Raw genomic sequence first — 72,089 nt, 5'->3', positions numbered from 1 at the left:
GGTATGCAGATTACTCTGAATGAGCTGAGACATTATTACTAATCGTTACAACACGATAATTTGGGCAATTTAATAGTGGCCTTAAACACACTTAATATGACCCTAGAGAATGGAGACGCTTATAGAGAGACATAGAAACAGAGGGATAGAGTGAGATCAGTGTTGCCTGAAGCCTCATGTCACCAGCAAATAAATAGGCACCATGGTATCTGACTAATGCTACCGATCTGGCCCAGCTGAGTGGCCCGTTTGGGTCTGCCCTAATTCCGCTGGTGGGTGAGAGGGTACACAACCCAATATATATCTAGGTTGCACACTTTATGAAACCGGGTCCAGGGAACACTTTTGGGTTTGCATTGTTCAAAATTGGCTGCCTCAGACAGTTCTGCAAAGTGATGTTTTTCGAGACATAGGTCAAAGTTGTTCTCTCATCCAGCTCTATTTTTTTTACCTCATCCATCAGAAAAAAAAATATCTTCTCAGATAAAGAGGACTAACAAGGTCTAACAAAATTCTCAGACTGCTGGTCACCCAGTCTGTTCAGGCTGGTCTGGTTTGCTGGTTTTAAAGGCGTTATGAGCACTTTTCAGCTTAAGTGGGTTTGCTAGTCTTACCTGGTCTCCCAGCCTGGTCAGGGCTGGTCTGGTTTTATGGTTTTCGAAGGTCTTTGAGTACTAGTCAGACTAATATGTTTTTCTGGCCTAAGCTTGTCTCCCAGTTTGGCCAGGGCTGGTGTGCTGGTTTCAGAAGGTTTTTGGGTACTAGTCAGCCAAAGATGTTTTGCTGGTCTAAGATGGTCTCCCAGTCTGGTCAGGCTGGTCTTGTTTGCTGGTGTAAGAAGGGTTTTGGGTAATTGTCAACCGAAGGTGGTTTGCTGGTCCAAGATGATCTCCAAGCTTTACAAGGTGTATCTGGTTTACTGGTTTTAAATGGGTCTTGGGGCCCTGTCAGCCTAAACTGGTTAGCTGGTCTTAGCAGTTCTACCAGGCTGGTATGTTTTAGAAGGGTTTCAGCATTTGTCAGCCTAAACTAGTTTTCTGCTCTTGGCAGGTCTCCCAGCCTGGTCAAACTGGTCTGATTTGTTGGTTTTAGAGTGGTTTTGGGCTCTTGTAAGCTGGTCGGACATGAATACCAGCTATCCAACCAGATAAACCAGCTGATCACCAGCTCGTCCAGACTGGGAGATCAGCTAGACCAGTTTAAGCCAGCTTAGACCAGTAAGATGTTCAGTTGCCAAACAAATCATATAAATAGAGAAGAGTTTCTGGTTAAGGTGTAGTTTAGCTGGATAGATGAAGGTAATTACGCAGTTGCGGTGTATAACATTATACAAGGAGAAAATGACAAAAAAAAAAATGCATTCCTGAACTCACACAGAAAGGAAGGGAAGACATAAATGGTTCTATGCTGAGGGCACTATAAAGGAGGACAGAAACAGAAAGCTCATTCTTTTACTCATAGAAGAGGAATACATAGACAGAGATGGAGGGAATGGGAAAGGGTGAACGAAGAGAGGTGTGGAAAGAGAAGAGATGAGAGAAGTGTTGGGTTTCTGAGTGGCCTGGCGGGCATTTTTATCAGCAAGCCTGATCTTAATCTGAGCAAAAAAGAACAGCCCTCACACACACACACACACACACACACACACACACACACACACACACACACACACACACACACACACACACATGCACATGCATTTATCTTCATTACATTTCCTGTCACCTTGTGCTGCTCCAGTGCATGCTGAGGTATGATTGAGACCAAAAAATCCAGTTAGAAGGCTGCAAAAGATGCAAACACACCCACACATCAATACACTTGCCCTAAGACAAAAAGATATCAGAACCAGGTACCCCCCACTGTCAGTAACACCAACTAACCATTTGTCCATCCAAGTGCCAGCATGTCAACAGATTTTACCACCAAGTTGCTCAATGCTCAAGTCCCCTCTTCCTCACGTTTGTTTCCCCTCTCCATTTATTATTCTTTACCTTGCCTATCACTCTGTTCCCTCTCCATTTTTTTTTTCTCAAAATAAGGTGGGGCAAGGGTTTCTATGTGGTCTGTTTTTGTGTGTGTATTGGCCTGTCATTTCAAGATCCATGCCGCTTTAGAATTTTCAGTAAGTAAGCAAGCCAATTGTAATAGATATGATAGATAAATAATTAAAGGTGGATACATCATATCATGCCTAAAACTTTAATGTGCTAATTAAAGTTTCAGTGTGCAATTTTTTTCATGGCAGGTATGCAAACAATATTCCTACTCTCTGAAAGATATCACTGAAATAAGTGTCCTGAGATATCTAACTGTTCACTTTGACAGCATTAGACTGTGTAAACATCAAATAAAAATTTGAAAATTTCTGCCTGTAAAACATTTAGCATGTTCTAATAGTGTTGTGGTTAAAGTGAATTATTGAGGTTTAATGCCATATTCTGATTCATAATTTGTCAGTTGAGGGTGCTGTTTCACTGCTGTTGTATTTGACAACCATGGGAACATGCTTTGTGTCAGTCTCAGTGGTAGTGTTTTGGAGTGTTTTGGAAAGATGAGGGTGTGGCTAAATCAACATCTCAGTCTTGTGGAAGTTAGAATGGCTACAATCTCTTACATCACCTTTTATTTAGATTGTTGTTAATTTTACTTTTCCCTCTTACTGGCTTTATGTGTGCATAAGGGTGACTGGTATAATTTGTGGGCTGCTACGCATCAAACAAGTAATATTCTGAGTAGAAGGACACCATAGGATGAGAAAAATGTGAAAATCAGCAATGTACAGTTCTGTAAACAAAATACACCCAGATCTTTTCCATAGGGTGGGTGGCCAGGAGGTTATGTTATATTTCAACCACTCTAGTGATGTACTTAAAATGACAATATCTGACAATAGGATGGTTTTTGGAAATGTATGTGTAGTCCATCTCCATATAGAGGAGGACATTGACTTTTTGGTGTTCACTTGAACAATAATAACTTCACAATACTTTAATTTTAAATTAAAGGGATACTTCACCCAAAATTGAAAATTGAAACATTCACTTATCCTGATGTCATTACAGAATAATAATTTCTTTCTTCCATGATACACGAAAGGAAGCAGGATATTAGCCTCAGTCACCAATGACTTTCACTTTCTTTTTTCCATAAAATTAAAGTGACAATCTGACTAGAGCAAGGAATAAAAGGGACATTTTTATGCCAGAAGAATCATCACCAGAGGGGGTAATCAGCTTCTTATATATCATTTGGATATGATTGGTAGGCCTAGAAGATGAGCAAGCTCCTTCCAAACCTATGTTTGCTTCTTCAATAAAACATACACAAATCATTCAGCCTAACCACATGAAATTTATGTGACAACGGCTACATTTTTGCAAGCCAAAAAATATGTGCTTCATTACACGTTTGACTGCAGTTTCCTAGTAAAATGTCCAGCAGGGGGTGCTGAAATCGAGTTAAATGATTTTATAATTAGATTTTTAAGGTGAATATTAAATGGATGTATCAATGAGTAAACCATACCTAAACCTAACCAATAGTATGTGAGGTGAGCTACCTTGGTAGCTAATCACATAGGTATAAGTGTGTAAATATAGGTGGGTCTGTAATACAAACGTTGAAATGTATTGTTTTTCAAATTATGCATTAGACTGTAAGTAATAGAGCAAAAAATATAATAATAAAATAAGTGTTTATACAGTCATAATTAGCCATAGTACCCGTGATTTGTGTGAAAGGGAATAAAACACAGTTGTTGTTGTAGTGTCTCTGGTGTTAATTTCACATGAGAACTGCAGCAAAATTTAGAAAGCGGCACGTAAAACTAAGTTTGCAAAAATGTTGTTATAGTAATCAGACTTTAGTTATGAGACTAGATTGCAGTACAATACACTTATATTTTCATCCAGTAAATCCTCATACATGTTGACTTATAGCAAATATAATACCTTTCTTTGCATATTATTTCAAATAGACAGATAATCTAGAGCAGCTGTATGTGGGGTAAGAACACAATGTGTGATAGTGGTGAGATAACAATAGATGAATAGCTAATTTCTTTATGTAACCTCTTAGTAATTTTCACCCTGTCTTTCTGTTTCAGAGCCAATGCATTTGTTACCTCTGATGTAGTAGAGTCAGTATAGATGTTTCTGTGGTTTCAGCACTGATGCATATACTGCAGGTTCCTCTGTACATGTGGGGGGGGGGGGGGAGAGAGAGAGAGAGATAGAGAGAGAGAGAGAGAGAGAGAGAGAGAGAGAGAGAGAGAGAGAGAGAGAGAGAGAGAGAGAGAGAGAGAGAGCAAGTTAGAGAATGCGAGACAGAGCATTTCCAGTGCTGCAAGCTCTAGGAGAAGCAGCTTAGCATTATGGATTTACCTATGTTTATAGGATTGTGGAGGGGAGACAGAGGGAGTGACCACAAACAGAACAGAAAGATTATTGCATAATACCATATAAAAAAAACTCTGAGTCAACACCCAAGAATGCCTCCATCCTATTTGCCCTGTTACTCTCCTCTTTATCATCTACCTCTAACTACTGGGTCTTTACATCTCTCCACCAAAGATTTTACACTCCATGACTATAGAAATATAATTGGAGGCCAGTAGCATTACTATGCACTGATAATCAGATATTTTCCTCATTGTTGAGGAACAATTTTCACAGAAAACCTGTTGTTCTCCAGGTAGTCATAATATGAGGTCATAAAAGCTGCATGCACAATTATTATAACAGAATTAGCAAAATGCTGTTTAAAACTCTTTTGTTAGAATATCACATGTATCACAGAGTATCACATACTGCAGAATATGTCAACTTCCAATAAGTATTTCATGTCAACTACCCAGTTGTTATCTAATGTTAACAAATGGAACCTTATTGCAATGTGTCAGTTTTATATATTAATTTGATTATGCTTATGATATATTGATTATGTAATTATATATATGTGTGTGTGTGACTGTGCTTTTCGAATTGAGGGTCCCAAGTTCAAATGCATGGCATTACAGCCCTTTGAAAGGTATGAGTGGACAAGAGTGAGACAGAGAGCAGACAGATAGATGTTTTGGAGTGGGGATAATTCAGGTGCCTTTGAAGTTGCTTAGTGAATGTGATTTTAAATGTACTGATGCTGTCTGAACATAGTACTGCACAAAATTTTAGTCCTGGGATTATGGGGTCAGGGTCAAAATACAGACACATGTGCTCATGCAAACATGCACTGGGGACTTTCCAATGACTTCTGTTGTATTCATAATGTGCTAATGATAATTCCGATCCCCTACCCCTTAACAAACAAACCTTTTTGCATTTTAAAATGCCTCCTTGTTATTCATGAGGCATGCAAACTTTGGTACAAGCACCTCGCTCAGATCATGAATCAGAAAACAGTTCATCTAAAGCAAAACACAAGCTAACGCACATGCCGAACATGTACACATCCAGTATGCACACACACAAACAAATAAACACACACTCACACAAATTGTAACAGCTGCTCTGTGGTTTGTTTGACCCGCAATGCGGGTTGTTCACTGGCAAGTACACCCTAATTAAAATAAACAGGCATGCCAGGGACACCTTAACGGCAGTCACTCAGGCCCCCTTCTCACAGTACTTCACTTTGGCTCTCGAATCACATTTCTCAAAAGTGTTTAAACTGTAGAGGTTTACTCAGCCATAAACAGACTCCTAATGTGTTTACACAGTCATATACTCTATCCATCTACAGCTGTTAAGAGATGGCATGTGAGGGTGATAAAGAGAAAGAGAGAGAGTGAGGCACTTGACTGACAGAGATGTGAAGGCTAAGAAATCAAAGCACCTGTATACACCTGACACCAGAGAGAAAGCGCAGTTTAATGTATGTGGAGCCAGTGAAGAGTGTTCTCTAAATATTGAGATGGAAAGTGAGGGAGAGATTTTCTCAGAAGAAAATGTAAGTAAACATTTCAATAAACACACTCCTACTCAACAAGAGCAATCACAACACAGCTTATCATTCATGTAATGCAACATCAAGACAGCACACTGTGAATCTCACGAAAACATATCCCATTTAACCCCAAAATCAAAAGGAAAAAAATACAAAAATACAAAATAAGAAAATAAAGCCCATTTTAAGTAACATTGAGGGTTTTTTTCATTTTGACAAATAATGTATTTTTTTAATGCAGCATAAATTAAACCACAATGTATTGATACTTTACCATTTTAATAATAAATCTTTATTTAATTTTACAGTATTGACAATTAGAATAGTTTTGTAATGGAAATAATGTAATAATTAATAAATAATACAATACAGGTTTTATTTTCTCTCAACAAATAATGACTTTACTTAATGATAATAATATATTTTTTTTTAATTTGGGGTGCATTTCAAACATATGTAATTTCAGCACCATTAGCACCAGCAAACATTTAATTTTCAAAACAGCTTTCTGAATACGATCCCCGTCTGCCGTTGGTCAAACAAAGAGATAGTCCCATCTCACACCATTGGTTGAGTAATGTTATTGGGGCAGGTCTAAGCGGTTCGCTCATAGCGCAACACATAGTATACAATTTTCGAGAAAATTATGAATGGGCTATGAATGGGCTTAAGGCCCAGATATACTTCATACGAAATCGGAGGAACAAACAAGTGTGACGTTATTTCGATCAATATCTGGCCAAAAAAATTTGTATTTTTGCAATCGTTTCTGTGGTTCGGAACAGCTCATCTAGGCGAACTGTTAGGAAAACTTCTAACTGGCTGCTAAACACCTTCTTGCTGCTATTGGTCCATGTCATTGGTAGGTGTGACATAAAGCTCCTATTCTGTTTATCTAGTTCAGTAAGTCAAAATCAGTCAACAAGAACACACCAGTGTTATTAGCGAGCTGGGGCAAATTTTTGATTGTTCACATAGCAACATTTTCCAAGACCATGTCATGTGAGTTTTGTTTTATTTGTTTAATTTGTCTACAAAAGGAATCAAATCTACTCAAATGCCTATTTACTCATGTGCCATCTGCAGCGAAAGCCATTCACACATCTGCCCAGGGCCATATCCACAATATACTTTGAGGGGGACAAGTCCCCTTCAACAATCAGATATGGCCAGTTTGTCCCCCCAATAGTTGATAACCTTATTGATGTTCTGCTGCAGTCCATTATGCATCGCAGTCTAGTTGTCATTAATAATGGTTTAAAAAATTTACGAGTACTTTGTAGTCTAACACCTCTCGACAAGGTCATATGAGATAGCCAGTCAAATTACTGAAGGCAGGACTCAAGTTTAAGAAGCTGAGCAGGAACCTCATCAGCAAGCAGTTCAGGCTAAGAGTATGGGTGTCATGTGAGATGTAAGTATCTAGCTACAATATTTTACCACTGTTTAATGATTGAAATGTTATACTGACCGACATTAATTTCCAAAGGTACAAACTTTTCACCATTTGGCAAAATTCACTGTTTTGAATTGAAAAACGTAATGTTCAGTAAGTTATTTGTATGCCATTCATAATTGTGAATGTGAAAACATTAATGGAGCAATTTTCAGACAGGGACAGTTGAGATCAGTAAATAATTTTGTGTATTTTCTTTTTGCTAGCCAGCGGATATCATGCAATTTTACAGATACATCAGTGATGTAAATAAATTCAAAATATAATTAATCTTTTCTTTGATACTGCACAAACAGAAACAAAATATGACTGAAACAGGCATATTGCCATCAATGCAGACACAGTGTTTGTCTTGTACTGTGTGAACTTATACATAAAAATACATATTTTTTAAAACCAAAACTATTACATTTTGTTATCATTTAAAAGAACTTACACATTTAAAGCCATTATTCAGATTATAATTGTATCACCTTTACTATTTTAAAGGACTGAGGACCATTACATATGTGACCTCAACACCTATGACCCCCAAAATGGGTTGGTCCCCCACAATGTTCTAGACATGGTTATGGCCTTGCATCTGCCCAAAGTAAGCCTATCATCATTGTTTTGTCTTTATTCTGCACATTAATACTTCTATATACTCAATTTGCAGTAGTATTAGTGTCATCATAAATTACAATAACAGATTGTAGTTGGTGCATATAATTCATGACGCATTAGCGTCATGAATTAACAGTGTAAACAAGACAAATTTAACCGCTGCATATTTATTACTTTAAATAATCATTGAGTGGTAAATTATTTTACAGTCCTCATGCGAATTCTGCACATCGAATGAGGAATAAAGTCATTGATAACACATTTTATTGTCACAACAGTTAAGGTTTTACATGTAGTGTCTTCATATTTAAATGTACTTCTAAATGCCTCCCACAGCGGTGTTGCCAGTGATTGAATGTTTGCAATCAGTATACCATTGTTCGGCTGTTTAAGAACTTCTCCAGAAGTATATTGGGGCGTTTACTTATAGTTGTCTTAGTTTAATTTGGACTTACAGTGACACCTAACGGCGTGGATGCAGCATAATTCAAAATCAATCGTTTTCAGTTACAGGTGCCATTGTAGAAGTAGTGTTCAGCTTGTCATGTGATCATAACCCCCATGTGTGGACCCTCTCCATATAGAATAACAGCTTTTATAAGGTTACTGACATCACTACAGTTCTCATCTCGTGTGAGTATTCATGATTTTATACAAATGTTTCAAAATTACAAAAAAATAAATTTTTGAGTAAAATTTTTTAATGACAAAATTATTAATGAGTGCACCTTTACTGCCATTTTGTTAAAGATTGCACCATTCAGTTTGATGGAAATTTGTAATGAAATCATAAACTTAGATCAAATCTATTGTCATACCCTATATGATTCATTGATCTATTTCTCCCAGTTTCCCAACTATCAATCCTTGTACTGTTGAGAAAGGGTTTCCTCCTCAGAAGTTTTTCTTTTCCTACTGTTTTTTTCTTTGTCGTTGTTGCTCTTATTCAGCATTCAGCACTTCAGTGAGAAAAGGGAATAGACAGACATCACATTTCTTGTAGACCACCAGGTGCATCTGTGTTATATTTACCAGATTAAAAGCAAACACACATGCATAGTCTATTCCTCATATTGATATGCATACAACACTGATGTTTTTGTTATTCAATTATTCTGAGTTATTGATATCCTCATAGCTCATCGGGACCACTTTGGTATCTGATATGTAAAAGGAATCTCAGTGTGCAGCATTTGCGGGACTTATGAAAGATGTAGACCCATATAGCCCATACAGAGGGCTTTACAAACATACACCTTATCTAAGCAACAGGGCACCACTACTGCTTCCAACACACTGAAAGACAGACAGAGAAAAACATAGAGGAAAGAAAGGGAAATTTCCAGCCTACAATAATGGTAACTCAGTAGGGGTCAATGAATGGTAGCATTAGTCAAATAGCTGACAGGTATACTGTTCTTAGGCCTCACAATCAGACGTGTTAAACTAAAGCCTGTTTAAGTTATGATTAAGTTTATGATTTGGGGAAAGGCTAATTCAAGCAGGTTTTTATGAATGCATAAGTATTCAAAAAATCTGATATTAGCTAAATATTTGGCTTTGAATTCCCTCATAGACAGTCAAATCAAGACTTCTCAAGAGGCTTCTCACAAGCTGGATTCCTAAGGAATGCAACCTAATAAAATGTTTAGCTTCAATGCTCTTTAATTTGCTCTGGATAAAAGTATCTGCCAAACTGATACAGTCTTTAGTTTCCTACTTGCCTAAGTCGTGTTAGAATAGGGATTTCACTGATAGGCGATAAATAATCTAACCCTACCAAGAGTTTTCCCTAGAGTTTACTCAAAATACCATCACCTTACCACACACATACAAACACACACCTGAACATGCTGATAGTGTTCACCAGAAGCAAAAACAAACGCTGCAGGGTGTTGCAATGCTTTACCATCAAACAAACTTGACCTTCTGTTCCCCTCTTCTTTCTCTGTCTCTCTCTGTTGTTGTCTGTGTTTAGACGCCCCTGCATTAGGGATTTTTCACTGTCCTCAGATGCAGTGTGTTTGTGTTTGTGTGTGGTGTACCCCTAGTGTCCCTGTAATTCATACAGCTTAAAAAACATACTAAGCAATGTGTTTTGTTTTTTTTATGTATAAATGCAGAAAGTTTTTTGTGAGGTTTAGGTTTAGGGATTGGGTTAGTGAATAGAATCTGTAGTTCGTAAAGTATATGACAAATGTAATGACAAAAATCATTATGTCTATGGAGAGTCCACGTAATGATAGCTGCACCAACGTGTGTGTGTGTGTGTGTGTGTATGTGTGAGCGTGTATTTATCACTTTGTGGGGACTAAATGTCCCCATAAGGATAGTAAAACCCGACATTTTTGACCTTGTGGGGACATTTTGTCGGTCCCCATGAGGAAAACAGCTTATAAATCATACGAAATTATGTTTTTTGAAAATGTAAAAATGCAGAAAGTTTTCTGTGAGGTTTAGGTTTAGGGGTAGGGTTAGGTTTAGTGGATAGAATATAAAGTTTGTACAGTATAAAAACCATTATGTCTATGGAAAGTCCCCATAAAACATGGAAACCAAACATGTGTGTGTGTGTGTGTGTGTGTGTGTGTGTGTGTGTGTGTGTGTGTGTGTGTGTGTGTGTTAGAGTTAGGTGTGTGTGTGTGTGTGTGTGTGTGTGTGTGTGTGTGTGTGTGTGTGTGTAATATGGAGGTCATATGAAATGCCTTTTATGTAATATCGATTTTACTGTTTTAATCCCAAACTTTCAACATTAAACTATTAAATTCTATATAAAAATACTAATGTTTAATACTATGATAATCTAAACAAAGAGTGAATTAAACAGAAGACATTTCAATATACTGTGTAAAAATTATTTGTATATATTTAACTGTTATTTGTTGTGGGATAATTTACACCACAAACACACACATATGTGCATAAAGCCTGTACTTTATGATCTTTTTACATTATTTGATGTGATTTTAGAGAGAGAGAGAGAGAGAGGCAGAGAAATCCTGACTGACATTGTTTCATATCTGTTGTGAAGTAACTGAACCTTCTCATATATAGCACTTTAAACAGTGTGTGGTTTGGAAGGGGTCTGTGTGTGTCCAGTTGGATCACAGGAGGGATAATACCGCCACATATCCCTCCACATCAAAGCAAGAGGCCTTAACAACTGTCACATCACATCAATGTCCTCCGAAGCATGTGAGTGTGTGTGAGGCAGAATCTATCTGTGTAAAGCAGGATCAAAGGGAGGTAAGGTTACCAAGTGCACAGGTTGTGTGTTGTGATGATAAGGTCTGATAGAGTTCACACACACATTTGTTCCAGTTAAAATACAACTTCAATTTTGTCAGATAAACAAAATTTTACAAGTTGATTTAATTATCTAATGTGGAAAAAGTTGAGATTACTAAAAAAAAATCTACTTTTATGCCATTTAAGTCAGTGCAACTTAATTTTTTTTAAACAGTGAGCACATATAATGTCAAGTTTGGTGGTGAAGGTAGAACTTACAGGCTTTTGAGCATGCTCAGATTTATCACTGATGTTCAGTCCTAAGGGAAAATATCAGGGAATTTAATAACTAAATATCAGGGAATTTAAAACTGTGATTTTTTACTCATATCTTTAAGGATGTTTGTTATACAGCAGTCATAAACATCTGTTAAAGTCATGAAAAGGTCTTGAAAATTCATGGGTCACAATCTGTGGGAACCTTGTCAGGCTAAGGTATATAAACTTCATATTGTTGCATCTTCTACTGTGCATGCCGACTGGAGCAGTTTTGTGGCTGAAGGCAATACACACAATCTTTTGTGCTTGAATTTATTTAAGTGTATTTGGCCAAAGCGTGCTGATTTACATTATGAGAACATGTAAATTATTTGCAAATAATCCGTTTTTTTTAATTAGATGTTTTAGCTCTATGTGTGTTTTTAATTATGTTTTTCTGTAAAAAGTTGCGCTTTGTTTAAAGTCACCATTACAGTGATTAGTGTCTGCTTTGATGAAGTTTCTTTAGTTAAGTTGTATTAACTTCTAAAAGTTTGAATACTTGTTACTTACACCACCTTTTATGTTGGACCAACTATTTGGTATCTTGGTGGGGCTGACACATGATCTTATGTAGAAATGTAGATTTAATTTGTAACAAATATATTTAATATTATTTTCAAGAATATTGAAAATTATGGACAGTTTTCCTTAAAAATAAAATTTATTGAATGTAATAATCACAGATATTTTTGAGTTTTCTGAACATACTGTATTTAGTTCATGGAATTTATAATCTATCTAGAATTGTTAAATTCTAAATTAAAAAGTTTAGTAAACTCAAAAATGCTTTGCAGCTGGTTGCCTTACATTTTTAAGTTTACTCAACTTTTTATTTTTTGCAGTTTGCATTGTGGTGTCCAGTTGTAATCTCTATGGGAATACTATGATCACACCGTACAGGCAAATATGGTGGCGTAGTGGCGTATTAACACAACTATTAATCAGAAGGTTGCTGGTTTGATCCCCACAGCCACCACCATTGTGTCTGTCACGATCCCCTGTTGTCTGCCCCGTGTTTCACTTGTCTATTGTCATGCACTACATTTCCCATAGTTCCCTGCCTTCATCACTGCCCATGCACTTCATTGTTCTCACCTGTATATCGTTTAGTCATTAGTGTGTCTGTGTAGTTTAAACCCTGTTTGTTCCTCTATCTCTTGTCGTTCGTTGATGCTTGTTGGTAGATGTTTGTATGTTTACGCTCCTATTTTTTGCCTACCTTGCCTGTCTTCCCATGTTCGTTCCAGCCGTGTGTTTCCCTAGTTCTGTGTTCTTCCGTTGTGCTCGTGTTTTTGTTTCAGTTTTGTCCCCCCGAGGACGTTTTCTTTTGTTCCTGTTTATTTTGTATTCACTTTCATTTATAAAATAATACCGCATGTAGATCCAGCCCCTTGTCTGTCTCCTCCTGCATACATCATAACAGTGTCCTTGAGCAAAGCACTTAACTCCAGGTTGCTCTGGGGGGACTGTCCCTGTAATAAGTGCACTCTAAGTTGCTTTGGATAAAAGTGTCTGCCAAATGCATAAATGTTAGAGAACTGGGGTCAAAAAACCCAGATGGGCTTCTTCCTTGCAGTAGTACTTGTTAGCACAATCCTTACTATTCTTGTACTTTCACATCCACACTAATTTGTTTTCATTTTAAGTGTCCTATTGTCATTTTCTAAACTATGCAGTTATGGACAGTGATTTCAAAACGCTCTATTTCTGGTAGAGTAAAATGGAGCTTAAGTGTTGATGAGAGGAGTAAACGTGGCAAAATATATGTGTGTGGACTTTGCCTTAAGAGTTTGGGATTTTGTAACAACCTATAATACACTAGCAACTGCATAGCAATGTGGTAAAAAAACTCAGGACACCTTAACAACCACATAGTAATTAGAGGTCGACCAATAGTGGACTTTGCAGATACCGATAACTAAGGTGGAAAGGCCAATAACCAATAAATCAGCTGATAGTTATAGAGGCAACAAGAGTTTAAAATAAATCAAATCACAGATGCAGTTTATTGTTTAACCAAAATCTCAATATAACAAGAAGAAATACAGATTTGGTGCTTAATGCTGGACTGTAAAATATAAACAAGCCACAAATACATCGGGGACTCTTACTTTGAAATGACGGAGACTTGGCTCTGTGACAATGCTCTATATTTGAGTATTTTTCTTAGATATAGAGATATTAAATATTCCATATATTTTAATATTTATATACATTATATTTGATCAAATGAGGTTTCATAAGGAATAATCAATCAGCAACTATAGGCATAGATTTTTGCCAATAACCTATAGTTCCAAAATGCAACTATCAACACCGATATATCGGTAAAACCGATATCGGTCTACCTCTACTAGCAATGCCTTGGCAACCAAGTAAAACATCCTAAAATTGAGGATATACAGTTTTGCAGGGGTAAGCACCACTCACATTTTCTTTAGAAAATGTAAACATCTAGACTGTGGTATAAAATATTGTATATCTAAGATGTTGAGTCATTTTTTTTTTTTTTTTTTATTATGTGCAAACATTTTAGAGTGCCTTTAGACAGGATGAGTCATTGAAAAGCATTTTAAAAGTAAAAGCCTCCTGCTAAGGGAGTTTTCTACTCCTCAATCTCGCTTTAGATTCTTAGTAACTTCACATACTGATGTTCCCTGGGCCTCCACACACAGCATGGTGGGTTTAGCTATCTCTGAGATAAACCTTTTACATCCAGACTCTCACTATTTCTCACACGCATGCAGACATGAATAGTTGCACTGTTGGCATTGTGTCTTCCAACCAGTGTTAAGTAAATCATTTAAGGAAGACTCCAGAATCTGCTTTTTCAAAAGTATAGTTACACATGATAGAGGAGATGGGAAAAGAGGAGCAGAGACAGGGAGAGAAAGAGAGAGGGGAGCGTAAACTTCTCTCCAGACACATTAGTTCCAGGATGTTAAAATGAAGTCTGATGGATCATCTTTCACAATATCCTGGTTTCATTTATACATACATTGCATGTATGTCCTTGGCATAAACTCTCAAAAAGCTTACAAAAATGTATTGTTTTTGAGGTGATTACTTCACCAGGTGGCAAAGTGAATCTTGAGTCTTAAAGTCCTTTCTTTCCATCACATCTCTTTCACTGTTTTCTTTGCTCCTCTTGCATAAACAAATTGTGAGGTCATGTATCAGATACCATCTTGAGGATAAATCAGGGACTATATATGCATGTTTTTGGCCTGCAGTGATTTTACCTCTATAGTTTTAGAAGCAAAGATGCTTCTCAGATTTAACAGCAGAGGAAAACAGACATCTGCTGGTCAACAGTGGTATTTTTACATCAGCTGCTTCAAAACATTAGGTACGCGTCGCCCTCTGTAGGACTGTAGAAGAATCACAGAAAGAATGGCAACCCTAAATATTTTTTTAATAAACTGAAGTTGAAGTGAATGAAGTTTTAAAAATAATAATAATAAAAAGGTCGTCGTAACGGTCCTATAGATGTATTCAGCAGACGTAATCCACTTATAGAGAATGTCATCACACATTTTATTGATATTTTATACTTTTATGACAGTCTTTACCAATGTTGCATGTTTTAGCATTTGTGTGTAGGGCGTGGCTAATTTTGGGAAAACAAATTTACATTTGATTTTTGATTAGTATAAAGCATTTACGTAAACAAGATGTTGTGAATAAACTTGAACTATTCTCATAAGTGTTAAAGGAATATTCTGGGTTAAACACATGTTAAGTTCAATCGACAGCATCTGTGGGGGAAGGTTATTAACACCTAGGGCCTTGCACAGACATTTTGAGGGGCAGTGGCCCAAACCATGAAAAAGGGCACCCCCTTGTCATGGTTGGTAGGCTATTTATGTATTATCTTTAATATCCAATCAATCAGAGGAGACAATTGGAGAACAACTGAGATTTTCACTTTACCCTGCATATTTTTCCTGTCCATGTTGTCATTATTGCCATAAGTGACACACACAAACTTCAAAGCTTGAAATGTCCTGTGTTGCTCAGTGACAGTGTGTCACTCACAGATCCAGTATAATATCATGGTGAAATAACAAATGGACGTGAATGTTTTTAGTATATCTAACCTTTATGTTTTACCCAAAACATCCCATGGGCCTGGTTGGAATTTATAAGGTCGGGCCATGTGATTGACGTCACCCCTGACATAAATGTTTGATCGCTTGTTAAAGGAAATAAAGGTATAATAGCCAAAATGAAAATGTGTTTTGTCATTATTTGAACATGTTAAATGGCATATGTGAAAATAGAGGAATGCTTGTATGATATGAATGATACTGAAAGCCTGGAGACCCATATCTACTCGACCTGTATAATGTAAAAAAAAAAAAAAAAAGTAGGCTACTACGAAATAAACAGCAAAATTTTACATAGGCTAAAACACCACAAAACAATAAAATATAATATATTTCTGATGCTGCGATGGACTGGCGACCTGTCCAGGGTGTCCCCCACCTTTCGCCCAATGTTAGCTGGGATAGGCTCCAGCCCCCCGCGACCCTGTACACAGGATAAGCGGTTGACGATGGATGGATGGATGGATATTTCTGATGTGTGAGTTGCGTTTAATGCTTCTGATAAATGAGTAAGTGAAAATCAGCCCTTGTGGGCAAAGGAGAAAAGGCTTGGGATATTACTTAAAGGAATGCAATCTTGTTAGAATGCCAGTAATGACACAATATAAAACACCACTATCAGGCCAAATTTAAATTGTTTAATTAAACTTGCCAGAAAACACGACTACATTACACAACTTCTTATTTGAAATTATTCGTATGTGGATGGACTTGAAAGTACGACAGAGCTCATCTGTAGGTTTACTACTCTTTGGTTTACAAAAATTTACTCAGATGAGACGAAACACTGTGTGTCGTGAACCGTGTAGAGCTCTATATTATATAAAGTGCTATTCTCGGTGCTATATAAAGTGCTTTTTAAGTCAGTACCAAGCTCACTCATGATCATGTCTTATAGCTTTTATACATATATAATGGTACGCGTGCATGTCATGACGAGTAGTGCTCCCTATTTATCCCCTCAGCGTGTTGATTGACAGGCCGGAGGAAGGCGGGAGGGGTGCGCGAGGCGGTGGCTCACACTCCGTTTTGCCCTATTATGGTCACGAGCGTGACAGCACGCGCTACCCAGCATGCGCCGCGGCGTGAGGCTCTGCCACAGCCAAGATGACCGACTTTGAGGAGCCGCTTTCAGACGATGAGAAGGTAAAAACAAGGCATTAAATTAGCTCGCACAAACTGTTCAAGTCCACACGCTCGCCTTTCTATACATTAAAGTCTTCCGCGTGCAGAGGAATTCGTAACGGCTTCCCGGAAGCAGCGCTCGGCAGTGAAACCGGTTAGCTGCGTGCTAATCTGAGGAAGTGAAATCGCAGCATTGCACTCGCACAAAACAGACAGAATAACTGCGATATGCCGAACAACACGCAGTATATTAACGTCTTTAGTGCTGACAGCTATTGCTGGAATGATCAGGTTCGGTGGGTTGCAGTGTTTGTTTTAAATTGAAATGTTTTTGATCGTCAGCTGTTAGCATGTGTGCTGTCAGAGTGTGTTCAGAAATAGATCTCCTCAGATCCACCTGCTCTGAACCGAACCGACGGGCTTTATCGGGATGTGCTCCGGTAGAGTTACACATATGTGGGCCAGCAGATGCCAGCTCCGCATGACACGAAAGCTATCTGAGCCGAAGGACTCGGCCGGATGATGTTACGATTGCAGGAGCGGGTGTGTTTTGGGGTGGAAACACACCCGTCTAAAATCTCTCCGGGTTAAAGTGTTGCTTCATAATAATCAGAGAACACATGTTTGTCCTAAATAAACCTGCGAATCACATCGGTGTCTTATAGTTCGAAACATGTCTGGTAGATTTACAGTGGACACAAGATTTATGTGGATCAGTCTCGTAGATAGATAGTTTTAAATGGAGCAGATGTGGGAAGATCTTTGTTTCTTTTCCTGTCAGCCATCTGTCCATCCTCTAAAAGCTGCATAAAACCACTGCATGTTTTCTTCACCTTTTAATTAGTTATTATTGATAATTTCCGCATACTGTCAAAGCACTGAGTTATAACATGCCAGTCTTCCCCAACACAAGATACATATTTGATGTATAGATGGTCCCAGTTCTGTTTACTAATTTCTTCTCTTTTTGTCATTGTGCGATTTATGTTTTAAGTGTAAAAGGATACTCAGTATTATACAAATGAGAACTTTACTGTTTCATTATCTTTCAAAATTCACATCAGAGCATTCTCTTGGCCTGTCATACTTTACACTAAGATGAAGAGAATATTTCAGGGTTTATGGAGTAATTTAGTAGTGTGAGTTAGGTGTTTGCAGTGTCTATGTAGTAATTAGCTTTTTTTGGTGAGTGTTGCTGTGATCTCAGCATTGTGTGTTATTGAAGTGTTTTAGGGGTTTGTATGAGGTAACTTGAGCACTGGAGTCACCAGCTGAAATTCTCTGGCTGTGATTCAGCATAAGAAGTGCCTTACTGGAGCAACAGCCCAAATCATTTACCTTTTCCCACTTGTAATTAATAACAAATTTTGCTGCACTGTGAACTGGTTAATTATTCTTTATACTGTATATATATTTGTTTTTGAGTCAGTCTCTACAGGGTCACATATAGGGCTGGATATTGACACAGGTTTTTCTATTTTGATTCAATAGCAATTCATATGGGTATTATTTTATTTATAATGTCCCTTTTGCTTGCATGTGAAATATATTCTCTCCCAGCTAACGCTGTTTTTTTGTACAGGGAACCTTCTAACTAGGTACATTAATACATTATTTTTTAGTTTTTCATCATTTAGGTCACATTTATCAATAAATATAGATTATATTGCATATATTATATTTTGTTATATTTGTATTGTTTAATTGCATAATGGTACAGCTTACAAGTATTTACATTGATTTGTTGAACACGTGCTAAAAACTGGTACTGTCTGTAAACAAAGTTTTAAATTAGTGCATGTTAACGAGAGATAAAGCCATTCGAGTCTCTCATCTGTGCCATGCCTGATTAGAATTAAATGTTTCTTTTTGTTGTTTTTGATCAACAACTGACTGCAGAGAACAGAAACGTATTAAAACAGACATTATTCATTGATAAATCAGTTTCGTGGATCTCGTCTTTGGAAACACATGGAACAACTTTAACTCTCAACACACAGTGAAAGGATCTCGCTGCTGAGTACTCCACTACTATACTACACAATTCATTCACTGGTGAGCGAAAACTAAACATTTACCAGCCAGGTGCAAAATAAATACCCTTTTAGTCGCATGGCACAAATTTTGGTTACAAATGTGAGTGTGAAACTGCATTCAGGAAATGAGGAGGGGGGAACCAGATCAGCACTCAACAAGATTTTTGTTATAACATCAAACTGAACGGGAAAATAATTACAGACATCAACTCCATGTTTGTCTCTCTCTGGCTCCTCTTATCTCACTCCCGCTGATTGGGCTACTCAGCACCAGGTGTGCACCCTCATGGCTCAGCCACGCCCTCCTCCTCGTCTCATACCCCACTGCCCAATTCAGGCCGGGGAAAGCTCAGGACTGACTTAATCTCTTCCTAAAGGGGAGGAGTTGCTCAGGAAAGGAGGCGGGAACCGGATCAACACTCAACATGACTTTAATTATAACATGAAACTGAACTGGAACATAATAACAGACATTGACGACACACATACAAGGCGTGTGTGTTTCTATCTCTCTCTCTCTCTCTGGCATCCCCGGCGGCTCCTCTTATCTCTCTCCTGCTGATTGGGCTACTCTGCATCAGGCGTGCACCCTTACAGCCCGGCCAGTTGTTTCCTCTTATTGTAGTGAAGGATTGCACACAGAGTAAAATATACATTTATTCATAAATGTTATGTATAAATAGTATTCAAAACAGTTTAAAGTGCACCAAATTATTTTACAACAAGGCAATGTTCCTTAGCCGACTGCAAGCTTCTGGTGGGCGTGTAGCTTTGCCGAAAAGATACATTTTAGGATTTAAGAATTGATATCAAGTTTATTCAAATGAAGATAACGATGCATCGAATAATTCTATTTTTTTACCCACCCCTAGCCACATTCCAATACGTTTTTGAAAAAAAAAAAACGATTGAACATTTTCACTGTTTTTTGCCCAGGAAAAAAAGAGAGTTCACGGAACACACATTTATCTTTTGTGACAACTTGCCTCAATAGCGGGGCAAAACACGCATTTTAGCAGTTGGATTTTGACTCCAAAATCTGGTCTTTACTGAGATATAAACCCTGGGAAAGCTATCTAATGTGTCAACTAGCCCTGGTCTCGCCTATATAGTATTTGATGTTTTTTTTTTCATCTCAGCCTCAGAATATTCTTCAAACTGCTCTTTTGGGATGCTCTGTAGTGCTCAGAAGCAAAACCTCACTCAATCTTAAAAATGAGTGCCAAAGAACTGGGGTTATTTCAATGTTGAATGACATGAAGAATATAATGTGTAAACTTGGTTTGTTAGGGTTTTCATTAAAGGGAGAGAACTGGAAAGAGGATGATGTCAGTGGATATTGATTGTGAGATCTTGTCATTATCTGTGTTATTTCTACAGATCCGCATTGCTGCTAACTTTGTGACCCACGCTCCCCCTGGAGAATTCAATGAAGTTTTCAATGGTGAGTGTCATTTTTAGCTGTTCTATTTGGACCTCATTCAGTCAGTATTGGTCGAAGGGGCCGATCAGACATAGCACAATGAATGGAACAGAATGCAATGTATCAATAATTTTTTTTTTAAAGAAGTTGAAGTTCTTTCAACCTGAAATTGCATCTTAAAAACACAGCATTCATGTTCACGATGCTAAAAAAAGTGTGTGTAGTGCACATTTACATAGAAAACTATTTTAAAATGCGCAGTTGGATGCAAAATGTGTTTGTGTAAACGGCCCCTAAAGTGATATTTGTTTAATACCGCATTTGTTAAATTGGCCTGGTACACCAGAACCTTTACACTAAGATTAAGCAAATATTGGAGAGCTATAAAGAGTAGAGGATGGATCCAGTGCTTACTGACTGTATTATTATTATTGTGGTTTTTTTTTTGTAGATGTGCGTCTTCTCCTTAACAATGACAACCTACTTCGGGAGGGGGCAGCACAGTAAGTTGTGTGCATGTTTGTTTAAGCTGTTATTTTGCAGACCTTGTGTCAGACATTATACATGGTAATTGAGTATTTCACATGCTATGTCCAGACACCTGTTTATAGAGTAAATGTTATGTTTACAAGTTGGATTCATGCTGTTCTCTCTCTCTCTCTCTCTCTCTCTCTCTCTCTCTCTCTCTCTCCTCTGTTTCACAGTGCCTTTGCTCAGTATAACATGGATCAGTTCACTCCTGTCAAACTGGATGGGAGTGATGAGGCGGTAGGTTAATGATTTTATGACTCACAGATGCAGTAGTTTCAGTCAATTTTAGCTATAATTAAACATTTGTTTGCAGGTTTAGTTCCTGTGCTGCCCTTATACTCTGACAAGATGGTAGACTCTGGGTGTAGGGTTTGCACTTGGTTCCAAGTGTAAAGGCTCTAAATGTTTTTTATACTTTAAATGTTACCTGTGGCACAGTTGCCAGATGACAAGTCCATTAGTGAAGTGACTCAAATCGATGGTAGTTAAAGAATAGATCACCTCACCCAGTCTCAAATCACATTTACTTCTGTTATATCAAATGGATGCAACAAAAGAGAGGGACACACAAATTTGGGCAAAAATAAACTCAAGGATTTATTAACAAAAGATAAAATACACACACACACACACACACACACACACACACACACACACACACACACACACACACACACAAAAACAACTAAAACAATTGTCATGTGTAATTGTCAGTATTGCAGTGATGTAATGCAATATGAATACATGGAAATGTAATGTGCTGTAGCAATATTGTGAGTATACAAATCCAAACTTGCAAATGAAAAAGTCCAAACAAAATATGCTGCTCCTTCTACTTTATTGAGAAAAAATTGCAACCGGACTGAGAATCTCAACTGCGCATGCGCATCTCCTTTCGTCCTCGACTGCCTGTCAGACTCGTCAACTTGCACCACACACACACACACACACATGCAGCGGAGAAAATGTCAGAGAGAAGCGAGGTGGGTGGGTGGGTGAGTGTGTGTGTGTGTGTGTTAAAGTAGTGTTTCTCAACTGGTGGGTCACGACCCGAAAGTGTGTTGTAGGTCTATTCAGACTGTGTCACGGACAGCAGGGAAAGAACAATGCCATGGTTCTCCCATTGAAGATATTTCGGCGGCCACCCAAGTGATAGCCTATTTAGGAATGCCGAGGCAGATTTAATGATAATCTCGCAATCAGCTAAAGGCTTCTCATCTGCACTTTCGCATGAGTGTAACGAACCAGCTCACGATCATGATCTCCTCTTCTCTCTGACACACATCTGCAACAACCAGGCTTCCCTCGATATTGCTGAGCGCAGATCTCGAAACTGATGTGACCAATTTCAATTCTAGTGAGACTATTCTAGTTTAAAGCGTTACGGAGCAAGTCTAGTCAAACCTCTCATACAGTAGGCAGCACTGAGGAGGAAAAGAACAAAACTGTGCTATTTATTTATTTTTTAATTAGTCTTCATCTTTACTAAATTGTTTTACATGAGTTAAAGTAACTGTTATATTTTGACAAAATGTTATAGTTTCATATGAAATAATCTAAAGGTAGAATCTATTAGACCTAATTTTATATCAACAGTGGCAGTTGTAGTTTAAGTTTAAGATGTGTTTCAGCTAGTATTTATTTTTTCATAAATACTATAGTTTGTTGTGGAGGTGAGTGTGAGTGTATGTCTGTCTATGTGTGGCCCTGCGATGGACTGGCGACCTGTCCAGGGTGTCCCCCGCCTTTCGCCCAATGTTAGCTGGGATAGGCTCCAGCCCCCCGCGACCCTGTACACAGGATAAGCGGTTGACGATGGATGGATGGATGGATGGATGGATGGACTATAGTTTGTTATTATTATTACTATTATTTAAGACTACTAGTTTCTATAGTTTCAATTATGTTTGAAATTAGGAAATAAGTGGCATAATAATGGGCTCATATAAGTAAATATGCTCTTCTATTTATAAAAGGGGTAGAGAAAACGTCCTGTTGCTTTTGTTGTTGACATCAACAACAAAAATAATGTCACTTGATGCATGTCCTTGCACATGAACAAAACTATGCAGCATAAAAGGAAATGTGACCCCGGATACATTAAATACAGGCTTTTACTAAGGTGGGAGTTTAACACTTGAGTTAAAGGTACATTCTGGCTGTGCTGTCACACACCTATAGTATATGTTAATTGTTATAATCATAGGACATTACTTTAAAAGCTCACACATCTGATGTTATTTTTCATTTAGTAGTTAATTTAACATGCTATAATAACATGTAAACTAACATGCTTTAGTTATATAACATGTTATTAGTTACATAAATTTTTTTTTATCATGTTTATAATTCGTTTTATGATTATAATTCTGCTAGCTTTCTTATTTATTCTATTTATTTTCAAAAGGGAGACTTTTTTTTTTTTTTACACATACTTCCATTAAAAAAAATATATATATATTTAAAGTTTCTCCTTTAAGGGTCCTTGTAACTGTTAATTATTGTGCGCGAAACCGTGATATTTTTTGAGACCGTTATCGTATAGAAAATCTCATTCCGTTGAAACCCTAGTCAGGTGTACTGGCTTACTCCTGTTCTCATTGCAAAGTGTCTTTTTTTTTTAGTTCTTTCAGTACGATTACATGCATGGTTATAATCGAGCTGCAGCTGGTTTTTGTATAGTTGGTACAGTCTTTACCTAACTGTCTAAGTATTTATGACAGTGCGTAATCGAATGTTTGGGGTTGCCACGTCACCTCTGAGGAATTCCAGCGTAACTGACATGATATTTGATGTCTGAATGTTAGCTTCTCATAGAAATCAGCCTACTCCTTGGTAGTATATCAAACCATTTGCATGCATAATCATAAGCCCCTGCTAGAGTCAAGATAGCTGAACATTTTTAGTCTAGACAAGTTTTGTTTCCAGCTTAGATCAGGAAATTAACTTGCGTTACAGATGAGACAAAATGGGCATGGAAGTATGCATGATTGATTAAATTAAGATTGGAATCATGATATGGTGTTGTTCAATTACTAAACCACTAAAAGCTGCGTTTTAAAAGATAGTCTGGATCTACAGCTTCAGTGAGAGTGACACAGTGGTGCTCTGTAGTGGGTGTTAGGAACATGCTGAGCAGTGCAGCAATATAAGATGATGAATGTTTATTATATTACTTTTCAGATTGCAAAGTTTGTCATTATTATCTCTTTCTAAATGCTGGCAATAAATGTAGTAAGCTTGAAACGCTTATGATTTGATATGCGTCCGTGACACATTATTATGAGCATTTGAAGTATTTCCTAAATAAATGAAATCAATGAAGCCACTTATTGTCCAATTAAGGTGCATACATACTGGGCAGGGCGAGTTACAATCGCATTATCTAGGTCTCTTAGTCTGACGAAGCCAAATTCGGACTGGGAAAATTTCAGTTGAATTTAAGCATTTACATGACAAATTATTGCTTTTTTCTTCATTGTAAGTTGTAAGCTATATTGTTCTTTTTACTTTGTAGAGAGAGCACGCTGACACAATTTATTCAAGCTAGGTGTAAACGCGGCTCTCTAGTGATATGAGCTCACTACTTTGTGTGTGACTAATTCTGTATAAGGGCTGGTGTGATCAGTGCACTAGAGATCTGAGTTCAGTGCTGTGTGTGTTTGTTATAAAGTAAGGACGTGCAGTCTCAGCACTCTAGAGATCTGAACTCAATATACAGTACTCTCTAAAGAACAAGGGGCTTCATGCTCTTCTGCAGGTTCTGATCACTGAGCATGGAGATCTGGGTCAGGGGCGGTTCTTCGACCCACGGAAGCGGGTGTCATTCCGTTTTGATCACCTGCGAAAGGAAGCAAGTGATTCTCAGCCCTATGAGGGAGAGACTGCGCTCCGGCCCTGGAGAGACGCCTGCGATGAAGCCCTCAGTGCTTACGTGAAGGAGCACTATCCCACTGGAGTCTGCACGGTACACTAACACTCTTCTCACAGGAATTTTGCATGATACACATTTTGTCACTCTCCTACAGGAATCTCAGCAGTACACCAAAACATCTTAGGGTTTTTTACAACAGGGATGGGTTTGCCTGTTTTTATAAACCATTTAACATGAATTAAACACACAATACTTTTTTCTCCAGTGATTTACATGTACAGATTTACATTCAGCTATACGCTATTTCTGGAGCATGTACATGCGCTTGAGTCAAGCAGGCTTCCAGATATTTGTGCTTCACAGACTTGACAGTGCAATGTGGGATCACTCTCATTACTCAATCATTTTTGACCCAGTAAAAACCCTTATGGAAAAAAAAGCTTCTCCACAGAACAGGACGACTTGCAAACAAGTCATGAAAATGAAGAGGAGCTTGTTATTTACAAAAGCCGGCACAGAGCAGGAAAACGGAAGATAATCACTCATAATAAAAGCAATCTGTTTTATTACCTCAATTATTAGCAAGAAGTGTTTAATTTTTATTTGATATGTATTTTCTGAAAGAACTTTTGTTGGATAAATTTTTTTTCCTTGTGTATTATCTGCTTTGTTGCATTGATTTGAGAAGATCTGAAGGACATTTTATAGTATTAATAATATTGGTTAACAGCACATCAGATAGAAATGTGGCATAATGTGAAATTTTAGCTTTTTTGTAAGGTTGATTTTTTTTATTTTTTTTTACTATATTTGTCCTGTTCTAAATCATATAAGATGTAGATTTCATATATAAAGAAATGAATTCATTGACTGGAGTTTCCAAGTACAGGAAATCCGATATATTTAATATATTAACCAATTTTTATTGTCCCCCCCCACCCATTGTTATCGTAATATATAATTATTCATAATTGCGATTTAAGACTTTTGGTCGTATAATGTTATTTTTTTGTAATTTTTTTTTTTACTAGTCTAGTTTCACTGCCGTCTGTCTTTAAATTGTTTGTGAAATCATGCTCTATTGGAGATTTGTTTACCAACTTTTATGCTACAGGTGTATGGGAAGACTGTTGATGGTCAAAAAACAATTATTGCTTGTATTGAGGGTCATCAGTTCCAGCCCAAGAACTTTTGGTAAGGAATGATCAGTGATATAAATGTGTAATACATTTCCGACATAGCTGTGATGGTTTCATGTCTCTAATGCCACTCAGTGTCCACTATCTTCTCACATAACTCAGAGTAATATTGTCCTGTAATGTCCATTTATTTATTAACTTGGAAAATAAACCATGTAGTGTGTCAATTAGTAATGTCAAGTAAGCAGTTCATTTTCACAAAATAAACTGTTTTAGGGTGATACAATGCTAATCACATTGTTACATTTTGCAATAATGACCGGCTCAATATAAATGATACCTTAGTAAATTAAAGGTGCACTCAGCGATTTCTGAGAAACACTGTTGATTTTCGAACTCAACTGCCAAAACAAGCACAACCCTCCCTCCAGTGCTCCATTGGAAGCTCCGCTCCCCCCCAAATTCATGCAGGCAAATTAATTCCTTTTACCTCTCGGTCTCTCCACCGATGAAAAACCTTGCCGATGTTGATGTGGCTCCTAGCACTCGACTTACCATAATCCTTTTTTTTTTGTTCATATACGTCTGACCTTTTTCTTCTTGGTCTGTTTCTCAGCCATTTGTCGACCTCGAAGTTTAGAAAGTTTGTATCAGCCAGATTTGCCATCGCTCTTCTAATGAATTTCCCTCTCGCTCTGTCCCCACCCCCCATCCTGTGCATGCACAAGAACCACCCCCTGTTGCTGTTTGGCTGGAGTAGTGTTGTGTGGATCGGTCCGATCTACTTTGTTTTTGTACCATTTACAGAGCCAGGGCTGTGTACAAATACTAGATTTCTTTTCAGCCCACCCACAGAACGGACAGCTTGCAGCCTGTGAGGAGATATTTGCAGAATTTGACAAAGTGTATTGGATTAGTATATCTGCGTGCACATTTAAGTGTAAATCTGACTTTTGTTCCTTACTTCTGGTACTCAGAAAACTTTGATTGATTGTAATTGGTTAAATTGCCTCAAATTGTATAACCTGATCATCTCATCACCTGAAGTTCTTTCTTGTCAGGAATGGTCGATGCAGGTCAGAGTGGAAATTCATCATAAGTCAGTCATCAGCTCAGGTGATGGGAGTATTGAAGATCCAGGTGAGAGATGACTGATTAACAAACTGGGAAAGAGAATGAAAGTGTATGGGTGGAGAGTGTGATGATGAATCATGTTTTACAGGTGCATTATTATGAAGATGGTAATGTGCAGCTGGTGAGCCATAAGGAGGTGGAGGAATCCATTGTAGTGAATGTGAGTAATCCCAGTCTTGTAAAATGTGGTTGATGCACAAGATTTTAAAGAATATTTAAAGTAACTTGTTACCTTTTATCTCTAGAATGAAACCCAGACTGCCAAGGAATTTGTAAAAATCATTGAAAATGCTGAAAATGATTATCAGGTTAGCACTTGAACTGTTCATCGTTAAGTTTGATTAAGGTGAATATTAATGACAGAATCGAGTTTAAGATGAACATTTGACATTTTTTAAATGTTTTCTCTAGACGGCCATCAGCGAGAATTACCAGACGATGTCAGATACCACCTTCAAAGCTCTTCGCAGACAGCTGCCCGTCACTCGCACCAAGATTGACTGGAACAAGATCCTCAGCTACAAGATCGGCAAAGAGATGCAGAATGCTTAGAACCGACCTGGTTCCTCTTCCTTCTGGTGAATGTGCAGAGCCAGCTTTCGGAACACAACATGCCATTTGCTCAGCCGAAGAAGTCTCCCAAAAAATGTAAAGTAAAAAAAAACTTTTTTCTGTTTAAAAGAGGATGGGAATCCATTCAACTTTCTGTCATAAATGGACTTTGGTGGGTCTCAGCTGTTGGAAGAGGTTCAAATGAGAACTTTGGAGTTTTGGATCTAAATGATCTACAAATTGCTCTTTTCTCTCATTAATACCCACCAGTCACTCAAAAAGAGTTTGTATTGTTTTGTTTTTTTTTGTCTTTTTATGTTAACTGTGACAGCTGCAATGCTTGTGCAAATGTTTTTGTGTGTGTGTGTGTGTGATTTAAAACAGTGAATAAGTAATGCCTCACTCTCTGTATCTCCAAACCCCAATCAGACAACCCCACTTTCGTCTTCCTTCAATCTCTGATTTTCTGTCACACTGCTTTCACATCAACCGTAGTCTTGTTTGTCTTACTGTTCCATCAAAAAATCCTCTGTAAAATACACCCTTAATGAATCCATAATGTAAGACTGGCAAATGATCTGTCTCTTATAACTTGGCTGTATTTTTTATTTTCAGATTTTAAAACATGCAAAAGTAAACATCTACTCAAGAGTAAATTAATAACTGGTGCTGAAATGAATTACTGTGCAAATTTTTTTGTGAACTTTTTGTACACTTCATTATGCTTTATAAGACTTTTTATAAGACAGTGACTTTTAACACCAGTTTCCTGGTGTATAGCAAATGTAGAGAGCAGTAGTCCAGACAGCTTGTATGAATCTACCTCTAATGTTTGTTGTGGTATTCTCAGGGTGAGGAATACATGCACAATAATGCAATAACAATAATCAAAAGCACTTTGTTTAGAGAACATAATGAATAACACAAAGTACATTTCAAAAAACCCTTTATTTGCTCAGGGAAAAAATACAGCTGGTCATAAATGTAACCACTAATTAATTTCAGTGAAGTCATCTAAAAAATACAACTAATGTAACTAATTGTTTTTCAAACAACTAGCTAAACGCTAAAAAGTATTAGTTCCTTTTCTTTATGTAAAAAAACATGATACATGAAATATAAACTGCTACTTAAAGTTGCAGTACAGTAGGATAAACAGTGAGGTATTTAAAAACAGAAAAAGTAAGTGACAGATTAAATTGCAACATACTATGATTTATCATAAGCAGGTTATAACTGTATAATGTATTAATGTAAGAAATATCTTAATGGCAGCAGGATTTTTGCACTAACATAAAATCATTTATAATTTAATGCATCTAGTACAAAGTCAAAAGAACTGAAAAAAGGACAATGATAAGAGAAGAAATTCCCTGGGTAATCATTAAATGATGACATTAATCATTTGTGCTTTTACCATTGTTGTGAATCATGTAAACTGATGCTGAAAGTTCCACCTAATATCTAAATAAGGTTAAATTTAAAATATAAGGCTGTCAGGTATAAATAAAATACATAAAAAACAGTCCTGGAGACAGGTTTAAATAAAGCCCAGAATAGCAGTCAGTGTTTAGGACCTCAAACATATTTTTGTCTGATCTGATTCTTAATATTGATTACAATAATTTAATCCATGTCTGATATTCTATTTTTTTTTTTTTTTTCATTTACAGAGAAGGTATTCTGGTTTAGCTGATGTTTAATGCTGTCCGACCACCAGGTGGCAGCTTCCTGAGCAGTACTTAACATTGACACTAGAAGGCAATGCTATCATGGTACAATGCTGTTGAAGACAGGATTTTCATATCAATCCCTTAAAAAGTTTCTGGTATAGTTCATTTTTAAATATGGACAGCAACTAAACATAATATCACGTTTGCTCAACAGAAAATCAAGAATTAATATATTTACCATAAACTGAATCTAAACTCAGTGTGTCTCTCCCTGTCTCCTCTCGCTCTCATTCTGTGGATTGGTGGAGGAGTGTGACGAGAAGGATGGCCGAAAGGGCAACATAATTGAACTAAATTATAACACAATTGAAAAACAGCATTAACAGGCACAATACATATTAAGTGTGAACAGCCCCAAAGACAACTGTCAACCTCACGTGGGCCACTGAAAATTTAAAAGGAGCTGGATTTGAATACTACTGTCTTAGAGTATAAATGTCTCGATATCATAACATAGCACGGTTTGAGTAATAGAGAGAAAAATGTATGTATTTAAAGTCATTGATGTCATGATTTGAGTGAAACTGAATAAAACACAGTGTAGCACTTCTAGTGTTCATTTCACCTGGAAACTAGGGAATTGTACCTAGAGACAGGTATAAGAAGTTTTGCACAAATTTATATATAGTCATGTTTTCACTGTGAGACGAAGTTGTCTAAACTTCCACACTCACCAAACACAGAGATAAGGACAGATTGGTTCTCATTAGTAGCCAAAAATGGACTTATTAATCAGTTGATGTCTTGTTTGATCAGTATTTGCTTTTAATTTAATAAAATGTTTCACTTAATATACTTAATTTTTCTCTGTGCAGGTCATCTAACGTCAGGAATGGACTAAAAAGGAATAACATTTCAGGATAAATAATCTTATTTTTTGTAAAATACAGAATAATAAAATATTTAAAACAATTAAAAGAATAATTAAATATTATATTCAATCTTCAAAGTAAACTCTTTTGGTCATTAACCCATACCCGGCGCATGCACTTTGACTGCTTTGTGACACTCTTTAGTACTCTTTAGGTACATGTGCAGATAATGCATGCACGGCCAGTACACGCATACTGCATTGTTGCCAAAAAACAAGTAGCCTGGTCTGGAAAAACAAGCCCAAAAATGCAAGTGTATTCTCGAAATAATCCCCAAAAAATGCAACCCATGACTGCCCATAGTTAAAAGTGTCTTCATGAAAAAACAAGCCAAAAGTCGCTAATAATATTGGACATGGTAACACCGGCATACAGTGCTGATGGCAAAAGTTTCAGCACACAGAAGACCAAAGTATACTTTGGTGTTAAGAGACAAGTCCAGTATGGGTGAGAAAAAAAAAACACTGTGTATACTAGACTAGTCCACAACTTAATCCTGATACTGGAGATCCCCAGAACTGCACATTTTGGATGTTTTCCTTAAAGACACAAACCGTTTCAGAACTTGAAGCCTCAACTTTTGAACTGATGAGTTGAATCGGGTTTGTTAAAAAGGGAGACATCTAAAATGTTCAGTGCTAGGGTACTCCAGGATCAGTTTTAAAAACCACTGTACTAGACATTTAGGGTGAGGTAATGTAAATTAAGGTTCTTTGAGGTTCTCAAAGTGTAAAGATAGCATTGGAGGGAATGTAATGTATACTGACTGTGGGCTCCAGGCTGGTTAACTAAATGAAGACATGACAAGGTCAAGCTCTTTAGTATCCTCCTGGCCGCTGTTAAGACCACAGCTCCCAGAGAGCTCAGGGAAATGGCTGGCCCTGCAGGAAAGCACAGGGGATACAGGAGATTGATTGACCCCCTGATTTTCAGGAGGAACAGGGGGTGGATGAATCTTCTCTGCCCTAGCAATGATTGGCGAGCGTATACCAGGTGAGAGAACCCCAGGGCTTTTTCCTGTCGGCGAGGAGGCGGCAGCCAGGCTGCGGTAATCAGTGCCAAATGGCGAGCTGTTGGCAGGAGGGAGTTTACCTGCCACTTGCTGGCTTGTGAACCGGGACAGCACCTGAGTGACAGTGTTGCGGGCGATCTGCTTTGCAGTAGAAGTGTCTGGAGGAGTAGGAGAGGCAGCAGTGGGGGAGAGGTCCCGTGGCGAGTGGATAACGTTTACTACATGTTGGTGCTGATCTGCCTCAACTTGTTGCTGAAACTTGTGGCGTGCAGCTTGGAATCGTTGGTTGATGCTCACCTGGTAAGAGGAGGGGTAGGTGGGACTAGAGCAACCCAGAGAAGCCAGACGCTTGGTCAGAACAGGGGAAGAGCAGGGAGACGAGCTAAGGGAGGACGAGGCAGGACTGCTGGGAGAGAGACATTGAAAGGCACCTCCTCCTCCAGGGAGCCCGACCCCATTGAACACCAATCCTCCTTCCTTGCACTGCTCCTCTACTGGGGACTCCGCTTCCCTGGAGGTGTGATGACCATTTAGTTTTGGTTGTGGCAATGATTTTGATCCAATAGTTTTGCCATCGATTTCTGTGTGACTAAGGGGAGGTGATTTTTGTGGTGTTTTTACATTTTCTTCATCAACTTTTTCCTTCCCTTCCTTTTCCCTTTGTTTCATTTCCTCCAGCTCTTTCTTTAGACTATTAAACTGCTCCTGAAGTTCTTGATATCTTTTTTCTTCCTTGTGTAGTTTCCCTCTCATCTGCTCCTGCTCTGTATCAAATACAACCAGCTGTTTCTCGGCTCTCATCTCAATCTGCTTAGCATGAATGCGTTCCCTCTCCAGCTCCCCTTTCAAGGTGTCGTAGGTATTGCGCTGCAGTTCCAACTGGCGGCTGAGCTCTGCTACACATTGGCTCTCCTCATCTGCCCGTGCTTTAGCCCTCTGACATTCTGTAGCCAGTGACGTGGATAATTGCTTTTGCTGTGCTAAATCTTCCTCAGCCTGATTCGAAAGTACTGACTGCTCACGCTCCAAACGTTCAAACTGAGCCCTTTCCAACTCCAGCTACGAAGAGGGAAAGATGAAGAGTCAGTGATAGAGGAAAGAACAGTCTGCTTTAAATAGAGCTCAAATGTAAAAGTGTACTGAAGGTTTGGTCAAATTCAGCAACTTGTTCTTCCTCAGAAGAACTTCTTCATGTGTTCTTCCTCATGAGGCAACCTGGGTAAAGGAAATGTTTTTTACCCACCTCAACCCTGAAATAGTGTTGCATCCAGCCAATCATATTAGAACTGGTAAATATGAGCTCTTGTCATTTTTATGTGTAATATGCATGAGATTGTCCAGCTGGGATCGGCTGTACTATAACAATGTTTATACAGAGCTGTTACATAAATTATAGGGTTCACACCCTTTTTGACCAATGAAATTCAATGAGTTGTCCATAGCTTTCCTACTCATTTGTGATTACTGGACACATAATTTTAGAAATAATTTAGATTTTAAGTGATTACCTGATGAACCCGACCGATTTGTCAACTGTTCATTAACTCAAAAGAATGATTTGCTCACAAATTAGACATCACTATGGCTTGTGAGATTATTCCACAGAAGAGCAAGTTCTACCTTATTCACAATAAAAATCTCCCTATTTAAAGGTGCTGTAAGCCATTTTAGCCATTCTGGAATTTCCACAAACTGAGCCGTTGGATTATCCACGCACCTCTTTCCAAAATCTGCACTCTTAAAGATACTAATTTAACTTTATTGAGACCGATGCCAATCAGAAGTGGTTGTAAAAAAAAAAAAAAAAAACAGCAGCAAAATAGCACCCACAAATGACAACTGTTATGAACAACATAGCATAAAAATGGCATTAAGCCTCAATAATCGTTGCAACTACGATAATATGAGAATGTGTGAAAATTCTTGTTGTGGAACCATGCTGTTTCATACTGATTCAGGCTCATTGATGAGGTTATGGTTTATTTTTTCAACTGTGGTGCTGCAAAATTAGGATCAGAATGGATTAAGAAAGTGACAAATCTTGAGTCGCCATGTACTTAAGTCTTTCCACCAGCGCAGTTGAGTATTGTTAGGTCACTGTGCTGAGCAATCTGTGCCGAGAACAGCTAGTAATTGCACCGTGCCAAACCTTACTCAAGTGGAAATGCTACTGGAACCGTTAATCACTAAGCTCAGAACGGTTCGGTCTGATGGTGGAAAAGTGGCTATTGTTTATATTGTGCTATCATATAACTGTGTTTGTAATAGTGTTATAATATAACCATGTGTTTATTATTTAGAGGTCTGATGTAACTGCATGAGTGACATAAAGCAGGGCAGTTCTCTGCAGTGGGAGACATTGCTTTAGACCACTATGAGCTGCAGGATGTGTGAGACACAGGCTAATGTAACTAGAGAAAATGTGTGTGTGTGTGTGGACGGGAAGCCCAGGGCAAGGCAGGAAGGGCCTTTTACATAATACTGCAGTCTGTACTTTGACCTTATCATCACCTATTCCTAACACCATAAAAAAACACAAACAAACAATGGAATGGCTCCACACTCTCACACAGACACATGGACAGACAGATTCTGTTGCACAACAGTTATTAAAACAATGGAGCCTTTGCAGTACTCTAGAGACCCACCCAAACTCTGTGCTATGCAATCCACCTTTTTCCTGAACATGGAAGTGCCCCGAGATTCCTACCTGAAGCCTTTTGTTGTTAATGGTCAGATTTGACATTAAATTTTTAATTTACATAGCTTTACATTTTTTAGCTGATAGAATTGAAAGTTGTTGTTTTTTTGTAGACATTTGTTTAATTCAAAAGAAAAGTGCTTAATTCAACAATATTAGAAAAATAATTAAAGTTGAGCTGAAATACAGTGTGTGAAGGAGCCGTAATGCAAAACATAGCAGATATTCACATGAAAAATACTTGCTATTGTGTTGAGGTGACATAGGTAATAGAGAAAAATCAGCAACAAAAATCAACAAAATGGAATTCAAGTTGTTCAACATTAAACATAATAGCTCCCATACTGTTCCTTAATATTGTACATAGTTATTTCACTCCAGATTAAAGCATACACCATGAGCTATTTATATAAATATAAGCGCCTGATTCAAATCCCTTTACTCAATACTTAATTGTCTTCTACACAAATTTATCCTTGAAAATTATTTTTTTTGTAGCAACCAATAGCACATGGTAAACCTCAGCTCATATTTCATTCTCATTATTTAATAATCTTACATTTCAAATGGCTCTTGTTCACATTGTTTGTAGTTTACATGGTTTTTAATGAGACTACAAAGAGAAAACAAGCAAACAGAAGTAGGGAGCCATCATGGCGGTGCCCACTATTTGTTCAAGATACTTGTGGATAGAGCTGTACAAAATAGTATGTTGTTTTCAAACCAAACTTCTGGGAAATAGTTCTGAACTAACAAGAAATCCAATTCAGAAGCAGGACTCTGCAAGGTCTGCCTTAATTATTCCATTGCTTTTGTCTTTCATTAGTTCAGGTCTTTTTATTTTGTGATTAAAGACTTCATGATTGTGTGTGTACAATGTGTATATGGCATCTTTTTTGTTGGCATTGCTTGGTTACCTGTTGCAGTAGTCTATCTCGTTCCTTCTCCAGCATGGCTGTGATGTCGTCACCCACAGCAGCATCTTGAACACGCCGTCTTTTCTCTTCCTCTAAATCAGCTATGACCTACACGAACACACAAGTACATTCAAACATCAACCACAAAAAGAAGGGAAGATGACAAGCCATAACTGACTGTACCATCATTATTAATAATTACAGCATGTGTATTATTTACATTTCAATTAATGATTTTTATTGGAATCAATTTAATTTGGGAAATGCACATGTCTTCCATTCAAAATAATTTGTACTTTATGAATTTTATGAATATTAGAGAGAAAAATGTAAAATGTAAAATGTTTCAAAGGTTCAGACTCTGTACATCTGTACAGAGATCTGCACTTTTAAAATAATCAGACACACCCAAAGTACATTATAGGGAGTGTAGTTCTGATTAATTTCAGATTAATCTTTCAAAAAACATATATAATTAAATGCTTTTTTACTTCCAAGAACTGATTGAACAATTCCATAAGCTGCCAGCCCTTTAATACACACATCTGCACACTCTGTTTCAAAACTAGTAAGCTGCCTCACTGACTACTGTCTACATAGGTAGCTTTCTTAAAAGGTGTTATTCTAACCATCTCAGAACCTTATAAGTGACTGATTTGAAACACTTTACAAAGAGACCTGACTTTGGTGAATTCCAGAGTTTTGCCAGAGATTATTTAGCAGAGACGGACCACTTCTATTCAAATGAATGGGAGAAATTGGAACGCCCTATGGTTAACAAATGTAGAAAGGAAGTCCCGACTTACAGGTAAAAGGGCCAATAACTTTAGCTATACACGTGTTTTCTGAGGTAAAGAAGGACAATTTATGATTCCAGTGTTGTCAGATTTTATTGCTAATCTGAAATATGTTTATTGTACGTAATCTTGACCAACCGTTTTTGAGATTTTGGTCTTTTCCCATTGAAGCAGATAGGAGCTGCACTGTCATGACTCTGGAAATAGCCTCCCAAGACCGTTCCAAAGATGGCCGACAGAGGATTGACTTTCTAGAAAGACTTTGGTTTAGCATTAGCATGATGCTAAACTAACACTACAATGATCTTAATCACAAAAAATAAATAGCACACACTCATTGGGTGTAAGTCAATTTTGAAGTAGGTACAATACCATTGTCTTTTTATTTAATGTCTTAATTTAATGTCTTTATAATCAAAATCTCTATAAACTCCATCTGCCATCTTGGACAATATTTTTCAATTATTTACAATGCATTATGGGATTGTTTTCTCTGCAAAGAATACATGCTGTGCTGCCTTAGGGGTCATTCAGACCAACACGTTCTTGCGCTAAAAAGCTAGCTGCAGCATAATGAGTAGAATAGAACTTCTTGAAATTCTTTTTAACTTGACAGCATCTAAAAATCATGTCACTCCTTCATGAGATGCTGAAAAAAACAGTAAGGCATGGCGCAACAGTCAAAGACGTCCATGTTTACATTGTACAACAATTAAAAAACTGCTCAAATGACTGCAAAAAATGTGTTTGGTGTGATTGGCCGGCCCCTTAGAAATTAGTCAAAACGAGTTCAGTAGGATTTGGAACAGAGCTCCACTCTCTTTGTTTCTTACCTGTCGGTGTCTCCTCTCTGCAGCAGCGAGCTGTTTAATAATTTTCTCCTTCATGTTAGTGCAGTGGGCCATCACCAGCCTCAACACGCCCAGTGGGTTGAGACACACGGGGCCCTGCCCTCCATCATCCTGAGTCTGTGAAATCTCGCTGTCCCTCAACAGCGCTACGAACGGGTCACGGAGGTCATATTTTCCATATCGCTCCTGTACAAATGCATCTCTCTGTTGTGCCTGGAAAAAAGATAGAAGGTTAAGATTAATTAACTGCTCTTCAGTGTTCTGATCTGAGAGACACATTGTAATGTTACAAAAATGTTTTGGGAAAAAGACTATTTAAGGAACGAGTCAGAAAATCATTGTGTCCCACGCATTCTAAGATCTTGCCACTGAAGGATCTTGCCACTTTTCCCAGAGAGAAAATCTGCAGACAAGTTGCAATAGTGTTAAATTGTGTGTATTTGGGTAGTTAAAGGGATAGTTCAACCAAAAATGAAAATTCAGTAATTGTTTAGTCACCCCTGTGTTGTTATAAACCCACATGAATTTCTTTCTTTTTCTAAACACAAAGGGAGAAATTGTGAAAACATTCTGTGCTCAGTGATGTCATTCAATAGCAGTTTATGGTAACCATAAAGGATGCAAATGTATAATTCAGAAGTCTAATAAATTATTATATGTGCCTTCATATTCTGAAGGCCATTTATAAGGTTCGGTGAGAAACAAACTGAAGTTTAATGTATTTCTTTGTAAAAATACTCACCGTTGCTCTTTTATGCACATTCATGAGAGTAAATGAGAGCAGCAGTTCCTGAAGCTTGCGAGATGAGCATTTGCTTCACTCAGACAACCAGCGATATTAACAACAGAAAACACAACAAAGCTGCACACAAACCAGTGAACAGAACTCTCTGTTTGATTTCTGAGTTCTCCGGTTCAAACAAATAAGGCTGCGTGAACTGCTGCTCTCGTGAACTCAAAGGGCAGCATTGGTTGGTGAGCATTTTCACTAAATAGTGCATTCGATTTGTTTTAGTTTTTTTGCTAAACCTTATTGTATGCATTCAGAACAAGGCACGAGTCACATAGAATCATTTATTAGACTTCTTAATTATACTTTTGCATCCTTAATAAAGCTGGTGGTCACCACAAACTGTCATTGTATGACATCACTGAGCACAAATTTATTTTCCACAATGACTGAATTTACATTTTTGGGTGAACTTTCCCTTTAACAAATAACCGTCTCATTGACACACATTTTTGTCCTCAAATGGAATTGCAAAAATAACTACAGTTTTTAAACACTTTTACTGAACACTCAACACATCTGCCATTGGTTGAACAAACTGACAGTCCTGTCCCAAACTGACACCATTGGTTGTGCAAATGTTTTGCTTTTTTGACAGAGTCACAGTTTCACAATTTTCAGAGAAATCAACCTACCATTGGCTTACAGTACCTATAGATGTTATGCAAATACAACTGGTCACCATCAGATACATTTTCACAAAATATAAATCATACTAATGACCCCCACCCAGACCCTTCTTCTACAGGCAGGTGTTAAACCTCCCCTGGGCTGAAGGGATGGAGAGGGGGGCTAGCAGCACAAAATGCCCAGCTGTAGGGGGTGGTGTACGCTCTTCATTATGCATGGGTTCGTTTGTGTGAGGGCTGGAACAGAGGGCAGTGTACCTTATTTAGAATGAATGGGTTGGCCCTCCTAAATAGATCAGCAGATGGGACGCACACACATAGTAAAGGATCAGAAGAGACATGTGGTTTATACGCTAGGTGGCACATACGCATCCTGTAGCTATTGAAATATGAATGTAATAAGCATATTTTGAATGCCAAGGGGCCATTCACACAGATGCGTACCTGAATAAAAAAATAAAAACGCAATGTAAGAAACAAAATGCAGGTGTCTTGAGATGCGTTTAAAATAAATATACAGTGTCTCAAAAACTTGGAGATTGTCCATTGAAAAAAACGCAAGATGCATAGCAATGGTCATCGCATCTGTCTTGTTTACGTTTGCCTAGAAATCAATTAAAAACTGTGCAGACGGACACAAGAACACATTCTGAGTAAACAGCCCAAAAGACATGTATATTATTTTTCCTGACGCTTGCTCTTGCCATTTATTTCAAATAATTATTGTAATTCTGTACAGTAATTTTATCATCTCATTAATTTTCATATATGTCCTTGACAAAAGCATGCAAGAGCACAATCAATTGTAAAATGCACTGTAGGTCATGAAACTCTTGATTTTCCCTTATTTATATTGCCTTAAATTTATTTATTTTAATGTTTATAAAAAAAATAAAAAAAATAATACTACATTGCTACAAAAATATGTTTCTTTGAAAGCTTAATTTTTCACAACTGCCTGTGTCTCGTGGCACTCATTATTACTTGTGTTTGGACATGCACAGATATAAATGAACAGTAGAGATTCTGATTAATACAGGAATATGTAGCAAGGCTGTCTAATTCAGATTTCTACAAACCAGAACACTAACTTAATATATGTAGCAATCGGTACATAACTAGAATTTTCATGTTCACAGCCCTTTTGTTCTTCTTAAACATACCTTCACAAACCAAATATGTAAACTTCTATCTGTGATGAGATCACAATGTGAGGGTTGTGGGTAAAAGAGTAACATTTAACTAACCCGACTTCAAGAGACTTCCGTTGTTCATTGGTTATTATCTGCTGATCACAGTCTGGCGTTCAAAGTCTTTTAATTCCACACAAACACACAGAAAACCACGGAGAGTGTGGTGCGGTCTGTATGTGAACAGTGATCAGCAGCACATTGCAACGTCAGTAAACCACAATATCCATGAAAATCTATCTTTGTTGAGCAGAATTACATTTTGTAATGTCTATGAAGCTGTGTGAGTGTGTTACTGTCGTCTCGGACCACCAGGCTGGATAGTTTATTTGTTTAACTTCAGCCTGAAGCAGCACTGCATATTACTCCACATCATTACAGCAAATTACAGTAAATTTCCAGCCCTAGAGGCCACAATCTGTGGTCTTGCTCTGGCCTCTGTGTGAACTTACCCAGAGATCAGACAGAGAGTGGAGAGAGAGAGAGAGAGAGAGAGAGAGAGAGAGAGAGAGAGAGGTGAGAGAATGGCTGAAAGAAAAAGGTGAGACAGCGGGATGCATGATAAGTGCCCTTAAATTGAAACGGTCCTTGTGAAAATCATTCATCATTTCAGGTTAAAATGTATATGAATGTAGGTATGGATGCACGATCAATCAGAGAACAAATCGGTATTAGCTGATAAATGTGAATTTTTTAGTTATCGGTTATCAGTCCGATAAGAAAATTAGGCCGATATATTAAAGCTGATCAATGATGGCTTTTTCAGGCATTCACTACTCACTATGAGGGTTTTGAGTGGTGCTTTCTGCATGACGTGACATGTCAGCACACAACAGACTTTGCTTTAGAAGATCCTACTGGATCTGAGTAAACACTCCATTTTACATTTCCATGCCACACATGCATTTTGTTTCTTTATTCTTTTTGTTTATTAAAGCATACTGTCATGTTTACAGTGAGTTCTAGATTTATTAGCATTCCTTGAATTAAGAGCAATGCACTGTATTTATAAATGTAACTCACTCATCAAATTAATTATAAATGGCACAGTCAATAGACTTTTTTAAATAAAATAAAGCTGCCCATAGGTATAATTTCTTTATTTAACTGGTTCAAAGTAAGCTTTATTTGGTAAATGATTATTCCACTACTTACTAGGTCCTCGTGATGGCGCAGTTACTCACTTCAATCCGGGTGGCAGAGGACAAGTCTCAGTTAACTCCACTTCTGAGACCGTCAATCCACGCATCTTATCATGTGGCTTGTTTTGCATGACACCGTGGAGACTCACAGCATGTGGAGTCTCATGCTACTCTCCACGATCCACGCACAACTTACCACATGCCCCATGGAGAGCAAGAACCACTAATCACGACCACAAGGAGGTTACCCCATGTGACTCTCTCCCCTATCAACCGGGCCAATTTTGGTGGCTTAGGAGACCTGGCTGGAGTCACTCAGCACATGCTGGATTCGAGCTTGTGACTCCGTCAGCGTCAATACTCACTGAGCTCCCCAGGCCTCCTCACCTGTTCTATTTAAGCACTTGCATGCTTTGGCAATGTTATAATCCTTTGGAGTCTTTGTTGACATTGACTTAAGTTTACATTGACACCAGAAAATGGCTTATTGTGACATGACGAAAGACTGAAAGACTGAAAGAATGAAAGAGTACAAAGTAGTTAAGAAAGAAAGAAGAGATGAAAAAAAAACTACAGATGAAAGAAAGAAAGAAAGAAAGAAAGAAAGAAAGAAAGAAAGAAAGAAAGAAAGAAAGAAATATGGCTGATGAAGTTTTATTCGGGTCTAATTAGTTACTCAAAGACAATTTAAAAACTGATAAATGAGAAATATGTTGTGCTATTAACATCTTTTTTTTTAGATCATACTAGACATTTTTACATTCTAATCATGTATGTATTGAAATTAATGTATGTATGTTTAATTACAGTTTAACTTATTGCTTTACAAAATGGATACACGTGTATCCAGAAATGAGAAAGACACAAAAAGTAAAAGAAATCCAGGCAAGTGTCGACATGACCAGCATTTCAGTGTAAGTACAAAAGACACCACACACACTCTTCCTGTCAGACACAATGTCATGACACAGATGCCTGACTCACTTATGTGTTCAGTGGACTCATGTGTGTTTTCTGTCTCCATGGTTCAATTTATGTGAGGTGAAGTTCACACTCATATAGTCTTTCTTTTATAGTAAATCCTAAATCTGTATTGATTTGAAAGCATTCAGTAACACAAAGAAACCAGCACACATCACTATCTCTCTCTCTATTCAGATCCAACACACTAGATCACAGGCACACCCACACTCACACAATAATGGCCGGGAAAGTAAAGTTTTGCAGTGCATTCAAAATAAATGACAAATGTATAATGTGACTTCACAGTGCACAAGGTCAGGAACTTACTCTGATGTAGCAGCATTGTGCTTTAGAATAACAATGATTAGCTGAGTCTGCATTACAGTAATCTCTTGTATATTTGCATATAAGCTGAAATAGTACTGCAATGCAGTAGCTAGTAGTTCCCCAGACACATAAGCCTACAACAAATTCATCTCCAACTTGTGAAAAGGTAAGCATCAGCAAGTTTATAAAGAATGGCAAGTACATTAAGATTAAGATTTACTTCCAGATCATAGAATAATTTTTTTCCTCTCTCGAAAACACTCACTAAACTCTGCTTTGTAGTAAAGCATTATTATTTGCTAGAGGAGAAATAAACAGGGTCTATGCTAAACAAAGGAAACACCTCAATATTATTGTTCACTTTCTTGGTGAAATGAACAAAATAGGCACTAAAACAACATTGACTTTTATTCCCTTTTGCACAGATCACCAGTAAAATGGCTGATTATCAGTTCATAAACACTTACTTTTCGCCTATCTATCGATAATGCTATCTAATGACATCAAAACTATTTTACTATTGGGGATGACTTACATACATTTTATATTTGCATTTATTAATGAACTACATTTACAAGCTTGTTTGTGTGTTTACATTACACAAAAGCTGTACACATTACACATTTGCATGCAAATGACTGTGGTACGTGTCCTCAAGGGCATGGGAGTCGACAGTTGAGCCGAAGTGTCATACAAACACCACAAAACGACATGGTTGCTTCAGAAATCATTGTTTTCATATCAAATTTTCCTTTATGACACTATCGGTTAGATTTAGGGTAGGGAGGAAGGTTTTGTTGATTTAAAGCTCTATACAGCATTAAAGGTGCTGTAAGTGATTTTAGCTGTTCTGGAATTTCCACAAATTGAGTCGTTGAATTAAACATGACCCCTCTTTCAAAAACCCAGCACTCTAAAGATACCGAACGAGTTTTATTGAGACCGACATCAAGCAGAAACGGTTGTCAAAAACAACAGCAGCAAAATAGCGCCCTCAACTGACAACTTTTATGAACAGCATGGCATAAAATTGTCATTAAGCCTCAATAATTAGCTTCAACTACAATACTATAAGAACATGCCTGCAGACACGTTTTTGTTTTGCTATTTACAAAGTCTAGTGCTGTCACAGAGATCAGTGAGATGTCTCACAACACTTAATTAATTAATATCTTTGAGGGAGCAGGGAAAATGTTTAATCTTTAAAAAAGAAATATAACTTGCTTTTAGCACCACTCAGTGGACATTCAATTTCAGAACTGCTGTGATACATGTAAAGAGCCACATAATATCCTTTTACAAAAATGTCACCACTGTCATGTAATAATATATATATATATATATATATATATATATATATATATATATATATATATATATATATATATATATATATATATGTATATATGTGTGTGATTAATCTTCAATTTTAGAGATTGTTTTTAGTGATGCTGTGAGGATAAATGAATATACTGGACATAAAAGGGAAAAACAATACAGTTGTTTGTGCTGTTTTTAATTAAGCTATTGCTGATCTGAGGCGGTTACTGTAGGAGACAGAGAGGAATCAGGAGACTTCCTGGAAGGAAGTTAACTCTGAGGGAATCCTGCATCCCTCTAATCAACACACAGACATCCCAGGCTTCTAAAAAGAGAGAAGTACCCCATTGGTTTACTCTATAGTGTGTGTAAGTGTCTAAGCCCAGAAAACAGTCATGTTTATAAGGTGAACTTGGACTAGATATCTTCACTTTTTATTCAAAACAAACTGGCTTGTTCAGTCTGTTTAGACAGTGAGATTAACAGGGTATTCCCTATTCATGACATCTTTGAACAGACCTGATCTGTCTGAAAAGATGAAACAATGAGTGAGTCATATTAACGGCTGCTTTCCCATTATAACTGTCAGGCCTCAGGACATTGGCTCCTCTATTATATTAGAATGAAGCTTGAGAAAATAACTCAAAAGCAGGAGCAGAAAGAGGGCTGCTATTTCTGAAGATCTTCAGGCTTCCAGAACTTCAACCATGGCATCACAGCTTTCTGCCACACTGTTCTGCCTGCATGCACTGTTTTACCACTGCCAGCACATTCTGGAGATTGTGCAGCAGTGAGGGCACTGAAGTGGCACACATATACAACTTCACTGATGATCAAAAGACTCAAGATCCCCAAGGACCTCTCATGGTTCCCACTGTGAATAAGGCTCTTACTGGTCCGGAAGATATTCAGAGAATGAAGCAGTAAAGAAGACACTAACACACACACACGTGCACACACACACACCCTCTTGCCTAGGGCTAAGCAATAAAAGAGGCCTAAGCCTGAAATAGAGAGAGAAAGAGAGTACAAGAAAATTGTGAGAGCTGAATGCAATCACTAAGCAAAAGACAGCCGTGTGAGTCTGTTTGCAACAACTTAAATGTAATAAAAATATACACACCAGGGTCAGAATAATTAACCAAGGCTATCAAAATTCAGTATAAAGAGTAAAGAAAGAAATGCCCCAGATTTTTAGAACATGGGGAAAAATAATGGCCTTGTAGTGTTTTTTTTTAACCTGTAGCTGTCAGATATCTATATTTGCTGTTACAGGGGAGAGCATTGTTAAAGGGATAGTTCACACAAAAATGAAAATTCTCTCATCATTTACTCACCCTCATGTCATCCACCATTCCCATAAAATTCAAGGGAATGGTGACCAGACCTTTGCAGCTCCAAAATCACATAAAGGCAGCATTAAGATAATCCATATGACTTCAGTGGTTTAATCCATATCTTCAGAAAATATATGATATGTGTGAACAAAGTTTACTATGTTTATTTATTTATTTTTACCACAAATCTCCACTTTCCCTTCACTTTCAAAATGTGAAAATGTTAAAGTGAATATTTATGTTCAATTTGAATGTGATTTGTGGAGCTTCAAAGGTCTGGTCACCATTACAGAGCTGAAATATTCTTCTAAAAATCTTGGGTGATCTATCCCTTTAAATTTCTAGATATGAAGTGGTTTCTGAAGTTTATTTATGATTACAAAAATGACCTTTTTAAAGGTAAAAATGCCTCTGAAATGAGGAAAATATTGCACCTTAATATTTAAATTCAGTCATCATTTACTCACCCTCATGCTGTTCTAAACCTGTATGACTTTCTTTAGAGGAACAAAAGAAAACATTTTTAAGAATGTTGATGCTGCTTATTCCTAGATAATGAAAGTGGATAGTGACTGAGGCTTTCAGTCCCTAACATTATGCCAAAATCTCCTTTTGTCTTCCACGGAAGAGGGAAAGTAATATGGGCATGGAATGACATGTGAGTGATTAAATAATGTCAGAATTTATATTTTTTGAACCATATACTATGTAACATACACTAATCTCATATTCAAAACACAAACAAACACACACACACACTCACACTCAGTATGTTCAGAGTGAGAACTGAGGGTCTTTATTGTGTGTCAGTATAAGCGCACACCAAATTCAACTACATTTATTCTAGTTTTGAGGAGTACAGATTTAATTGAGCACAGCTGATTTAATTTGTGTGCTTATCAACGCATAAAATGAAATAAAATGAAGTAATGAGCTCGAACTCCCAATGATTAATACTGAGAAAGAATCAGATTTAGACAGCTTTATTGTAACGTTAGTGTGGGAAGCAGGAACAGGCAGACAGGTGGATCAGATCCAAATGCAGTTTTATTAAGATAATAACAAAATAAACAAACACAGGAGCAAATCAAAAGGTCCACAATGGGAAAAAGCTAACTAGGGTGGAGGAACATGAACAAAGAACAAAGGCGAGGGTAAGCAAACTAAGGTGGAGAAACATGAGGCGGAGCCCTAGAAGGCTCTGGAGTCTCTGGGAGCAGAGCCGTAGGAGGCTCGGGAGGCGGAGCCGTAGGAGGCTCGGGAGGCGGAGCCCTGGAAGGCTAGAGAGACTTGAGAGGCGGAGCCCTGGAAGGCTGGAGAGGCGGAGCCCTGGAAGGCTTGAGAGGCGGGGCCCTGGAAGGCTCGAGAGACTTGAGAGGCGGAGCCCTGGAAGGCTCAGGAGGAGGAGCCCTGGAAGACTCGAGAGACTGGAGAGGCGGAGCCCTAGGAAGCTCGGGAGGAGGAGCCCTGGAAGACTCGAGAGACTGGAGAGGCGGAGCCCTGGGAGGCTCGGAAGAAGGAGCCCTGGAAGACTCGAGAGACTGGAGAGGCGGAGCCCTAGGAGGCTCGGGAGGAAGAGCCCTGGAAGACTCGAGAGACTGGAGAGGCGGAGCCCTAGTAGGCTCGGGAGGAGGAGCCCTTGAAGACTCGAAGGACGGAGCCCTAGGAGGCTCTGGAGGAGGAGCCCTGGAAGACTCGAGAGGCTTGAGAGGCGGAGCCCTAGGAGGCTCGAGAGACTTGAGAGGCGGAACCCTGGAAGGCTCGAGAGGCGGAGCCCTGGGAGGCTCGAGAGGCGCTCTTGGACGGTCACGGCTACTGGCGGTGGCTCTTAGACGGTCACGGCTACTGGCGGTGGATCGGGGATGGTCACGGCTACTGGCGCTGGCTCGGGGACGGTCACGGCTACTGGCGCTGGCTTGGGGACGGTCACGGCTACTGGCGCTGGCTCGGGGACTGTCGAGGCTACAGGCGCTGGCTCGGGGACGGTCGAGGCTACAGGCGCTGGCTCGGGGACGGTCGAGGCTACAGGCGCTGGCCCAGGGACGGTCGAGGCTACAGGCGCTGGCTCAGGGACGGTCGAGGCGACAGGCACTGGCTCACTGACCACTGAGGCGACAGGCACTGGCTCACTGACATCTGGGGCGACAGGCCCTGGCTTACTGACCTCTGGGGCGACAGGCACTGGCTCACTGACCTCTGGGGCGACAGGCACTGACTGGTTGACCGTGGTATGCGCTGGCTTGGGTTTGCTGGGCGCTGAGGGCAGAGCCACAGGGGGTTTAGGGCACAGGGCTGCGGCAGGCGGAGGCTGGAGAGCAGAGGCCTTTCCTCTTCTTCTCTTTCTCCGGGCTGATGTGACTGGCGATGCTTGAACACTGTTCCGGGTCGGCGTGGCTTCAGGCTCGCTGACCGTGGCTGGCAAGGGCTCAGGCTCGCTGCCCGTGGCTGACGAGGGCTCAGGCTCGCTGACCGGGGCTGACGAGGGCTCAGGCTCGCTGACCGGGGCTGGCGTGGCAGGGAGTGCCAGGGACGACTGGAGAGTCTCCGCTGTGGGTGGTGAGGCAGGGTCCTCCTTGGAAACGCCCACAGTGAACGGAGAGCCGCACAACAGTAGGGTCGCCTCCAGGAGGTCGCGGAGGGTCCAGCCGCGCGTCGTCTGAGGCAACTGCTCCTTCAGCGAAGGGTTCAGGTTATCTCGGAAGAAGACCATCAAGGCAGAGTCCGGGAAGTCGGAGAGGCTTGCCAGAACAAGGAAGTCTTGAATGTGGTCTTCTAGGGGACGGTCCCCCTGTCGCAAACTGAGCAGCCGGTAGTTTGCCCACAAAACTGCTGGATCCACTGTGGTCGTGCGTTCTGTAACGTTAGTGTGGGAAGCAGGAACAGGCAGACAGGTGGATCAGATCCAAACGCAGTTTTATTAAGATTATAACAAAATAAACAAACACAGGAGCAAATCAAAAGGTCCACAATGGGAAAAAGCTAACTAGGGTGGAGGAACATGAACAAAGAACAAAGGCGAGGGTAAGCAAACTAAGGTGGAGAAACATGAACAGAGAACGAAGGCGAGGGTAACGAGCACAGACATGGGCGACGAACAGAGAACGTCAACGCACGACAACGGGAAGGGAAAACAGCGTGGTTTAAATAAAGAGACACGGTAATGACAAAATGACAGACAGGTGCGGACAATAACACGCAGACAGGGCCGGAAACGACGGGAAGAAGGGAAGTGTAGTTTTCACAGAGACAATGAAACACGGGCGGACAACACGGAAGACATGACAGGGAGCATGATCGGTAAAACAGAAAACACGGGCGGACAACAAGGGAGCGTGACATGGAAAGTGACTAGTGACGGGTGAAACAGAAAACACGGGGCGGAGAACACGAAACACGGTGCGGACGACGCGAAACATGGTGCAGATGACGTGAAACACAGTGCAGGTGACACGAAACATGGTGCGGGTGACACGAAACCGTGACATTTATATTGAGAGAGAGAGTCTTATTCAGAAAGTGTCAAATTAAAACAGTCTGATTGACTTTCTTTTGTGGAACATAAAGATGTTAGGTAGATTGTTAGCCTCAGTTACCATTTACTTTCAATGTATGGAAAAACGATGCAATGAAAGAAAATGGTGACTTAAGCTCAAAGTATACTTTGGGTGTCCGTGTTGCAGATCACTCCGCGCACAGTGTGATGTGTGATGCAAATTACCTTAACCCACACTCGCGGTCCTCGGCAGTGCATTTCACTGAAACATGCGCTTACTACTGACTGTCCAAAAAGAGTATTACAAAGAAGCTGTAGTGGGCATATTTGCTCGCGGTCAGGAGAGTATACACACACAAAGGCAACGTGGTCGACCAGGCACAAGCCGATCCGGAATGTGCAAAAACAAAGTATAACATGGCCATAAGGATGTCAGTCCAATGACTCCCTATCATTCTGCCTAATATCTCCTTTTGTGTTAAACAGAAGAAAGAAAGCCATTCGGGTCTGGAACAACATGAGGGTGAACAATGATGACAGAATTTTCATTTTTGGGTAACTATCCCTTTAACCAGTGCTCTTTAAGTGAGGGCCATAGATTGTGTTTTGTGAATTCAATAAAAAACATTGTTTCTTTCTGTGCACAGTAGAGTTTTTCAGCAGTTCACGTGGCTTCACAAGTGACAGTCACTACACTAAAAAGCTCTAATTTGAGATGTAGATAAGAATTATTTTGGATGGTCTGGTCTAATCCATCACTGTGTGAATGTACAATATGTGCATGTTTTACAGGAATAGCACTGCCTGCCATTGTTCTCTGCTCTCCCTCCTTCCTCTGACTTCCTCTGGTTCCTGTCTGACAGTCCACAACAAAACCAAATCATCTACTACATATTATATAACATAGACATGAAAATCTAAACACACACTGTAGAACTGAGAAATGTATCTGCTGACCTCCCAGAAATGTCACGCACAACAGTTTCTAGAGTTTACACAGAAAGTTGCCAAAAACAAAGAAACATCCAGTGAGTGGCAGTTCTGGTTGATGAGAGAGGTCAATGGAGAATGGCCAGACTTGTTCGAGCTGACAGAAAGGATACGTGGTTACTAACTCAGATAAATACTTTGTACAGTCTTTTGTAGTGTACAGAATAGCAATATGACCGTAGTGTTCCTAATAAAGTGCTCAGTGAGTGTGAATATTTATAGTATATTCTAAAAAATACAGAGCTCTTACCCTGAGTGTGTGTATGACTACATCCCGTGCTTCAAGTTCTCCTTCCAGAATGCTAAGCAGCATCAGAAGTTCAGTTTTACTGAGTGTCTCCACATTCATCCTGCTGCCCTGCAACACACACACACACACACACACACACACACACACACACACATGAACGGAAACAAATGTGAGTTAAATGTTTTGATAACCAGGATTTTAGCAGAATTTACCATAAATCAGTAAGGAAAACTTGGAAGAGCCAGTCAATGAATCAATAAAGTGTTTTTTTTTTTTTTTTAAATATAACTGCAAAGTCTATATGAATAATAATTAGCTTTATATACAAACAACATAGGTCTATGGTATTTCCCCATTTGGACATGTGTAGATGCATCACATTCATTTAGCTTTCTAATTAGTACATGACACCATTAACATGTACCACAGGCCTGGCTACACAACTCAACACTCAGTGTTTAAGCAGGCCATGTTCAAACCACTGTACTGATACCAGTTAAACAAGATTACAGCGCGTGCATGCACGCACACACACGCACACACACACACACAGAGATCAATTTCTCTGGCCTAGAAATAGAATACTGTAATGGCACACATTTCATCAGTGAATGACTCATGATCTGAAATGGCATTTGTGTGAAAACTATATTCATGAACGCATACACACACATAGCAGTATTCTGTTTCTCAGCATTGTGGAATGGATTGGCTTTATACCACATAAACACAGGAAGCTATTAGCATATCAGCACAGAGGTCTCCAGTGAATGAGTTAAACTGCTGTACTGTAATGAATTAAATCTATTCACACACACACATACACACACACACACACACACACACACACACAGTGCATTTAAACAATCATATGAAGCATTTTTTTGTTTACTGCAAATGATAAAATAAGAAGCTCTGGAGTTATTTGCAGCATAATGGAGGGTTTCACATTAACCGTTAAGGTTTGGCTTGTCGTATATGTGGGTTCTAATTTTTGGCAAAACAAATTCTATCTTCACAACTAAAACAACCAATGAACACCCAAAGATTGTGCAGGTGCTGATTCATAAATTATTTCGGTTTAATCATGTTCATTCTGAATAATTGTTGTTCTAACCCACAGCTAAAAGCCATCTTCATTGCCAATACATCACACAAAACCAAAGATGTGTATCAAAGACTCATTAATGATCAATTATCATTATTATTAATTGATAATAATGAATTATATTTCAGGTATATTGATATTTATATGTAGTTTATATTTATAGTTAGGGGTGTAAATCTCAAGATTCATCACAGTGCGACCTTATATCGATTCTCTCAGCCAGTGATAGCCAGCCTATTTTATACAATCAATGACATTTATCATATCACAAATGCAACCAAAATATTATTTGAATATTTTACTGTGCTTTCTGAAAAGTGCAAATCCAGAATCCACATTGTGACATCCAGAACAAAATAAGGTGCTTCAGTTGTTGAAAAAAATAATACAGACCTATAAATCATTTTAAAAAATAAAGTCCACATGCAAGTGATCATTAATCGTTTGATGACAGTTCGTTGCATTGTGGAATGAGGTAAACACTGTGGCCATTTGTCATCTCTACAATAGTCAAGCAAGTCATACCCATGACTTGTTTCAGACAGGAGACTCCAACATGTCCATGTTTTTTATTTCTACAACTTCTACAGTTGTATTCAAACATGACGTTTCAGTTTACTGTGATGAATGTTAGTAAGGGTGTTGCTGTGAAAATTCTTGTAATTGATACTGGCGCAGAGCAGGTGTTTTTTTGTTTAGAATGTTGGGCTGTCTAGCTGCTTGACTTGGTTGAATTTCTCCATAGCGCTTTTAAAGAGAAAATTCTCTTCTTTTATGATACTTTTGGGTCTTTCAAGTACTACCCACTGCTACTGTATTGAAAAGATGGGCCGCGATATTCATTAAAACATCAACATTGTAAGAAAGTAAGTCTTATGGGTTCCTTTAACTCATTTCCTTTTCACCTTTCTTGTCTTCTTTACCTTTAACATTTCAGGCTTCTCAGGTGGTTTTCCCCTAAGACAATCTTCTCCTGAGATCTGAACACTTCCTGATATTACTCATTTTGGCAGCATGTTAACGTGTTGCTGGAATGACAGCAACAAGTATTTTATTTTTTATCTTTCTACTGAATGGTCACACAGCTTGACTAGACTTAACATAACCTCAGGCCAATGATGTCATTCAGACATTATTAACACACTCCAGATGGAGGATGTTCATTGAGCCCATTGAACAATGGCAATATGAACGAGGAATACGAATCATCAAAAACAAAGAAAAGAAAAAGAGACCTCTCGTAATGGAAAATCATAGAACTGTTCAAACTGTACATTTATAGTAAGTAAATTACTTAAATATTAATATGTTTCTCACACACACCTCATATTGCTTCTGAAAACATGGATTCAACCACTGGAGTCATATAGATTACTTTTATGCTGCCTTTAATTGCTTTTTGGAGCTTCAAAGTTCTGGCCACCATTCACCTGAAGATGAGATATTCTTCTAAAAATCATTGTTTGTGTTCAGCAAAAGAAAGAAAGCCATACACATCTGGGATGGCATGAGAGTGAATGATGAGAGAATGTTCATTTTTGCATGAACTATCCCTTTAAAGAGTTTCACTTTAAAACTCACAAGGTTATACCAGAGATTTTTAGCAGAGATGAGTCACTTCTATTAAAATGAATGGGAGAAATTGGAATGCCCAACGGCAGCCAGTGGTTAATGTATGTAGAAAAGAAGTTCCGCCTTAAAGGTAAAAGAGCCAATCAATTTTTAGATACAGACATCGCCTGTCAATCAACTTCGACAACACACATGCGCATTAGCTATACAAGCTGAGACATTTTTTTTTAGGGGAATCTGAGGTAAAGAAGCACAATTTATGATACCAGTATTTTCAGATTTTACTCCTGATTTGAAATATGTTCTTTCATCATAATCTTGACCAACCATAAAGGAGATTTCAGTCTTTTCCCATTCAAGTAGACAGCAGCTGCACTGGAAATAGCCTTTCGAGGGTGTTCCAAAGATGACCAACTTGCTAGAAAGGCTTTGGCTATACTGAACTGTAAGAATACAGCTATGGATAGTGTGACTCTTCACTGTAAACATGTTTCATATATGTTTGTCTCATTTAGCTTCAGTTAAAGGAATGCTCTATTACCACTGCATTCTTTGAACTGCTCTCAGTCTGACAGAAACTTTATTGGGTATCTCACACACTGATACTGCTATACCTAATATTTGCAGTAAAGCTATGGATACAAAAACTCATATATGTACTGCTCTTTTGTCTCTTTGTTCTTTTCTTTCTTTCGCCTGTTCTGTTTGTTTAAGAACTGTATGTTTTATGACATCATAGACTGATGCTGCATGAGTGCACTCTGGTGTAACCACTAGTTTAAACTATTCTCCAAACACACTGATAGAACAGACAACAACCATTAAAAACATTTATTGAGAAGCCTGTAACTGAAGGATGCCATTCACAACATATACAAATGCACAGACATTCACAAACAAGCTAATACACAAACACTCACATTTATGCAGACACAAAAACTACTACTTCTGCTGATTAATATTGAGACTTTTTTATTATTATTTTGAAATAGTCTTTTATTTGATCTCAAATCTCATTATTACATTACATTTTGCTAATGGCAGCATACTTTAATACGGTACTGAAATAAACAACAAGATGATATCATACCGTAAAAAAAAAAATTATATTTCGTTAGTACTGGTATACCGCGCAACCCTAAAATCTTCACCCTGCTGTGTTCTTTAAGATCACAAGTCCATCGTGTCTGTCTATCTATCTATCTATCTAGAGGAGAGAAGAGAATAGGAATGCTTGACAGATGGCTATCATTCAGTTTTAAAGCTCCCTATTTTGAGTCCTCTCAGATCTAAAACCTTCAAAACATTAGCCAAGATCTATGTACTTCTGTTAACAGCACAGATGACCCAAGACTGACCCTGCACTCTATGTTCTGCAAGTACTCTGATCCTGAAAACATAAAACCAGTTAGACTGTTGCAGTGCAAAACTGTCTGTGACTGGAAGGCTGTGCACTACTGCTGGGTGATTTGGCTATTACAAATTCTCAAAAAATCTCAATATTTTTCAGTTTATTAACGATAGTTGATATATAATATATTTAGATAATTATGTTTTTGCTCTGAAATGGCATAATTATTTATAAAAAAAATGTATCAGAGGAACCATCATTTTAAGCACACAGCCATTGTAGTCAACAAGATTCAAAATGTTTAATGCATAAAAAAAAATCTTTGTTTTTTACTAAATTAACACAAGAATGATATTTAATCATTGTAATTTACTTGCAACAATACAGTAATAAACAGTACAGTAATAAAAAGAAATATTTAACAACATTACAATTTTATTATAATACAATACCATATTTAATTATTATAATTTTTATAAGAATTGTTATGAGGAATATATATGGTTTGTACAATAACAATACATTTGTCATACGTATTGTCATACACACCTTTACTTATTTTGGAGGAACAAAATGTTGCTCATTACAAATCTGTAGAAACACTGTCATCTTTTCCTTTTCTGTGATACCGTGTCCCATTTTTATACATGTATAATAACTTATAGTGTGCTCTAGGCTATATAGTATAATGTTTCACTACTTTACATAATAAAGAGAATAATAAAGATATGACTCAGAGATGAAAGAGACAGTAAGAGTGAACGGCCCCATTTACACCTTGCATAAACATGCGTTTTCGGTGATCACTAATCGGATAACACTTGAACAAATTAAATGACAGGAGTAAATGCACCCAATCATCTCGAGAACGTGGATGCGCATTAGCTATGCAAGACAGGAAAATGTTGTGTTTTAGCTAAATCTAAGGTTAAAAAGCTAAATTTATGGTCCCAGTTTTATCAGATTTTACAGCTTGACATATGTTCTTTGATTGTAATCTTGACAAACCATTTTGTAGATTCCAGTCTTTCCCCATTCAAGTAGATAGGAGCTGCACTGTCATGACTGGAAATAGCTTCCTGGGAGCGTGACAAAAATGGCTGCCAATAGGGTTGCAGCGCTATACCAGTTTCACGGTATACCATGGTATGAAAATTGACAGTTATCATACCATGCACATTTGCTTATCTACGGTATTGAGTTAAAAATTCAACCGGACAGAGAATCTCACCTGCGTGTGCACATCACCTTTCCTCCTCGTCTGCCTGTCAGATTTGTTGCACCATACACACATGCAGCGGACAAAATGTCAGAGAGAAGCGAGGCGAGGGAGTCTGACATAAATTAGTGTGTGTATGAGTTGAAGCAGTGTTTCATAACTGGTGGGTCGCAATCCAAAAGTGTGTTGCAGGTCTCTTCGGACTGGGTCACGGACAGCAGGGAAATAACAATGCCATGATTCTCCCATTGAAGATATTTCGGCGGCCGCCCAAGTGACAGCCTATTTAGGACTGCCGAGGCAGATTTAATGATAATCTCGCAATCAGCTAAAGGCTTCTCATCTGCACTTTGGCACGAGTGTAACTGACCAGCTCACGATTATGACCTCCTCTTCCATCTGATGCACGTCTGCAACAACCGGGCTTCCCTCGATATTGCTGAGCGCAGATCTCGAAACTGATGTGACCAATTTCAATTCTAGTGAGACTATTCTAGTTTAAAGCGTTACGGAGCAAGTCTAGTCAAACCTCTCATACAGTAGGCAGCACTGAGGAGGAAAAGAACAAAACTGTGCTATTTATTTATTTTTTCATTATACATCATCTTTACTAAATTGTTTCACGGTTTTACATGAGTTAAAGTAACTGTTATATTTTGACAAAATGTTATAGTTTCATATGAAATAATCTAAAGGTAGAATCTAGCAGACCTCATTTTATATCAACAGTGGCAGTTGAAGTTAAAGTTTTGAGACTTGTTTCAGCTAGTATTTATTTTTTCATAAATACTATAATTTGTTTAATAATTATTACTATTATTTAAAACTAGCTACACTGAGCTAACCATGGTAATGAGGAGCCTTTCCTCCTGTGTTATATGTATGTTCTGTTTGAATTATGTTTGAATAGATTCTACCTTTAGATTATATAAAAAAATAAATAAATAGCGCATAGGCACAGTGTTGTTCTTTTCCACCTCAGTGCTGTTTGGCATGTCAGGGCTGCCTACTGCTTGAGAGGTTCAACTTGACTTCCTCCGTAACGCTTTAAACTAGAAAATTCAAGCATGCGCAAGTGAGATTCTCCGTCCAGTTGCATTTTTTTCCTCAATACCGTAGATAAGCATGGTATGTACATGGTATGATAACTGTCAATTTTCATACCATGGTATACCGTGAAACCGGTATACCGCAGCAACCCTCATTCACACAAAACTAAAAGTGACAGTTCACCCAAAAATTGTGTCATTATTTACACAGCTTCATGATATTCCAAACCTGTTCAATGGAACATAAAAGGAGATGCTAGCTTCAGTCACCATTCACTTACATTGCATCTTTTTGCCTTCCAATGAAAGTGAATGGTGACTGAGACAAACATTCTCCCAATAGATTTCTCTGTTCCATGGAAGCAGAAGAGTTATACAGGTGTGGAATGGCATGAGGGTGAGTAAATTAATACATAACGTTTTATTCTAGACGGATAAAGCTAAAAAGCAAGGCTTGTCACACCTCCACAAGTTGGAACAGACCTTTCTCTTCCCTCGTCTCACCAAAAACTAATTAAACCTCAAACCAAACCCACAGCTCCTGAGTGCAAGCCAAACCATAAAAAAAAAATGTAGACTGCATCCTAATGTCAGCTTACTTAATGAATAATTTGCTTTAATGAGAGAGTGAGATGTGTCAGATGGGCGTGTGGTTTGTAACGATGCTCTGATGCTGTTTTTCCAGCAGCAAAAACACAATACACAGTGAGAGAGGGAACGTGTGAGCGGGAAAAAGAGAGAAACACTACATGGGTTACAGAGACCAGGAATGCCAGGTATTCACATCCAAAACACACTTATCAAATATTAACAGAATGAGACTGCAGAAGAGATTGTAATGCATACTAATAAATCCCAACTGTATCAACAGTTGATCAAGCGACCGTTTTTTTTTTGCAAAAGTTTGCAATGCAATTCCGAAATTCTGATCCTGGGACAGTATTCAGATAACAACAAAAATAACACAAAGCTGAATGATTTTAGAAGGGGAACTAATGTATAATACCAAAAACAAAACATCCAATAAGCTGCAGTTCTGTGGACGGAAATGCCTTGTTGATGAGAGAGGTCAACAGAGAATGGCCAGACTGGTTCGAACTCAAAGTCTATGGTAACTCAGATAACCACTATGTACAATTGTGGTAAACAGAATAGCATCTCAGAATGACACTGTTTTGGTGGCAGGAGGGGGACCTACACAATATTAGGCTGGTGGTTTTAATGTTGTGGCTGATCGGTGTATACTTACTCTAGGCTACAGCTATTGAAGACCAATATCCGTACGAAAACCGTCAAGATAATGTCCTGGTCCAATATACTCTAAAATTAAAAGAAACAAGTAAGAAATTATATTTCCCAATTCTCATTACTGCAATGTGAAAAGTTATATATTTTTTTTATTTGAAAGTATTCATACATCACAGTAGTACACCAGTGGTAATGCCTTTCATTTTTGTTGATTGTAATAAAAAATAAATGCAAAACAGAATCTTTTTATTTTAATACAGTAAAGAAATTACTGTGTTACAGTAATGAGAATAATAATTGAAAACAATGGGAATATTAAAAGTAAAACATCCAGGCATATCATGGTTTATAGGAATTGGGGGGTTAAGTGTGCTTTTTCATTTTTGTGTCCCAAAAATGAAAATTCTCTTAAAATGTACTCACCCCCATGACACCCTAGATGTGTATGACTTTCAACCAAAAATGTTTTGAAGAACATCTCAACACTGTAGGTCCTCACAAATCAAGTGAATGGGTATCAAGATTTTGAAGCTCCACAATGCACATAAAAGCAGCATAAAAGTAATCTATATGATTAAATATGACTATATTACAAAATCTATATCTTCAGAAGCGATATGATATGTGTGGGTGAGGAACAGATAAATACTTAAGTCAGTTTTTAGCATAAATTGTCCTCCCTGCCCAGTAGGTAGTGATATGAAGGAAGAATGTGGATCGCCAAAAACAAAAGAAGAAGATTGTGAAAGTGAAAGTGGAGATTGATAGTAAAAAAGGACTTCAATATTGATCTGTTTTTCACCCACATGTATCATATCACTTCTGAAGATACGGATTAAACCACTGGAGTTTTATTGATTACTTTTATACAGCCTTTATGTACTTTTGGAGCTTAAAAATTTTGGTACCCATCATAGGCGCAGAAACATAATTCGGCGCCTATGGTACCTTTCACTATGAGGACCTACAGAGCCGAAATATTTTTCTAAAAATCTTCATTTCTAAAAGAAAGTCATACACATCTGGTAAATAAATGTCAATTTTCAATGTAAATAAAAACTGACAATTTTCATTTATTAAATTAAAGGAACAACTATCCCTTTAAGTGCCCTGAAAATAATGTCACAATATAAAATACCTTAATGGTCTGAAATATAGGCTTCATTTTCTTTATGCAAAATATGATTTCATATATTTTTTTTATTATTAATTTGCATTTAAATATGACCAGGACATTTTCTTTATTGTTTTCGTGAGAATCACCCTATGTGGGCCAAGTTTGAAACATTCTCAAACTGCTGGATACTATTGAAACGGATGGAAAACTGTGCTTGAGTTGTTGTGCTGGACATCCAAACCCACAGGATCTGTAAAACGAGGCGATGTATTCTCTGGGGTAATTATGTCCTGAACAGAGAGAATGTCTTCAACCCAGCTCTCAGTGACTGATTCTGACATGCCAGTCAAAACAGAGCATGTCTCCACATACAGGCTAAACCACATTTTTGCCCTTCACCCACTGACAAACACTCACATCTCTGCTATTTGCAATCATTGCCTGTTTGTATCCAAAAGAACACACATTATGAGTTAGAATTACATTTAGATTAAAATCTAAAGTACTGATTTCAACTAATGTGTCCAAATCTCTGGCAAATGCATTTGGCAACTACTTTTTCCTATCTATTTAAAGAGTTCATAGTTAATCTTTTATAGCTAAACTGCATGATTAGGAAAAGAGCCAGAAATTTAAATGCAGATCAGCAAAAAGCCCTCTCTGGTATATTAAATGTCATGCTTGCCTTTCAGCAATTAAATAATAATAATAATAATATCCTGAATATATGGACCATTTCACATAATGCTCAATTCAAAACAAGCAATCAGTGCACTTCAAACAAGACTGAGAAGCACCAATGCACCCAGATCGATGTAGCTATATCAGATCCGGTCAGGGTGTCTGACATCAGCCCCTGATAAACAGTTAAATAGTTACTTTGTAACATTCTGTTTGTTGCATTCTGTACAGTACATACTATAAAGATCATCCAATAACTTAGTTATTTATGCACAAATTCTCCAAAAACATGCCTAGTTTAAGACTATATTAAGTACGCGGGTATGAACAAAAACTGTGGGTGCATAAATCAATGTATAATGTACAGCTGTCGTAATAACAGAGTTAGTTTGTTGGAAATCTATATTTGAATCGGATAATTCCCTCTTCCACACCAACACGTTGTCCGGATCAGATTCACCTCCACGACTCTACACTTGATCGCTCCTTATATCATGAAATATGTATTGGCTTACCTTCATATGTGTTTTTGTTTACTCATCAGTTCCTACAATCAGAATTATCCAGTTTACGGAGTTAATTCTCACTTTCACTGCTGGCCATGCTACTGTCCCGGCCGAAAATATAGGACTACAGCCACTGACAGATCGTTCAGCCAATAGATGGAGACCACCATCTAGAATTATCTATTAGGATTGGATGTTAGGCTGAAGGGGGGGAGCTAAGTAAGCGTCAGGTCCGTGTCTTTGTCTACGATTGTTTGTTGTATATTATGTAGTTTATAAAAGGGATTTGAGATCGTTTCAAACAGTTCACTGTCCATATTTGCGTGTCTCCATATTCACACTACACATTATTTTATTTTGCATCTGCACTTTCGAATACATCTTTTATTGAATGTGAATTGTAAGAGTCCTGAAACATTAATATAGATAGATAGATAGATAGATAGATAGATAGATAGATAGATAGATAGATAGATAGATAGATAGATAGATAGATAGATAGATAGATAGATAGATAGATAGATAGATAGATAGATAGATAGATAGATAGATAGATAGATAGACAGACTGTCTTACAATATAAATATATATATTGTGTTACAATATATATACTCGCCCTATAACCTCATTTCTGGCACCTCCTCATGGACAAAAAGAGAACAGACAGATCGATGGCGTCTCAGCTTAAACAAATTAATTTTGTTAATTTAAATTAAATTAGACCCATTTCAAAATGATGATCATATTGGATAGACATAACATTAGCATATCCAAAAGTAACAGGTTCATGATACATTTGATCTATGGTGTGTAGGTCTACTTGAGTAGATACTTGTACATAAGCCGGAAAGCAAACTGATTTTGCGTGGGACTTTAGGATTTCTCTTAAATTGTTAGAAAATTGTTACAGAAGCGAGAGTTTATGTTTGAGAGTCTTATTTAAGATGGAGGTCCATAAGACAGACAGAGTGAATGCTTGTGGTTTTGCAGGGCCCAAATCCATTCACATTGGCAACCAGGAGGCAACTGGCTGGCTGGGATACCACGCAAAGCAATCTTTTTTTTTTTTACTTAATTGCTTAAAGGGAAAGTGCACTCAAAAATGAAAATTCTCTCATCATTTACTCACCCTTATGCCATCCCGGATGTAAATGACTTTCTTTCTTCTGCTGAACACAAAGATTTTTTGAATAATATAAATGTAAATCCAAAAAGCAAATAAAGGCAGCTTAAAAGTAATCCATAAGACTGCAGAGGTTAAATCTATACCTTCAGAAGCAATATTTACATTTATGCAATTGGCAGACGCTTTTATCCAAAGCAACTTACAGTACACTTATTACAGGGACAACCCCCCTGGAGCAACCTGGAGTTAAGTGCTTTGCTCAAGGACACAATGGTGGTGGCTGTGGGGTTTGAACCAACAACCTTCTGATTACCAGTTACGTGGTTTAGACCACTACACCACCACCACACCATTGTGATAGATTTGGGTGAGAAACAGATCAATATTTAAGTGCATTTTTACTTTACATTCTCCTGCCCAGTAACGTGGCAATATGCATGAAGAATGTGAATTGCCAAAAACAAAAGAAGAAAAATGTGAAAGTGAAAGTGGAGATTGATAGTAAAAAATGGACTGAAATATTGACTTGTTTTTCACCCACACATATCATATCTCTTTCGAAGATATGGATTTAACCACTGGAGTCTTATAGATTACTTTTATGCTGCCTTTATGTACTTTTGAAGCATACAATTTTGATACCCATTCACTTGCATTGTGAAGACAGAGCTGAAATATTCTCCAAAAAATCTTCATTTGTGTTTAGCAGAAGAAGGAAATTCTGGGATGGCTTGAGGATGAGCAAATTATGAGAGAATTTTCATTTTTGAGTGAACAATCCTTAAGGTCAGTTAAAATCTGGCACGTTCACAATACAGCACATCAAAATATGGATTAAATGGTTACTAACATTTCTCAATATTATTATGGTGTAAATTATTGTCCAGTCTGCTGCTGAAACGGTACTTATACAGCACTGTCATGTGACACCTGCTACTTTTTTCAGTGCTGGTAAGGATGAACCAATCAATATAATAAAAAAAAAAGTTCTCCAATTAGACAAACTTTCCGGAGATATGAATGTGGATCATTGAAGGACTCGGCCATCATGCACTCCATTAAGGAACAAAACTTTGTGTCTAAAAGGAAACAGACAGTGGCTGACAACAATATTTGCATTGTCGGTCTGCATGGCACAAAAATATTGTATGACTTGTTATTTACCACAAAACTTGGTAAATACCACACAAGTAATTTGGATGACTTTTATGGTCCTTGGAGCTTGACCATTCCAGTTATTCACTTTTGCTGGAAAAAAAAAGCATCTTGGACTTTCCGCTAAATGTAAAAGTAAAACGTAAAAGTCTTTTTGTAATTCAGATTTTGTACTGAAAACTTATTGCAACTTGGATTCATTCATTGTTATTTTTGAGATAGGCTTAAGAATCTGACTGATAATTGTCTACTTTCTTGAGTAATAGGCACATCTTTAGTAGGCACTAAGAAGTCTTAATCCAGCCTTGGGTTTGTGTGTGTATAGGAGTACACATAATACAGATTGTAAGGATGGCTCTGATGTCCATAAGTGCTGAACAGACAGTAAAACCATTCCCCAGCCAGACCACAGTGGAGCTGAGTTTCTCTGGCGTGTGTGGTTACCATGCTGTTCTTCTCATGCATGAAATAAAGATTAATTTATGTATGCAAGTTTGTCTGTGTAACTCCACACCGCACCTCCTTTGCTTTTCTGTAAATTATTATGATACTGTTGAGTGGCATAATTGTATTAGCCCTCTCTTCTGATAATATTTATTGAAAATTTCACTAAGTCACCATTTTAATAACCTCATCCTCTCTCAGTTGCCTAGCTGGCAGCCTTAGTCAGCCCCACACCCAGATACCAACCAAGGAAGGATTAAAGGAATGCAATGGTGTGAATAAGGTCTATTGGCCTGGATGGTTTTAAAGGGATGGTTCACCCAAAAATGAAAATTCTCTCATCATTTACTCACCCTCATGCCATCCCAGACGTGTATAACTTTCTTTCCTCTGCTGAACACAAACAAAGATTTTTAGAAGAATATCTCAGCTCTGAAATTGAATGTTGACCAGACATTTTAAGTGCCAAAACTCAAATAAAGGCAGTATAAAAATAATCCATATGACTCCAGTGATTTAATATATGTCTTCAGAAGTAATTTAATAGGTGTGGGTGAGAAACAGAAAAATATTTAAGTCCTTTTTTTTTTTTTAAACATAATCCCCACTTTTACTTTCACATTCTGAATTTTTTTTCCTGACCCAAAGTGACTGTATCACTTAAGAAGAGTCATATGGTTTACTTTTATGATACCTTTATGTGATTTTATTTTAGCTTTAAATGTCTGGTCACCATTCACCTGGATTGTAAGGACTAACAGAGCTGAAATAATATTCTAAAAATCTTTGTTTGTGTTCAGCAAGAAAGAATGTCATACACATCTGGGATGGCATGAGGGTGTGTACATGTTTAATTCTGTCCAGGCCAATAGACCTTATTGATAGCAGTGCCATTGTTGATTTTTGATGAGAATGAAAAGAGGCTGTGATGGATGGGCATACAGTATCTTAAATGGGTTGTACAGTGGTTTAAAGTGTTTGGATCTTCCCGCTGACAAAACATTAGAAGATATCTTTCCAAGAAATAACAGCAGAAAAAAACAACTCCATTTGGAAAATTAGATGTGATCTAGAAGCTTTTTGATAGCTTTATACAGTGCAAATAATTGAAGAGACGGTAAGTCTATCCTTCACTGTTTAATTTTTTCATTCCCATCAAAAATTAAAAATGATGTCACTACTTTGAATAAGTGTTAAGCCTCTGACTGTCAGGGGCCTCCAGCTGAGAGGCTGACACCTGGAAGCAAGCCACTGCAGATGAAAAATGAATATAGATAGATGAACAGTGTTTAAAAGTGTGCTAGTGACTAATGCCACAATGTCGGTAAAAAATTGAATTGAGAAATGTTATATGTTTCTGGCCCATCCTCAGCACAAACACTGCTATCTGAATACGGTATATTAGCTTTAATGTTTTATACTTGTCGTGGTACATTTGTGTTTTTTTTTGTTTTGTTTTGCAAAACATTATATACAGTACATAGTGCATTTATTCTTGTTTTATATCTTGCAATGTTATTTGTCATAATTGCAATGAAATGTCTTGTTAGTTCTTATTACATATTGCAATTTTAACTATAGGGGACTTCAAGAGAGGCTGGTGCCCCGGGGGCCTCACAGGACGATAATGCTTTCTTGCTTTCTGTCTTTTTTTTGCCATTAAAGCAGCCCTATATTCTGCTATGAATGTTTGTTTTGTTTTTCAGTCGCCTTTTAGACAAGGCTGATGTCATAGAGAAAGAGGGAGCAACAGAAAGACACTTAATAAGATATTTAATAAAACAAATGAGTCGCCCCTTTGGTCTTGATCTCTCTTTGAAAAGAAATAAAAACAGACTGGAGACACTGCTGCTTCCAGTATCGACTAGCCATGCTATTTGTCTGTCATCCTTAGAGCTTTTACACAAAAAGATTCCACTTGAGATCTTTACCCCTTTGCTTTCACTCTCACGCTGTGTTCCTATCTGTCTCTTTCTGTCTCTCTGGCTGAAGCTACTTTTCCTTTTTTTCTCCAATATTACTTCAGTGTCATGACATCACTACTCCACACCATCTAAGCTACACAGAGATAGAAAGAATAACCCTAACATACAGTATTCACTCCACAACATGTACAACCAGGATCGTCTATCACAGTGAAAGTCTTTGAAGCTTGAAAAATCACATAAAGGCAACATAAAAGTAATCCATAAGACTCCATTCTTTAAATCTATATCTTCTGAAGCAATATGATAGGTGTGGGTGAGAAAGAGATCTTTTTTAGTTTTTACTATAAATCTCCACTTTCACATTCTTTAAATTTTTTAAAGTGAAAGTGGAGATTTATTGTAAATTAGAACTTAAATATTAAAGATTCTCAGTCACATCTATCATATAGCTTCTGAAGATATGAATTTAACCACTTGGTTTGTATTGATTACTTTATTTGGCCTTTAGCTATGTGATTTTTGGAGCTTCAAAGGTCTGGTCACCATTCACTTGCATTGTAAGGACGAACAGAGCTGAGATATTATTCTTAAAATATTGGTTTTTGTTCTGCAGAAGAAAGAAAATCATACACATCTGGGATGGCATGAGAGTGAATTTTTGGACTATCTATCCCTTTAACTGGTGGGTCAATACCTAATAATGGATCTGTTTCGATGGGGTCATGGACAGCAGGGAAAAGGCGATGATCAGTCACTTTGTAGAAGCTAGCCAAATTATGGATATGCAAACATTGACAGGCTGTTTAACATCCCCTCAAACATGAAAACCACAAAACTACACTAGGTAAGATATTTCGACTTCAACTTAATTTTATGCACATTCACTTACTGTACAACAAGTTTAGACATGGTTTGTTCTGACCACAGTGCTTTGTACAATTTATTATTTGTTCAGTTCAAGGTCATATTTATAAATGTCAATTTTAACAATGTTTAAGGACATTTTTGTGTAATTTTCTATGGTTAACAATTTCGGAACTATGTGGGTCGCCACTTGATGTCAAATGTAAAATCTGGGTCCACACTGCAAACCTCACACTGAAACACACTCAACATAGGAACTTAATACTTGAAATTACAGACTAAATATATTCTAAGTTTGAGTTCTAGCAGTATCAATGATGTGATGATGTATCATTTGAGTTAGCCCTGCTTCATCATGTAAAAAGCATGTTAAACTCATCCCTTTGTACTATCTTTACTTATTGTAACATTTGCTTAAACTTTGTATAACTGAGTTATGGGATATTAAGATATCATTATTAGATTAGCCTAATAATTGTTTGTGCATTGAGTTTGAATAATAGTTCCTAAGCAAAGACAAGGAGGTCAGTATGCACACACACACACGCGCGCGCGCGCGCGGACATAGTGGACATAGACATAATGTATACTGTAACCCTAATAAGTTAATTGCCCTCATTTGATTGAGTAAACTTGTTCCCTCAATTCCATTGAGTAATGGGGTCTTCCAAAACTAGAGTATTTAAGTTGAATTAACTTGGTTTTCAATTTAAGTTGAGTTAACTACATGCAAGTAGACTTAACTCAGATTTGAATTTAAATATTGTTGTTTCTACTGCTGTACATTTTAAATTAATTGATTCAGTTTTAGATCAAACAACAGCACAGATCAATTAAAGATGATAACTGATTCTAGGTCAGTTATTAAATAATTATTTACAGAAATGCATTTCAGCTTCACATTGTATATATACCAGGGTCCCACTTGAACAAAGAGACACATATCACCCTAATGGTGACATTACACCAAACAACTATATGCAACAAAGCATAAATAATACAACAAAAGTGCTAAAACATTTATGAATTCTTAATAACAATTATTTAAATTCCCCAATTTGTTCCCTCTGATTAATGAAACATAATTCAAGCAGCAAGAGTTTGTGGGTATTCCCCATAGCCTCAATTTTGTACTCAGTATTTTGAGTTATTAACACTTCAAATCTTAAGTCTATGGATTTTTAAGGAAAAAAAAGTTAAATTTACTTAAATATTTGAGTTATGAGTCCAAAAATGTATATGTCAAGTAATATTTATTTAAGACAACTTGATTTTTACAGTAGCCTAATGACAACTTTAGGGTTTACAATATACAAAATATAGATTACATCCCCTAACCCTACCCCTAAACCTAACCCTCACAAATAATGTTCTGCATTTTTCTGCACCCCTGCATGTCACTTTCTAATGCTGCGTTACTATTTGCATACTAGCTGTCCTAAATAGTATGCAAAATTAGAATGGGTGCATTTCAAATCATAGAGTGTTGAAAATAGTATGCCAAGGTGCCATGCTTTTTTGGCTATCAGTTCCAGTAACCCCTTGCACATTGGAAGAGGGGTAAGTAACAGTTCTATTTGAACCCTTTTTAATAGTAATAATGATAATAATGGTCATGGATAGCTAGATGTTAATGCTAGCATACAAAGCATTTGTGGTATCAAGACAATTTTATGATGTGGTAGTATGTCCCAGTGCTGGTTTACAATAATATATAATTTACACTTTTGGCAGACACCTTTATCCACATTGGCTTACACTACAGTGAATACAAGCTACACATTTTAGCAGGATGCATGTTCCCTCATGACCTTGCTGTTGCCAGCGTCATGTTCTAGCAGTTGAGCTAGAGGAACACATTACTTTTTCAACATACTCGTGTTCTATACTGGTGTAATTTGTTCTTTTAGAACGCAGCCTAAATAGCCAGATCTCTCAAATCTCACACAGTGAAGATAATGACCAGCAGGGGGCAGCACAAGACAGCCAGTTCTGACACATTTAGTGTGCTGGAGGACCGAAAGAACATTAAGTGTCATGTCTATTAGGGATCCCTCTCTGCAAATAAACAAAAAAGAAACATATTTCTCCTCATATTCAACAATCTATTGTTCTTTTGAGAGATGAAGGCTATTCTATGCACTTCTGTTCTGAAAGAATAAAATAAACTTGATCTAACCGGGACGGAGAGAGAAGTAGACAACCCAGATGCACAACAAGTACATCAGACTTCAGAGTCTCTAATTTGAGAAACAGACTCCTCACAGGTCCTAAACTAGCAGCTTTTATGAACAGTATATGACGAACACTTATGTACTTGAAAAATACATAATTTATTTTGAACAAAATAGTCAGTTGTAAAATTATAATTGCCTTTCCTGTAATTTTTTTAATGCATCCTCAATGATCAAAGCCAACTAGTGTCCCCCTAGTAAATCTCGGCCAATTCCATCACTGATATAGGCAATATTACCAACTCTTACCAGGTGCTACATTTCCATAACTTATGAAATATGATTATTTCCTGTAGGCCTACACAATATTGTCAAAATACAGTAAAATCATCATGCAGATCGGAAAGTTTGTGAGTAGAATACAACACATATTAATTCACTCACATATCAAATGAATATCAAGTAAAAGCTCTGAGAAAAAAATAAGCTTTTAGAGTCTATAAGCTGTATACAGATATCTTTTGTCATGTTTCACTTTTAATGAAACTAAATTTCTGTCAGCTCAAACCAGTCTGGTCATTCTCTGTTGACCTCTCTCAATAAAGTGCTCAGTAAGCATATGTTCTCATCTTGTCTAAGTGGGCAGACTTTGGCCAGAATGAGCTGCACTGAGGATCAGACTACATGTCTTTAGAAGAAGGAGTGACTAATGTTAGTAAGGATTGAGTTTCTACTAGCCAAGTAACATTAATGCACCTCATAATTAATTTATTCATATAAGGGCTCTCCTTCTCTCATAAAGTAATGACTAAACTGGAACACTGGCCCATCCATCCTCAAATGAGGCCAAATAATCTTTGCGTAATTTCTAGACTTGAATCTCTTTAGTTAGATTACTTCAGCATTCTAACTGTGTATGTTGATAAATAACCAGTCAGTCATCATGATTTTGTAAACTGGTCTGCTATTGACCAAATTCTTTTTTTTCTAAATTGGCCATATTGACTGCGGAATGTTGATGTGATGATGTCACAACCACCCCAGTTATGCTGCCCCCACCCCGTCCCCGGCCCCACTACAAAACTCGTTCCGGCACTAGTGACATTATCAGTGTCCTTTTTGATCATTCTGCTCCTGCCCCTCGCTTCAAAACTCATTCCAGCACTGGTGATATTATCAGAGTCCTTTTTGATCCTTCTGCTCCTGCCCCTCCTGAGGTCCGTGCACACCACAGGCTCCTACGTAGTCCAGCTCAGAATGAAGGAGAAAACACCAGATAATACATTTCCGTCTCTAAACTAGCACTGATGTAGAATAATTCAGAAATGTATTCTCTTTTGTTCTCTGAAAGATAAACCTGAGCTGTGTTTCCTGAACCATAGTTGTGTGGTGTTTGTGTTGAAGAGCTCCAGTCAGTGAGTCTTTGTGATATAACACAAAGATCTCCAGCCAGTGAGTTTATACAGTATAATGTAACTTATACAGTACAGTGGAGCTTGTTTGTTCTCAGTACTGTCCTGCTTTTCTGCCTCATACATTCATAAATGCATACAACTTATCTGGGAGTATGGGTATAAGAGAGTGTGTGTGTGTGCTAAATCATGTAATTCTAATTTCATTTAAATTGGACAAGGTGCTCTACTTGCTCATTGAAGCACCAAATGTCTTTCATTGGGCACAAGGTAGCAGTGAAGAGTGTGTGCAACACTTTAAGCTCAGTGTTAGCAGTATTCCTTGTACTCAGGCAGTGTGTGAGTAATTTAGTTGGTTTTAATTTAATCCCTTGTGTCTTGGCGTAGAGATCAGTGCGGTAATGGTGAAATGTGGGTCAGAGTTAAACCTTCTCTAAAGTCCCGAAATTCATACAAACTCTAGAAGGGAGGAGAGACTCGAGTCTATCAATATTTTTGACAGAGTTCTGCCTGAGAGATAAACAAACTCAGAAAAGTGAGCAAACAATTGATCCCAAAGGCTGTGAGGAGGAAGGGCTGTCCTTGACTGTAAGATAAGGAGTAGAAATCTGTTCATATTGCACAGGTGGTATTCAAATTGCCCCTAAATGGTAAAAATAAACTGTTTGGTCACTTTACATGTCAGACTTACACTCACTGAGCACATTATTAGGAACACTATGGTCCTACTAAAGTTCCTGACATGGTCTTCTGCCCATCTGCCTCAAGGTTCAAAGTTTTGTGCATTCTGAGATGCTCGCTACAATTGTACAGAGTGGTTATCTGAGTTACCATAGTCTTTCTGTCAGCTCAAACCAGTCTGGTCATTCTCTGTTGACCTCTCTTAATAAAGTGCTCAGTGAGTATATGTTTTCATCTTGTCTAAGTGGGTGGTTTTTGGCCAGAATGAGCTGCACTGAGGACCAAACATCTTGCCTTTTGGAGGAGGGACTAATGTAAGTAAGGAGTGAGTTTCTACTAGCCAAGTATCATTATGCACCTCATTATGAATTTATTCATAGAAGGACTCTCCTTCTCTCAAAGTTATGGCTAAACTGGAACACTGGCCCATCCATCCTCAAATGACGGTATAACATACATATCATATTCTTGTGAGCAAACGATTCATTATTATAGTCTCTTAATATATGTTCCCTGTGGTTTCATGCACGTACAAACAGTTTGAGACCATTCCATATCTGTCTTAGGCGACACTGTGTCTGCTGACTAAGAGGCCTAGGTCACGTAGGCCGCTTCTCTAGTGCCTTCATAACCCAACAACATACATTTGATTATAAATGTTTCTGCCAATATAACAATAATACTACTTAAGCTCTCCTGAGAGAAAATACAATTATCTCTATGTTTTAAGTTCCAACAGAAGCTTTGTAGTATACAATCTTGAATAAGAGAAGCTGTGTTTTTCCCCCCAAGTATTTCTGCTTCAGGAGTCCAGTGAATTTAGAACAGCAGTCTAGAGGTGGACAACTAGACAACAGAGACCTATGGATGACCATAAAGGGAGGACTGTCCATGGCCTATGACCAGACTTGGACCATTGGTGCCTATATACAGAACTAAAGCATCATGCAAATTGTCAATGAGACAAGCGACATAACAAGATGACCATGTTCAAAAGTGTTCTATAGTTATCTATGCTTGTAACTGTCATGTGTATTTTGTTGATTCATGTTTTTCATATTTTTTATTTTGAAAGGTTTAGTTCCTGTTTCATGTCATGTGTTCCCTGGTCATGTGATTCCCGTTTCCCTCCATGTTCATATGTCTTTTTGGGTTATTGTCTTGTTATCTTCTGTCTGTTCATTGGTCATCTTTGTCATGTGTCCCTTGGTCATTGTCCAAGGGACATGGTTCTGCGAACACTTAACCAAACCATACTAATTGCACTTACTACTACACTTAACCTGAACTTAATGTAAAAAAAAAAAGAATTCCTTGTCTGTCTCTTTCTTCAGTGGTAGCACATACTCCAGCTACATAACTTGACAGTCCTATACTGCAGATGTTGTTAAACTTTGTATGACAAATTACTTGCTATGTGTCTCATTTGAAAGTCACTTTGGATAAAAGTGTCTGATAAATTACTAAATGTAAATAATCTTTGCATAATTTCTCCTTAAAACACACACATACAGACTGTTAGCCTATCAAATACAATAGGAGAGTGAATGGTGATTCATTTTTTAAATAATTCAATTGTGGCAATCACGACATTGCAACAATAATCTGTCAAGGTCAGTGATCTCTCTCATGTTCATTTATTTTGAATGTTTAACTCATTATTTACTTTTTTCTTCTGAATGATTCTGTAATATAATGTTGAAAGCAGAGTTAGCTTTTTACTACACTATAGTCATAACTGAGAATGTGCACTGTGAAAAAGAACACTATCAAATTTTCATAATTTGTATTCTTGAATTCTTGAATAGTATTACGTTTATATATTTATGGATAGCCAGAGGTGTTTTTCTCTCTGATATGTCAGTTTTGTTGAGTGGGATGAAGCAACATAAACAGAAACTCAATTCCTCTTTAATACTTTGCTGTAAAGCTACATCTAAATGTATTTGAATGTGAATTCAACATGGCATTCTTAAACATCTTTAATTAATTCCTTATTATCAGTGTGGTTTTGTTACTCCAAGGGCTTAGACATATAAACCATTAACTACCTGACGGAGGAACAAAGTAATGTAGCCTAAATAATGTATGTGTCTAGAACTTAGACATAAACAATAGTGCCTGCAAAATCAAAACCTGTGGGCAGGCGGATCAAGGGGATTTTTTGCAAGCTTTGATATTTCTATGTCCTCCACACTTCTAAAAATTTCTCCCAACTTTCCAATGAAATTATACTTTATATTTTAAGCATTTCAGCCGCCGTGAGAAATTGTAGCCAGCAGATGCCTCTGCAACCGACCGCTTCGTCTGTTGAATCAACGAGCAAGGAACCGGTCATCATACACAGCTGGCAAACATTACTTTTCATCAGTGACTACCATGTGAGCAAAGTCAGGTTTATTGTAATTTTTACACTTTGCAATGAACAAAACTAAATGAAGTTACTTCAGGACACTACAATGCATGATTTAACATACATCCGTACTCTAAATACATATATTTACAATGACTTTACTACAGCTGGAATTTGTAGTAAAAACCATTACACAAAGTTAACCGAAGTAAAACCATGGTCAACTTATCAAATCCATGGTTTCTTCCCAAAAATAGTTACTACAAACTTACTATAGTAAAACCATGGTAAATCTTTGTAAGAGATATATTCATATCTCCTCATGGCAGTAAATTTCCACAGCCATTGCAAATCCAATTAAAATTTAATTGGACTAAATAAGTAAATACATATCAGAAAGTTTGCAGGTTATATAATTCATTTGTTTAATAGTGCAAACCTGATTAAAGTTTTAGGTATTTCACCTCATTTGACTCATGTTCATTGAGTACTTAAGAAGCAGAACAAAAGAAAAAAAACTAAAACATGATGGATGTCCTGTCCCTGGCTAGTCGCAAAGATATCTAGCTTCTGATGGAACGTTTTCAGGAAAACATGAGACTGGTGTTGCGTGCTGAATTGCAGATGTGAATATTTTGTTAATTTTTTCTTTTTGTGTTTCTTTACGCCTCTAAGTTATGTTCTACATTTTATTGTGTGTTTTTCCCTACAGATTTGTTGCGACTGCAGCTGAAGAGACAATCGCTTTATCTGCCAGTCCTCATCTGACTCTGATCGGTTAGTATCTCATAATCAAAGTATGAAGGAGCAGAAATGTGGATTGACTAATTAAAGAGACTTAAAATTGATAACAATTTGTAATAGTTTTTTTCTTCTTTCAAAAACATTTGTATTGTGGTGTCTGAAATGAGTAGTTGATGTGTTTTCATCACATTCCAAATGGGTCAGAAGTTTACATAAACTTTGTTAGTATTTGGTAGCATTGCCTTTAAATTGTTTAACTTGGGTTAAACATTTTGGGAAACCTTCCAAAAGCTTCTCACAATAAGTTGCTTGAATTTTGGCACATTTCTCCAGACAGAACTGGTATAACTGAGTCAGATTTGTGGGCCTCCTTGCTTGCACACGCTTTTTCAGTTCTGCCCACACATTTTCTATGGGATTGAGGTCAAGGCTTTGTGATGGCCACTCCAATACCTTGACTTTGTTGTCCTTAAGCCATTTTGCCAAACTTTGGAGGTATGCTTGGGGTCACTGTCCATTTGGAAGACCCATTTATTGACTGAGCTTTAACTTCCTGGCTGATG

The 72,089-nt window shown here is 37.8% G+C and overlaps 2 protein-coding genes across 3 annotated transcripts; one reads left to right on the top strand and one right to left on the bottom strand.

Moving 5' to 3' along the window:
* The first annotated feature begins 16,715 nt into the window (after positions 1-16,715).
* On the top strand, positions 16,716-28,140 carry LOC127620630 (F-actin-capping protein subunit alpha-1-like). Its single transcript, XM_052093813.1, has 10 exons — positions 16,716-16,812; positions 20,208-20,271; positions 20,702-20,753; positions 20,955-21,018; positions 24,542-24,748; positions 25,770-25,849; positions 26,856-26,934; positions 27,017-27,088; positions 27,174-27,236; positions 27,340-28,140. Exons 1-10 carry the CDS (start codon positions 16,774-16,776, stop codon positions 27,478-27,480), a joined length of 861 nt encoding a protein of 286 aa, XP_051949773.1. The 5' UTR covers positions 16,716-16,773; the 3' UTR covers positions 27,481-28,140.
* Positions 27,774-58,773, bottom strand: LOC127620627 (CTTNBP2 N-terminal-like protein). 2 transcript variants are annotated; one of them, XM_052093811.1, is made up of 6 exons: positions 58,655-58,763; positions 56,343-56,413; positions 48,795-48,902; positions 36,346-36,576; positions 34,716-34,823; positions 27,774-32,156 (listed from the first exon to the last, which is right to left on the bottom strand). In XM_052093811.1, the coding sequence occupies exons 3-6, from the start codon at positions 48,891-48,893 to the stop codon at positions 30,870-30,872; spliced, it is 1,725 nt and encodes a 574-aa protein (XP_051949771.1). In that variant the 5' UTR covers positions 48,894-48,902; positions 56,343-56,413; positions 58,655-58,763; the 3' UTR covers positions 27,774-30,869. The 2 variants fall into 2 exon arrangements, with proteins under 2 accessions (XP_051949771.1, XP_051949770.1); XM_052093810.1 differs by lacking the exon at positions 56,343-56,413 and having other exon boundaries at positions 58,655-58,773.
* Positions 58,774-72,089: the final 13,316 nt, after the last annotated feature.

Source organism: Xyrauchen texanus, chromosome 27, assembly GCF_025860055.1.
Source record: "Xyrauchen texanus isolate HMW12.3.18 chromosome 27, RBS_HiC_50CHRs, whole genome shotgun sequence".
Taxonomy (NCBI): Eukaryota; Metazoa; Chordata; class Actinopteri; order Cypriniformes; family Catostomidae; genus Xyrauchen; species Xyrauchen texanus.
Note: the sequence above shows the minus strand (reverse complement) of the source record. Positions and strands in the feature narration are given on the sequence as shown.

What these genes read in the sequence shown, in the direction of transcription:
- LOC127620627 (XM_052093810.1), bottom strand. An exon ending in CAGAGAGGAGACACCGACAG is followed by an intron (nt 34,824 to 36,345) that starts GTAAGAAACAAA and finishes GTGTTCGTGTAG; the next exon opens with GTCATAGCTGATTTAGAGGA. An exon ending in GAGATAGACTACTGCAACAG is followed by an intron (nt 32,157 to 34,715) that starts GTAACCAAGCAA and finishes CCCTCTTCGTAG; the next exon opens with CTGGAGTTGGAAAGGGCTCA.
- LOC127620630 (XM_052093813.1), top strand. Translation starts at nt 16,774, where the DNA reads ATGACCGACTTTGAGGAGCCGCTTTCAGACGATGAGAAG. An exon ending in CTTCGGGAGGGGGCAGCACA is followed by an intron (nt 20,754 to 20,954) that starts GTAAGTTGTGTG and finishes TCTGTTTCACAG; the next exon opens with TGCCTTTGCTCAGTATAACA. An exon ending in TTCCAGCCCAAGAACTTTTG is followed by an intron (nt 25,850 to 26,855) that starts GTAAGGAATGAT and finishes CTTTCTTGTCAG; the next exon opens with GAATGGTCGATGCAGGTCAG.